A 72089-nucleotide genomic window follows, 5' to 3' on the forward strand; every position below is an offset into this window, starting at 1 on the left:
CACTAGATTCCTTCTGTCTCACATTCTACAACTTCTGGAGCAAATCCACTTGATAATTCGCCAATAAAAACTTTGATTTCAACTTAGCAATCATTTGATCCTATGCCTTAATTTTTTCTTTACCTCTTCTCTGTCTATCAACTTGCAAATGCTCCCACCAAAGAGATGCATGACCTTTCAATCGGGTACACACATATTTCACCTTCCTCTCTTCCGCAGTGTTTTCAAAATCAAAATACTTCTCCATCTCCGACATCTAATCTATCAATTCATCTGAATCTAACTTCCCATCATATTTCGGTGGGGTAAAATGAGGTTTAGTGTTCGCCCTACTCAAAACCCTTAAAAACCTTTCTTCATTCGGATCAACTGTCGGTAGGTTTACTTGTTATGTCGGGGCTTCATCTTCACTTACATCTTCAATATGTCGGCCTCTTCTCTGGGCTATCTCCATGGCTTCTAACCGGGCTTCTATTCCTCGCAACATCTACATCACAGCAGGGTTTGCATTCCCAGGCACTCCACCATCCCTAGTTCCTCTTCACCCCATCGATTCATGCTAGTCCTTTGTAATTGCAGGTCAGATCTGCAATCTGCCACCCTACAAAAAATTCAGGACATGCAACCTCCAAAATGAAACTTCACTCTGATACCACTTGAAGCAGTCACTAGTGAGGAGGGACCTCAAAGAGATCAATCTGGACCGGTCAGCACAAGCAAACACAATGAAACACACAGATATGATGGAGGCAATGCAGAACAGATAGTTTTATTGCATGAAATTTGATTACATCCAACCGGTAACAACCGGGTTACAATATACCGTCACATAGGCTTGGTAGAATAGATCGCAACCGGGACCTTGAATTGAAAGATCTATCTTCTAGGCACAATCTATCTATCTAATATTCTAATTGATTACAATTGATTCTGATTGATTACAATCTGTCTATCTAACCTCTCGTAACAATTTTGGACTAACTCTTATTTGGAAGCTATGGGTAATAATGTTGGTTATTTTATGTTTTTTTCTCTTTGGAGACGGTTGTTCTCTCCTACCCTACCTTTGCTCATATCCAAGTAGAGTTGGATGTTTTGATGGGTTTTTCTTTGACCCGAAATAGAAATCTAAATTTGGGAGCAATTGTTAAAATTATGAGTAGTTGGCTTTTACATGTTGGAATTGCTATGGATTTGGCAATATGGTAGTTTCTTGTAATAGATTTAAGAATAAGTCTTCTAGTTAGGCTTCTTGGTGGAAGGATGCAAAGCCCCACCATTTATTGTTTTTCGATTCTTTAGTTGGGATTTAGCGGGTGCCCTCTTTGACACCCCCAATAAAGCCTTTGATGGTTGTTAAGTCCCCCTCTCCATGTTTTTTCTATTCTCCTTCCTTAGTTGTAGATTTTGGTTGTCCTCAAGTTTCCCCTAAGCAAGAAATCTCTCAAATTTATACAATTCTAATTATAAGGCACCCACATGCCTCACTCTTGCTTGTGTTTCTCCTCATTCTAATTTGTTTTAGTTTGTGTAAATTTTCTAATATTTTGATTTGCTATTTTGATGTTACTGAATGAGTCTGAAAATGGGAGGTAAACATATGTAATAAGAAAGTTAACCTCATTTGCATCAAACATAAATGTATAACTATGTGTATGTTTTTATATCTTTAAAATGCAATAAAATGAATACAATTGAAATGTATCCAAAATCTTAATGCAAATTTTTATATTGATTTTTCCTAAATGCCTATCCACTGACACAGCCTTAATTTTCAAGCTTTTAATATGATAAAGACAAATTCAACAAACAAAAGAGTAAGAAATTAGTTTTGCAAATTTTAGGCTATACAAACAATACATTTTAAGTGTTGTTGGTTGTCAAAATTTCTAGATTCTTTAACTTTATGATAATAATGCTACATTTCAACTTAATCCCCTTTGGCATGCAAAACATGTGAATTAACCCCCCTTTCTTTCCTCTTGAAATATATAGAATCTCAATGTCTGAGTAACAATTTTGGGGTGCAATTGTGATGCAAGTTGATGCAATCAAATGCATTTTTTATAAGATATCTTTAGAGGATTTACAATTGACTTTCAGTTCAATTCCCATCAGTATTTTAGTCAAAACTCAAAATCGAAGGTGGAACAAAAATTAAAGTGAAGAGGGAAAGCTATTGGTTTTGACAATTTTAGAGTAAGAAAAAAAAAAATAACAGCAAGAAAATGTATTGAAAACGTGTTTTAAGGCAGATGTAACAAATAGGAAATACATCACCTGGAATGTGGTTGCTCGCAGGCGGAAGGAGAAGTCTTCTCCCCTACCCCAAACCCCCCCTTGTCGGGTTTTGGGTGTCTCTCTCCCCCCGCCCCCTTGATTGGGGGTCTTTGTTGTTTTTCGGTTAGATAGGTTTTCCTTTGCCTGTCTGACTGTGTTTGTTTCTAGTTGCCTCTGGGTTGTTGTTTTTGTTGTCAACATCATGATTCTTGGTGTTTTTTTTTTAGTTGATAGTTTTTTACTATGTTAAGGGTCAGTGCCCTAGTTAACATTGCTTTACTAATAAAAAACAAATAGGCAATACGGTAGACAACCATTTTTAATCTCAAATTTTCATTTCTGATAATAATATAGGTTTCATTTTTTTGAAGAATAGATCATGATGGACCGCTCATAAGCTTTTTTGAATTCATCTGTTGTTGTAGCCATTGTCCATGTGGATTTTGTTGTTGGGTTGGCCCTTCCTGCTACCGTGGTTGGTTCGAACCTCCTGTGGGTGTTGCCAATTCTGCTAATTCGAGGGATCTTTCTATTGTTGGTGATGGTGTTGGCTGTGGATGCTCTGAGTGCCATTGGTGTTGTCCTTCTAAGATCTCCTTCTTTTACAAGTGGACGAAGTTTTGTTCGTGTGGTCAGATCTACTGCTCATCCTTCTAACAGAATTCATCTCTTCCTTGTGCCAAATCCTCTCTTGTCGTGGTTTGTGGCCAGGATGTTGTGGATAATATTGGTTCCTATCAACGTTGTGCATTGGTGTGTAGATTTTATGGATTCTAGCCTTCTCTTCCAAACCTCCATCATTGGGTGAGTGACTCTTGGAAGGCTTTGGTTGCTCTCCATGTGCTAAAGATTTTTTCATTGCTTCCTTTACTTCTTCCTCGAATAGAGATTTGGTGTGGGCTTGGGGACATCACTCTTTTTCTATCAAGCCTTGGACAACTTCTTTTAATCCCCTTATTGAACCATTGAATGTGTGTCCAGTATGGGTTCGCCTTCCTAACCTCCCTCTCTATTTTGGGGGAGCATTATTGCTGCAAGGCCATTGGTAACTCTATGGGTCATTTCTTAAAGGTAGATAATGTCACGTCTTCTATGGGGAACTCTACCTTTTCTCACATTTTAATCAACATTGACATCTCATTGCCTCTCCCAAGGGATGTGGTTCTTATGGTTGGAGATAGGCCATGGACTCAATTGTTGGATTTTGAGGGCCTCCCCTTTCGTTGCTAGAAATGCTTCTCAATAGGTCATCTCGCTTCGGACTATTCTTTTTCACGTCATAGGGGTGTTGCTACTTGGTGGATGGATGCTACTGCAGATCATTTGATGGTCAATGTTATGGAGTCGGATTTTGTTGGCTCCTCTCATGAGGATGAGATCTCCTCCCGAGATGAAGTGCCTCTCACTACTATTGAAGCTTCTATTGATCCTCTCGCTTCTACTGTTGTGGCCTCCTCTATTCCTAAGGCCCCCACCTTTGTTACTCATGTTTTGCAGCTCTGTTCTACTCCTATTGAACCTGTTGTTGGTGTCATTTTGTCATAGCATCACAGCAGCCTGTTGTTGTTTTATTGCAGCAACCTATTGCTATTGTTGATAGTAACTCTACGAGCTCCTCCTTGATCGATCCTTCCTTTGAGGGTCCTTATGATAGAATTGTCTGGACCATGGTTTGTCGCAAGTAGAAGGGGAAGTCTTCCCCCCTCCCCCAAACCCCTTTTTTCTCAAGGCCTAGTTGTTTCTCCCCATCCTTGAGTTGGGTTTTGGGTCATTGCAGGTTGGATAGGTGTTGTGTTTACTTATCTTAGAGCCTTGGTTTGTTCAAGGTTCGCACCCCTGGTTCATATTTACTCTTTGTTGCCTACAGGCTTTGTACTAAAGGTTAGTACCCTTGTTCTATCTTTCTTTTTTAATCAAAAACAAATAGGAAATACTAAAGTGGTCTCCCACACATGCTAACCCTCATAAACTGGTTTTAAGATATAGTTTAAGGGACACAAGTGTTGCCACAAAATTTTCAAGGCTTAAACAAGTGATCTAGATGCCTGATAACATCTCAACAATACTCATTCATACCCAAATTCAAAAGAGAGTATATGTGTCTCAATAATGAGTTGGAAATGAATGTCTATAACCTAAGGGAATGGTGCTCAAATGTTAGGAATAGCAATTGGACCTAAGTGTACATAAGGTTACAAAACCAACATGACAGAGGTCAAACCACCACATCGAAAGATCATTGAAATGGTCATGAAAATGCAAAAAAAAATCAAAAAATGTCATGGATGTTTCACAATTGTCAATTGTAAACAGGTGACAACTTCGGCAAACCAAAGAATTTGAGGTTGCAAAATATCTAGGGAAGAAACACAAAGGCAAAGAAGATGCACACTAGGAGAGAGCATGAAGGACCTAAAGAGCAAAAATAGTTATGAAAAATAGATCCTTATTTGTCTTTCCCATACTTTATAAAAGCACTCTTGTGGTGATGTGTTATCACAAGACTCCAATATAAGCTAGTGCAAATTAGGCATTTATAACATATTGAGAAGAATGATACATGAGAGTTGGTTGATGTCCTCCAAAGTGGATCTACATGTTCAAGTTATTGTTGCGTTGAAATTACGTCCCTCTTCATTACTTACATGTGGAGTAGCCATTTCAAGAGAAGAAAATGGGGTGTGATTGTCAAGTTCATACTTGTTTTATCTTATTCAAAAAATATGTGATTGTGTTTGATTAAATATGCACATTTCATATTTGTCAAGTAAATCTCTTGAAAATAGTTCAAGGATTTAAGTGTAAAAATGAAAATATAGTATGTACATTAGAATGTTCTCATTGAGTTTTTGTTGATTTATGGAATATCACTCTTCAAAATTTTAGCTAGATCTAGGGTCATTTGATTGTCTTTTAGAGTGATCAAAATAAATGATTCAGTCATTTTTGCTATATGATTTTTTCACAATTTTGTTGTTCTTTATTTTTAAAATTTGACATTTTCATACTTATTTGTGGTAGATATTCAAGGCTTTTAGTAATAATCTCAAAATCACATAAGCTCATTAAAAATTAATTTCATTTAATATATGTTCCTCCTAATGACTCGTCTTCTATAGTCACCATTTAGTTCACCCTCATGTAAACTCTATCATACTAGGAGGGTGCTTTTTGTTGATACTTTGTCTGGGTTAATTATTGTTGGATTAAATGATGATGTTCTTTCTATTACACTTGTAGGTTGACCTTCTATCAACATTTATATTTGTACTCGTGTCTTTAGACAATGTTTATATATCATTTATGGATTTAGTGATCATATTCAGCCCTCAATTGGTTTTAAGGTTAAAGATAATAGATATGTAAAAGTTTTTAGCTCAATTTTGAGTTCTAGGATCTTTTACTAGTTTTGGGATATAATGTTTGAATGAATTGCATTATGTTAAAAAGGGTTTGACTATAGACTTGATCACTTTTACCTCAATTTGTCTAATATTCATTCTTAGGCTACAAATCCTCGAAATCCTTTTCATATTGGATTAGATATTTACTTGTGCCTGGGATTTTTTGTTGTTTTTTGTGAGTCAAAGAAGGATAGGAATATTATCCTAGACAATAGGATTCAAGGTTTTGGTTTATTTAGCATTTACACCATGCATTCTACCCTCTTCTTGAATTTGTCCCAAAGGTTCTAGTTTAGGTTTGTTTGCCAACCTCTCTTTTAACAATTTTGGGTTGTCTCTTGTTTAGAAGCTATTGGTTTATTCTTAGTTATTTTTCCTCTTCAAAGGTCATTGTTCTCTCCCACCCTATCTTTGTCAATATCTTAGTATAGTTGGATATTTTGAAGGGTTTCTCAACTAAAATTTGGCTTAAAATAGAAAATTGAACTTGGAAATAATAGTAAAATTATAAATATTTGGATTTTAGATGTTGGAATATGGCCTCAATCATATGGTTTTGGTAATAGATTTAAGTATAAGGCTTCCATTATCATTTTTTGGTTCTTTTGGTTATTTAGTTGGTGTTTAGTAAGTGTCCACTTTGAAACCCTCAATGAAGCCTTCGATAGTTGTTAAGACCCCATTCCCCCTTTTATGTTTTGTTTTCCTTCCTCATTTGTAGAGTTTAGTCTTCCTCAAGTGTCCCCTAATGAAGTAACCAACCAAAGTTCTACTTTTCTAATTATGGGGCACCTACCTATCTCAATCCATTTGATCATGTTCCTCCTTCTCATTCTAAAACTTTGTCCTATCCTTCCATGTTTTAGCTCACTCCTATGAACGATTTCCCTCTTCCTAAGTCTAATGATGTGGTACATCCTTCAAACTTATTCCTCTCAATTTTGTGCAACCTCGAAGAAGGCTCTTCTGTCATAAATCCCAAATGTGGATGCCTTTAATGAGGACATTTGATAATTGTTTATTATCCAAAAATATCTTGGAGAAGGAACCTTCTTAGAGGGGTGTATGATCTTAAAGGAAAATTAAGATGACTAGCAAGATGAGAGATGGATGGTGTCTTCAATTTCCTATATTTGTTTTGATGGTATGTTGTTTATTATAAAAGCAGCGTTAACTAGGGCGTTGACCTTTTACATAGCCAAATGGCTATCAATTTAGCAAACAACAGCCCATAGGCGGTAAAGGAGAGACCAACAAAGCAAAGCTACAAACCCCAAACAAACAAGGTCAAACAGGACAAACAAACCTATCAAACCTGAAACAACCCAAAACCCAACTCAAGAGTGGGGAGAGACCCAAAACTTGACAAGGAGGGATTTGGGAAAGGGGGGCAGACTTCCCCTTTCACCTGCGACAAACAACCATCCAAGCAACACTGTCATTAGAAACATTCAAAGAAAAATCAGGCAGGGGGGGGGACCCCACAGAGTTATTGCCAAATTGTTGTAAAACAACAGCAGATTGTTGTTGCAGAACAACAAGAGCATAATCATCGGGTGCAAAGAAGAGTTGTGGAGCAAGAGCAACAGAAATAGGAGCCATGGGGATGGAAGAGGCCAGGACAGCAGTAACAAGAGGATCGGCAAAGGCTTCATCAGCAGTAAGTGACACCTTATCCCGAGAGGAGACAATATCATCCAAAGAGGAGTCAACCGAAACAGAATCAGAAGCATTAACCATCAAGTAATCTTCAATAGCATCCTTCCACCAAGTAGCAGCACCTCTGCGACGAGAGAGAGAACAGTCGGAAGCTAAGTGACCCGTTGAGAAGCATCTTCGACAGTGAAAGGGGAGGCCCCCTCATAGTCCAACGATTGAGTCCAAGGCCTATCACCAACCATTAGAACCACATCCCTAGGGAGGCGTAAAGATATGTCAATATCAATTAATAGGTGGCCAAAGGTAGAATAACCCATGGAAATCATGGCATCATCTGTCTTCAAGAAGTTGCCAAAGAAGTTATTGATGGCCTCGAAACAAGAAGGCTCCCAAAAATGGAGGGGAAAATTAGGATGTCAGACCTAGACCGGACGAACAGTAAGAGGTTCAATAAGGGGGTTGAAGGAAGTTGTCCAGGTTTAAATAGAGAGAGTGATCTCCCCAAGTCCACGACTTACCCAAAACCAATCGCGATCAAGAGTAGAAGTAAAGGAAGCAATGAAAAAGCCTTTAGCACAAGGGAAAAGCTCAATGCCATGAGCAACAAAAGGCTTCCAGGAATCACTCACCCAACAATGAAGGTCTGGAAGAGAAAGCCAAAATCCAGCAAATCTGCAAACCAAAGGACAACGTTGATAAAAATCAACATTGTCCACAACCCCCTGGCCATAGACCACAACAGGGGAGGTCTTGGCACAAAGAAGAGGACGAATTCCCTTGTGAGGATGAACAACAGATCTGGCCACTCGAGCAAAACTTTGGCCAGCAACAAAAGAAGGTTTGGGAGGAACAAGATCACCCACAGCAGGGATTGTGGCATCCACAGCACAAGAAGCGAAACCCTTGGCGTCAATACCCGCGGCATCCACGACAGTAGAGGAAGGAGCAGAACCTGCACCCAAAGTAGCAGAACCAACACCCAAGTCATTAGCAGAAACGGTACCCCCAACTGTGGTACCCTCGACAGACATAAGCGACGGGGAGGAAGGTAGGGCAGAAGGTTGTGTAGTGTCATTGGCAACCACAGTAGCAACGACCACAGCCCAGGCAGAGGTGCCACCACCCTACGCAGAGGGGAGCATAGAGCCACTGCCAATCATGGCATCGACAAGAGAACATCCCACAGCAAGCACATTCAAAATGTGTGAGGCGAGAGAACCATTGGGGAGCGTAAGAGCCTTTTTTTTTCTGAATCTCTTGTTTTGATGGTATGTTGTTTTTGCTTCTTGAAGGCCTTTTTGGGTCATTCTTGACTTTAAGTTCTAGCTTTAATCAATTTATTTCTAGTTTTCATGTATCACACAAACACCTTACACTTAGAGTTGACCCAACTCTCTTTAGATCTTACACACATGCTTTGATAGTTTCAAGGGGTTTCCTTGGAATTAATCACTTGTCAATGTGAATTGGTGATCACACACTAACAGAAATGTCTCAATAGTTTTAAGGAGTTTGCTTAGAATTATTCATTTTGTTAATGTGAATCGCATAAACTACAAATGCGCCCAGGAAACATATTGATAAATAATTATGAAACAATGGTTGCTTTTAGGGCATGATAGAGGTTTAGAAGTTTAGCTTGAATTTGCCAAAAAAGTTTGATTGAAGATTTATAGGTGGGACATTTTTGGGTGAAAAAGAAGCCAAGTGATGAGGACAAAGTGGTGGATTTTTTTTATAATCATTATCCTCCTTGACCACCCCCATCCTTTATCATAGTCCCCACAACATATTTCCCTCTTGTATATATTTACTAATGTTCTTTAAAATTTGTATGTTTTGTAAGTCCTTTTGATTGGTTATTATTACAAAATACATGATCAAAATGTTTTCAAAGTATTCATCTTTAAATGATTTAAATATTTATGACTCAAAAACCACATTATTTAAAAATGTGATGACAAAAACTCCAAATACTCCACAAAAATGTCGAAAAACCACATTGGCTCTAAAATAACACATGCTTCAAAATAACCATAACACTAGGAACTAAAGATTCAATAAACTAATCATAAAAAATAGAATTATGGGTTTCAAGCCTTAAGGGCATATCAAAATAAAAAGAAACTTTTAGCAGAGTTTCAATTCCCTGAAGGACAATGACATGGATATAGTAATGAAATAAGTGTGCATAAAATGCACAAGCGAAAACAGTTCCTTACCGTGTTGAAAAGTCACCCTACAAGACTTGAGTTCTCAAGAGTTGAAAGTCGTCTAAAGGAATATCTATAGTACTTCATCCACCAAATGCTTCAACAAAGTTAGCAAGTGTCAACAAGGTTAGCAAGTGTTGCTCAATTTTGAAGTGCATTAAACTATTCAAAGGTTGCAATTGAAATGAACTTTCCTAAGAAGACGAGGACTAATCTCTCCATCAATAGAAATAAAAAAAACAACCAATGTAGCAAGCCATGCCATGAAAGAAACTAGACCACTATCATCGAACCACCAATGAGATTCCATGCAAAAGTTTGGGCAGAAGTCGACTTGTAGTGTTAGGCATGTTCCCATAATGGTTGAGTAGATTCCCAAATAACAGAATTCTCAATGGCCAAATTTCAATTTGTACATAAAATAATAGAAATATTTTTCTACATGGAAAAACTTTTCAATTGATTGTCTAACAAGTTTAATTTTTTTCATTTCCATGAGTAAAATGAAATGACTCTTCTCAAGTTGTTTTGCAACTATGCGAAGTGTGTGGTCAATGGTGCAAAATCTCAACAAAGAGAAACCGCATAGAATTTTGCATCATTGTTAAAGGAAGAGATCAAACTTTGGTTCCATAACAAAGCATTTTGATTTCTAGCGCGTCCCAAACTAATGTAGAGACTTCTTCGGTTTTCCACATGCAGCCATTTAGGACTGGCAATGCTAGTGTGATAAAAGGCAATTTCTTGAAGGAAGCCATTGATAAACAAAATACCATAAAATGGGATATTTTAGGGGTTCAGTCTTAAGCAAACAAATTTGGTCAAGCCTTTTGATAAATCTTCAAGAAGGCTTAGGAAGGCTGAGGATTCAATCTTTGATTATGCTTATTGATATCTACACAAAATAAGCTGAAGAGATTATAAATGAGACTAATTACAAACAAAAAGGTCTCAAAATTATAATATATAAAAGGCATCTCGCAGACCTAACTTCGATCTACCAACCATTTCTAAGGTTGTACCCAACATTTGATGCATCACATTAATCATCAATCTTTAGATCATTTTAAAGGGATAGGATGTCAAAGACCACTAAACGAAATTTTGCTACACATCGAGGTAATACTCCCTGATTCATTTCATCAAAACATTTTTTAGGGCAATCAACCTAGGCTTCCAAAAACATATTATTATGCAAGTAAATGACCATTAATTATACATTTCACAACAAAAATAAGGGTCTTGATTATCTTCACATTAGCCACAATCAAGTTTTGACTTAATTTAACATTTCTTTAAAATAATAAAAAGCATTTACAAAGAAACAAGTGTTCAAAGCCTGCTGCTACCCAGTTTGATAGGGAACATAATATTGTTGCAACTTTCTCAGCAGTTTAAAATTGGAATTTCACAGAACTTCGAAATATTTTTATTGCTACAGCTATGTTTTTTTAAAGCATGTATTAGATGCGAAGTGCGTCTGAATTTGAATGTTATAATTTTTCCACAAGCAAAGGTATTTTATTCTCACAACTAGAGGCAATTCAAATTAAAATACAATTTTGCCATAAAGGTAAACAACAACCGGATCTTCCACATACCCATGTATCATTCATATCCTCTCTTGAAAAGGGTAGCTTAGTCTGTTTTTTCTTTTATTTTGGGAATTTAATCCTACACTAACATTCCAAGGAATTGAAAATTGAAGAAGTTGCTACTCCACTAAAAAATCATGTAATTTTGCTGGTGTTGACAAAGTCTCTTTCTCTTTTAGACTGGAATTATCATTATGCCCAAATCCCTAACAAAATTCTAGCATGTAATGAATCAAAGTAATAACTCTACTGCTCAGAAACAATGGAATAATAAAATCGGCACCAAGAGAGAAAGAAGCTCTAAAGACATGCAGCCAACAAACCATATAAGCAATTAATTAAATCTCTCCCTCCGATCGTGGACCAAGGTCACGTGATTGATATGGTACAGTTTATCATCTGCATATCCTACTTCATGTGGATTCATATTAGAATGTGCAGAAACTTTGGAGAAATTTAAGCTATAATTACTGTACAGATCAAGAAAAATAATAAAACAAACTTCCATTAAGGGGATCGCTGATTTGAACCAGCCACCTACCAACAGAGAAGACATCAAGTGGATTCTCTCACTCCCCAGTTGTCACAAGCTCAATTTCGATGGGACCTCGTGAGGGAACCCTGGACACTCGGGCTGGATGCGTTACAAGGGATGGGAATGGTAAACTAATCAAAGAAGCCTCACAACTCCCCCAAGGTACCAATAACGAGGCAGAAGCATCTGCCCTTCTCAGTGTCCAAGTAGTCAAAACTTGCATTCTCAATGCAATTGAGATAGAGAGGGTCTCTATGGTTATCATCCTTGGCATTCAGAATAAAAAGGCAAAAAAATGGAAATTCAATACTATCCTACAGAAGTATGTTCACTATTTGACTCTTTTAACATCTCTGAAATAAGCAACTGTTACTGTGAAGGTAACAAAGTGGCTAATTTTCTTTCGAATCAAACCATTGTCATAGATTAACAACTAATAATTTGCAATCCTATCATGACAGGAGAGGAGTTCAGCCCACGCGGGATCAAAACCTACAATCCAGCATGATGCATGCATCGGGGCATTTTCAAGGCTGCTTATCATAGCCACCCTCTAATTCCCTTCTCGTATTCTTCTCCACAGGGCAGGCTTGGTGAAGGAATTGACAAGACACATGAACAACCTTTCATCAGGCTGGAGGATGATGAAATGGACTGTGCTTGGTTTCATAGTATTTCCAGAATTTGTAAATGTATTGGCCCTGTAGTATGGCCTTTTCTGTCGCTCTCATTCATCCTCTGCTTCCAGGGTGAATCTCTTATGTAATCTCTTTTTTTGAAATCATGTTAATGAAAATGGGTGAGGGCCCTAACCCTCTTTGACCACTCAAAAAAAATATGATGGACCGAAAATAGCAACATGGGAATAAATACAAGGTAAAAACTTTACATGTGAACAGTATAATGGGATGTGATATGTTATAAATTCTTAAAAATACAAAATAATATTACATTGCTGTCTACAAGTCAGAAAAGCAACTCATTGTAACATAGGTTCCACCTGGCTGAGGCCTAAGAGAGAACCACTGACATAGAGGAAGAATACCTGAATATCACAGAATGAATACATTGAATAAAATTGCCTCTCATTTTGTCCTCGAAATTCTACATAATACAGGAACCATTCAAGAATGTAAATCCACACTTCATGACAGAGACTTGACACCTTCCCTTCTTTCCCACATTTGAACTGTGTAAAGGAACATGAAACATATACGTAAATGACTGTTGGGCATATAGTTGTTCAACTACCTCCTTGGAGAAAAGATGCATTGTCAGACATCACCATTCCATTGTTCATGCTCCATCTCAATGCCTTACACAAGGTTCTGGGTAGCCTGCCTTGTTAATGTACAAATTCTACCAAGCTGTCATCCACTGTCTTAGAAAGGACAAGATGCACTATCCTATTTCATGAATGCAGATGGCCCTGCAGCCCAAAAGAACTATTTAAATTCTGGTTATCCAAATACATCAAAAGCTTCTTCATTGGCATTAAAAAAATCCTTAGATGTGATTAAATTATCCTCTTCTGCATTTGCACATACTGCTTGATTTCCTCTAAAAGATAGGCCAAATGGTATCCTCAAAACAATCAAGACAACACTGATACATCCACCAAACTTCAAAATGGGTATTCACGAACTCATGTTTCCTGTCAACTAACAAGTGTGACTCGGGCTCTTCTGGAAGAACCAAAGCAAGTACATTCTAAATAGACATACAAATTTTCTATCCTCTACCACCATCAAAACTCCCACCTTTGTTGACTTGCTCATCTTTTCTTCTCTCCAATTTTCTACCCATATCTTAGCCTCAGCAACAGCATACCCCTGCTCATGGTCACAGCATGTACATTCTAATAGACATGCAAGTTTTCTATCCTATACCACCATCGAAGCTCCCACCTTGTTGATTTGCTCTCATTTTCTCTCTCCAATTTTCTCCCCAAATCTTAGCCTCAGCAACAGCACGCTCCCGCTCACGGTTTGATGCAAAGTTCTTCTGGCCTTCTCTACCTCTTCCAGCATAGCTAGGGCTATCCCTCTGACCTTCCCGTTTCTCAAAATCATCCAAACTTCTTCTCCCTGATCCTTTTTCCTGACCTCTGGAAATTTCACTCCCAGCAATTGAATGTTGTCTAGTAATATTTTTCTGGGGCAGCTCCGGTGAATTCTGAGATGGTGATTGAAAACCAGCTTGTCTTCTGCCTCGATCCTTCTGCAACACTTCATCCTGGCATTCTGTAACATCACTCAATCTCTTATCTTTCTTCTCTCTAGGTGTTCCTGGAGCAAATCTATTACTCTGACCAGGCTGCAGACTAGGGTCATATGTTTGAGAAGCCAGGTAAGCAAGTGCGGTTACAACATCACCAATAAGAGGGCGAGTAGCAGCTTGTTCCTGAAGACACATTGCTGCAACAGCAAGAGCTTGATACAACCCACGCATTGGATAACGACCTTGTAACAAACGATCCGCCATCTGTGGAAATTTTCTGCGGTCTCTGAATAGAGGTCGTGCCTGCACTCAATCACAAATGACAAAAAGAAAAATATATCAGTAATTATAAAAATCATGGGTCTAACTTCCAGAATTTACAAAAAGAAATATACCAAGTTACACTAAGAGATATTATATAAATAATGTGAAGAAATTCACCCAGGCTACAAGATTATGCTCTCCAGCAGCTCGACATTTATCAATGGCCTTTCTTCCTGTAATCAACTCTAACAAAACCACGCCATAACTGTAGACATCAGATTTCAAAGTCAACTGGCCTGTCATAGCATACTCTGGAGCACAATAGCCATATGTCCCCATTACTCTTGTAGAGACGTGTGTTTTATCACCAACTGGTCCAAGTTTGGCCAGACCAAAGTCTGATAATTTCGGATTAAAATTATCATCTAACAAAATATTTGATGATTTAAAATCACGATAGATAACAGGGGGGTTCGCCTTATCATGCAAGTACTCCAGTCCTCGAGCAGCACCAGCTGCAATCTTCATCCTTGTGTTCCAATCCAATGGCTCCTTATCAGGTGGAAGATCTGGAAAAGGATGTGTCATCAAAGGAAACAGAAAAATAGTAACAAACTCCTGGTAGTAAAACACATAAAACAGAAAAAACTTATAGTTTAAATTGGCCAAATCAACAAGCAGCCATCCACACCTACATTAACATACAATAATGGATGAAACTTGCCTATTATGTCACACAATTCAACCATACATTTGCATCAGATAAGACAAAATCTACAATTTAAAATTTTTGCTAAGGAGCTGAAAATCACATTAAAGAAAAGCGATCATAATAAAGCTTATGACAATTTTACCAGTGTGCTTACAAGCCTGAAATGTAGCCAAGCCTAGTAGCTTTCAGGCCACACCGTGGGACAATCCCAAGTTCATCTAGGGTGTACCTCACATTTGAAGTATATTCTCCAAAAAAAACAATATACCCAGCCAATGCACAACCTCGTCCCCATCAACCCAGCAACAAAAGTTCACAATTGTAAAAACACAAAATAAGTCAGAAAACTAGATATAGCATCACCCAAAAAAAACTGAATCAATCCTTTTCACTTTATGCTCTCAACTTGTCTCTTGCCCCCACAATTTTACTAAATGCAATTTTTGAAGGTTATATTTCAGTAACAAAGGACTTTTGCTGTCAACGTACAAGTTGAAGGATAACATGTTGAAGGCGAGAGTGCACCATCTAACGCATGGAAACATCACAAACACACGATTTCTAAATGTTTTTAAAACAGGCACGTAACAAAGGACTTTTGCTGTCAACGTACAAGTTGAAGGATAACATGTTGAAGGCAAGAGTGCACCATCTAACGCATGGAAACATCACAAACACACGATTTCTAAATGTTTTTAAAACAAGCACTTCCTTATACTTCAATACCTATGTCTTGTGTGTCTACACTGGGCATCCCATCATCCATTCCCATAACCGTGTACACCTCAAACCCCAGTAACCCTGGATTACATTAATGTCCATCCTATATACTTGCTAGCCAAAACAAAATAGATGTTTAGGCCCTGTGAAATTTGATAGCAACACTGTATGAGGCAAACAATTAAGATGCCAACCTTCCATAACAGAATGCTGCATCAGATACTCCACAACAATTTATCAAGTTTTTGAAGTACGAACTTTCTCTTGATTGCTGTCTGGAGTCTGGACTACTTTGATGACAAGTTTGCGCAAGTTCTTAGAGTCGCATCTTTGACTGCCAAGCTCCATTGTAGACATAGGCTCCCCACGCCCGCATCTCCTCAACTAAAAACTAGTAAACTGTAGATAGACTCAATATATCACCCCAAATGGTACATGAATCTAGTGACAGATTTTTCAAATCCCAATATAATCAGTCCTTGGGCACTGTAAAATTGTAGATTGTTGCAGATTTTAAGAAGACCACCAAACTTTTGAGATCAAAGGATTCCCCTTCCAGCCTCCAAAACTGCGGCATTCTTAAGACCACACACTCACTTACAAAACCTGCATCTCTAAGAGCTATTTGCTGCAATTTTGTGAAAATGAAGGATCTTGACAGTTCATGGAAAGATATGATATTTCCCTTTGTCGATTTGTCATCCAGACTCTTTTTGATATTATTCAAATAGGTGCTGATTTTTCCAATATGGGTACAGAGAAAGGGAATTTTATCATCTCAAAAAATAAAATTTTGTTGGTCTTTCTCCTCCTTCCTTATCCAGTATGCCATGGATGTTGAGATTGGTTTCAGTTTGACATCCTGCATAGAGACTTCCCCATAATCATGAACAGTTACGAACTCAGGGAATCTCTTTGACACAATCCACTGGAAGGTACAAAGGGTTTACCTATTGACTGTTGCCCCATTTATTCATACTAAGAATGTGGATGTACAAATACAACAGACAATCTGATTCACAACTTGGTCATTAAACCTAAGGGCTAAGAGTCATTTTCTTATTGGTGTCTGTTGATGCGTTTTTTATGCTCATGCGAACACAGAATAAAATACAAGGTATCTTATCCTCTCTTGAACAAAGTCTCTCAAATGCTAAGCTTCACAATCAAATGAGACAACTCCAAGGTTACGAAATGTCAGGTCTTGACATGTGGAAAAGTTCAGTGGTTTGATGTGATAATGCTGGAATCACAAGGGGACTTACGTTGTACATGAATGCTCAATCTTATCATGGATTAGGATGGGTGTGCCGATGACTTAGGATTTTGCACTGAAACTCCTAAATCTAATCTAACAAAGATTTCTTAAAAAAAGGGGCAAAAGGAATAGGGTTTAGGAATTCTATTTTAATGCCTAGAATGCAAGAAGTGATAAACAAATTCAATGGAATCAAACTAGGCAAGGTCTCACTATCAAGTCAAACAGCTTGACACAAACTTATTGCAATCATCTAATGTATATCTCAAAGTTGTTCAAGTTATTACCATCAAACGTTGATACCATTCAAGTTATTTCAAGTTAATGCATAACAATGGACGTTTAATAATTGAAGTCAGTTGACCACACAAGGCACGCTTACAATCAGCAAGAAGCTAGTGGTATGGATTAAATGAATTCCACACAAATGCATTCAACAAATCTCTTTCATTCAATCTAACCATACTTGAAAGAAAATTCTAAATCTAAAATTCTAATCTAACTTGGAAGAATTGAGAACCTTGAAGCAAGACAACACTTAAACAAAAATCACCATCAATTCGAACAATGATTTATATTCAAATCTGCAGCATCTACCAACAATTCTCAAAATTCTCTCCTTTACAAATGAGAGGCAATGGGGTTTATATAGAGCCTAAAAAGAAATCAATGGCCAAGATTCATTTAGAATCAAAGGCCAAGATCATGCAAACAAAGCCCTGAAGTTGCCTTAATTAGGGTTTGTATCAAAAATAGAGCCACCAACATGTGACCCAATGAGAGATGAGGGTAGGTAAGATAAATAATATTTGATGTAGTGCCATGTGCCACCTATTCCCTCCTTAAATGAATGTTGACTTGGAACATTTTGATTGAACGAATGGTGACTAAGATGCCACCTCAGTTTGCCTCATAGACTTAATCAATTTGCCTTGAACATTCTTCATGACATTTGGAATTCGCTGTGATACTTTGAATTCATTCTTATGTTAGGGAATTCCATGAACTGTTCCCTCCTTATGCTTGGAAAATTTTCCCAATCTTGGAATCTTGAATTTTTTCCTTCCTTGGCAGTCTTTGATACTGAAATCCCTTGACGTAGTTCCTGATTTCATACTATGAAATCCCTTTGTGCTCATGTCTTGAACTTGCTTTCCTTCATTTGTCCATCATCAAGGTGAAGTCTTCTTCATGATTGATCTAGTCCCCCTCTTAAGAATGAAGTGAGGTTCAATACTCCCTTTGCCCAGCCAAGGCATAATCCCTTCCACTTCTCCCAGCATTGTCAGTGGGTGCCCAAACCCAATTTCTCCCATTTCCATTTCCTTCCATGTCCACCTCCCCTACCACGCTTCACTTCCATTTACCATATCCTCTACCCACCTACCTTTCTATACTCTATCTATCCTTCCTTCCACCCATTCCCATATCCTAACCTGCTTCGCCTACATAGCCTACCTTATATTTCCTAACTTCCATCCCATTCACCTCCCACCTTCTAACCTATACATTTATCTACCTAACCCTTTTCCCATCCTAGCATACACATCCCCTACCCTTCATCTACACTCACCTATACCTCCCTACCCTTCACCTATAACCGCACACCTACATCCTCTACCCTCCATCTCACACCCCTTTACCCTTCTACTTTCCTTGGCCTACCTTTCCCCTACCTACCACTCTACCTCCTCCTCCTATCCTATCCTATCCTAACCCACCTTCCATTTCCTACCTCTTCCCTTAACTACCACCTCACCCCCTCTACCCTTTCATTACCCCCTTATACATCCCATTACATTTTACTCCCCAACCTCCCCTAACTCCATCCACTACCCCTTATGCCTCCTAACCCCACGTATCTCCTACTTCCATCATTTATATCCCTTATGTCCCCCTTTCCTCCAACATCCCCATTCCCCCTCTTTCTCCACGTAGCAGCTACCCTTAACATTTCCTACCACTCCCCCCTCTTATTTCTCTCCACCGTATCACATTATATGCTGGGCCCCCCACACTCCAAAAAGGAGAATCAAATAGATTTGTCTTAAGGACTCTTGCTGGGACACACTAACCAATGGCTGAGAATGAAAAATGTTTTTTTGTCTTTGATATTGCATGGGCCCCACCAGAAATTTCGAATGAAAGAAAAGTTTTTTTTAGGAATTTTAAAAGATAAAGTATCCACCTCATCAGTCCTGGGACACACTAACCACTGGCTGAGAATGAAAAATGTTTTTTTTGTCTTTGATATTGCATGGGCCCCACCAGAAATTTCGAATGAAAGAAAAGTTTTTTTTAGGAATTTTAAAAGATAAAGTATCCACCTCATCAGTCCTGGGACACACTAACCACTGGCTGAGAATGAAAAATGTTTTTTTTGTCTTTGATATTGCATGGGCCCCACCAGAAATTTCGAATGAAAGAAAAGTTTTTTTTAGGAATTTTAAAAGATAAAGTATCCACCTCATCAGTCCTTGCAAGGTGTGGCAACAAAAAAATAAGGAGCTGGCCTCTGAATGAAGATGTGTCACTTTACTGAAGTTAGAGTAAAACAAACCCTTTAACATCCACCGTCTATATATAAGAGGACATCCATCCTCATTCCAAGGCATTAATTAAAGCAATTGATACGATCTGCTCTGCAATCTAAAGACAGCGAATTGCAGCAGACAGACAGGCAGAGCTACAAAATTGAGGATCAAAAATTCAGATCAGAACTGATTTCAAGGACTAATTCCATCGGTAGATTGTTATTTCCCAGATTTGAATTGATATTTGAAAGCACAATTAATGATGCATTAGGGGTGTGTAAGATTGTTTTATTTGCAGGATTCTTGATTCATTATGTGTCTTTCAGGTTTTGGTAAGGGGACTGAAAGCTGATAAAGAGATGATTTCGTCAAGAAGTTCAAAGACTATACTCCAAGGCAAATCAAATTCAAGGAGGACTCACACATCAACATCCACATTTGGGAAAGGGACAATATCAAGATTCGATCACATGAAGAGGGTGGATCAGACCATTACTATGCACTTACAGAGCTGACTGCAGGAGATTCACCACCTTAAACAGAGTTGGAGTTTGATACAAAAGCAAAGGGAAGCTCATGGAATGATGAAGAAGAAAAAGCAAGTGCATCATGTTTACTAACAACAAATTTCTTCAAGTTTGAAATCCACTTCATGCTCAAAGCTAGAGGAGCGTACTTCATCACTTCAAGGAGAGGAGCGAACTTCATGTGATGGCTGATAGGAGTGACTTCATGTGTTGAGGATTTAGCGCGAAGTTCATACTTCATGAGTCAACAATTTAGAGCGAGCTTCATGTTTAGGAAGTTTGAAGCAAACTGCACGAGTCAAGAAAATGGAGTGAGCTTCATACTTCATGAATCAAGAAAATGGAGCGAGGTTCATACTTCATGAATCAACAAATTGGAGCGAATTTCATGTAAAGGTGAACTTCACGAGTTTGAAAATTGAAGCGACTTCATGAGTTGTGAGTTTGGAGCGAAATTCATAATTAAAAGGAGATGAGCGAATGCACCCAAGACAAGATACAAGGCAGCTAAATAAATGCATTTTCCTTAAAGCTAATTTGATGCCTAAGAGGGGATGATTTTGAATGAGTCAGGCCAATGAGAGCGCACTTCACAAACTGACATAGAAGAGTGTATTTCACAAATTGGAGGATATGAGCACACTTCAGCACTTCATGACTTGGAGATTTGGAGCGACTTCATGAGTTGAAGATTTGGAGTGACTTCACGACTTGGAGAAATGGAGCGACTTCAGGAGTTGGAGATTTGGAGCGACTTCACGATTTGGAGATTTGGAGCGACTTCATGACTTAGAGGATTGGAGCAAACTTCATGTTTGGAAGAGACAAGCAAGCTTAGCTAGCAAGGTGATTGAAATAAGACTTCATGTTAGAGCGGATTTCAAATGTACTTCATGAACTGACAAATTGGAGCGAATCTCCTACTTCGTGACTTCATGTTTTGGAGCGAATTTCATACTTCATGAGTTCAGCATTTGGAGTGAATTTCCTACTTATGAATTCAACAATTGGAGCGAATTTCCTACTTCATGACTTCACCTTTTGGAGCGAACTTTACAAAATGCACTTCATGGGTTAGAGGTTGAGAGCAAATTTCATGATTAAAGAAAAAGGAGTGAATTCCCTATGAAGGTGAGCTTCATGAATTCATAATTTGGGCGAACTGCATGTTTGAGAGATTCTAAGCGAACTTCATGAGTTCAAGGTTTGGAGCGCACTTCAGGAGTTGAAGATTTGGAGTGAATTTCTACAAAGGTGAACGTCATGACTTGGAAGATTGGAACGAATTGATTGAAACAAGCTTCACGTGCACACCATCTAGAGCAATCTTCATCTTCAAACATACATAAGCGAATCTCAGCTTCATGTTCAAACCTACATGATCAAATCTCAACTTCATGAATTAGCATGCATGAGCGAACTTCATGTTCTAAGCTGCAAAAGTGAATTTCAAGAATGAAAGTAAATTCAAAGGCAAGACGAGGACAACTTAATGAACATCAAGGGTGGAATAAACTTCAAGAACTCCTCTCCAAAGAGCGCTAAAACAACTTCAAGTGTCACTTCATGAGGATGAATTCTCTTTATATGTTCTTATTAAATCTATATATCGTGTATTTGATACTTGCTTTTTTGTTTTGCAGGAGATGAAGCAAGATACAAGGAGAACATCTTCAAGAAGCTTCATCAACAAACACAAGAACATCAAGGAGGAGAAGATCTCAAAGTGTTTAAAGCCTCTCACCACCTCAATTGCATGAAGAAGACTCAAAATGCTACTAGGTTGAAAGACTTCCAATGTTCAATAGTTGCAAGCAATAGAGCGGGATATCTTCCAAGGTTCTCATTCTATCACAATGACACAGAGAGACCACAGGAGTGCAAAGGAGAAATCATCCAATTACCTCAAAGCACTAGAGCATAAAGGAAGGATAACCAACATGATGGAAGGATGTTTTACAATCTTGAATTCCCTTCGGGAATCCAACAATTGAAGTCAGTATGATGAAGAGCTACATTCAACCAGTTGCTTCATTCATCAAGTATGTCAAAAACAAAGGAGGATCAACCAAAGTCATCACAAGACCTACATCGAGCATGATCGAGGAAGCAGATAGTTTCAAAAGAGTTAATCAAAGTTTGCTTCTCATCATCATTACACTGAGCAAACTGGATAATTTTGAGTATCAAGAGATATCTCTCAACATCCCTTCATGATGATAAATCAAATCAAGTCTACAAAGTGCAAGTTAAAGGTGGCATCCTAGTCATCATCCCACCAATCAGAGAAATTCCACCCCAGCATGTCCACATCAACACATTGAATCAAGTTCATACATGAAGGCACAAACTCTAATGTACCTACCCTCGTTATCTATTGGTCATGCCAAAGTGTTGTAATCATTTCATTGGCCAAATTGAGTTTGTTGTAACAAACCCTAATTAGGGTTTTCATTGTAAAATCTTGGCCATTGATGGAGATTCAATCCTGGTCGTTAATTGTAATGAGCTCTCTATATAAAGCTCAAGCTCTTCATTTGTAAGGGTTGATAGCGAGTAGAATAGCTAATAGCGAATAGTTAGAAGAAGAATAGAATAGTAATTAGAGTACAGGAGGAGGAGAAGGCAAAAATTGTTGCCTAAGTTGTAAATGAACTCCATTTTCATTGAAGTTATGGTGAAGTGTGTTGTTTTTTTACAATGTTCATGGTTTCTTGTTGGACCTTCATGCTAGGTGATAAATAAATTAGATTGAGTGGAGGAATTTGTTGAATGTATTTATGTGGAACCCGATCTGTCCATACTACTAGCCTCTTGCTAATTGCAAGTGTGCCTTGTGTAGTCAACTGGAATGATATGAACTTAACTTCGAATCATTCTACACTCATTGCTTATGCATTAACTTGAATGGTGATCAATGATTGATGGTATTGATTTGAACATCTTTGAGATGTCCTTAGAAGATTGCACTGAGTTTGTGTCAAATTGTTTAGTTTGATGGTGAGACCTCCTTCAGTAGGATTCCATCTAATCATTGACTCATCTTCCTGCATTCTTAGGATTAGAATAGACTCTGTCAACCCCTCATCTTTTGCCATTTTTTCAAAACTCTAGCTAGCTTAGGATCAAAAGCATCACCATATTGTAACATTGGATGATCTAAGTTCCAGCAAATCAAGCATTCAGGCATTCAAATGTAAGTCCCCTTGTGATACCAGCAATCAAGTCAACCAACAAAGCTTATCCACACATAGTGACTCTACATTCATGAACTTTGGGGTCTTCTCAAGTTATCCTTAAGCTAATCTTCTGCATTTGAGAGATTTTGTTCAAGAGAGGATAAGATACTTTTAGGTATTTTATTTTGTGTTCGCATGTGCGTAAAATACACATCAACAGGCTGCCCAATGTCTGAAGACAATCTGCAACTTCAATAAATCAATCATTTGAACTTGTCGCACTCATAGGAAACACTTGTATTCGATGGATTTTACCTTCCCAAACTGAAGTTTGTCAAATCTAGGCACAAACAAACAACTGGTAATGAATATCTAAGTCTGAAGACAAATCTGAAAGTGAGGTTTCAGACTTAGATCAGCAATGGAAGCTCAACCAAATGCCCAAAAAACTCATTAAAATTGGCCCACAAGTGAAATTTCCCAAGTGTGGAGATGGCTGGAAATAAAGATTTTTCTGAAGACAAGTCTGAAAATGAAGACTCAGACCTGCAACAACAATGGTGAAATATAAAAAAGTGTCTCCAAACCACTCCAAAATGGCTTCCCAATGAAATCGTCTAAGTGTGTGATGGCTGGGAGTGAATAGTTAAATCTGGAAATGAAGGTTCCAGCCAACAATGGAGTCCAAATCACTTCCAGCAATGGCGTCAAACTCTAATCTGAGTGTGATGGCAGCCTTCAAACCTCTATGGAGCTCAGTAATACCTTCAAATTTGCCCAAAACATGGCATTATCTGCCTCACTAACAAAATCGCAGCCTCCCCAGTCATGGTGCCACCTTAAGTTTGCAGAAAATGTAGCTTAATCAGCCACCCATGCTTGTTGTAGCTTTCCTCAATGGCAACGCCCAAGTCTGATTGGGCAAACAAACTCTTCAAATCTGCAACTTAGCTTCCAAAAATGGTGTCCAATGGACACTTGGGCAAAAATTGCCCAACCGGAAACTTCGATCTACCTTCAATCAGCCACTTAGCCATCACCATTAGCACTTGTAACAATATTTTAATGCTGGGCAAGCTCTTTTAAACTTGTTTTCACCCTGTCAATTCACCACACAAGCAATGTGGGATAAAACTTTGCCTCTTTAAACTTGCATGGGGAAAATCGATTTGCCTAAGGAAAATATTTAATCATTAATAATCATTACAAATCATTTAATAATTGTTTTTGATTTTTAAATAATCATTGCAAATACAAAAAAAATTAAATTCGACCCCACTTGCATTTAAAATCGTTCAAACTTTGTCAAATTTGACAAATTGGGGAAAATCGCCTCATATTTGGATAAAAATTCAAATGAAAATCATCACAAATCATCACTTGGGGAAAATCGATCCCTATCTGGACGATTATCTGGATCAAAAATCATCATAACACGTGCTTAGGGGAAATTTGCCACACATCAGGACAATTATCCGCATTAAAATTCATCATACTTGCTCATCAATTGACTAGGGGGAAAAATCGATTGGCATCAGGAATCATCATTCCGGTCATCATCAAAGTCATTTGCAATCCTGGTTGAAAAACGTGGACCATAAAGAGGATTTCCCAACACTTAGTCTAATTTTTTACCTCTTGGTGGAAAATCACCCCATGTTTAGATAATGAGTGGGGGAGAAATGAGGTCCATCAGGAATCCAAGGGAAATTCACCTCCCATCAAGATTTTGAGTGGGGGAAAATCATGGGTCATCGGAAATGTGGGGGAAAAGCACCTCCCATCAAAAATTTTGACATTTTGACCCTTCAAATATGGATTTTCATCAGGAATTTAAAATTTTAATTTTTAACCACTCACAATCATCTGAACACTTAGAATTTTCAATAAAAACACATTAGGACTTAGGCAAATTTACCAAAATTTGAGCGTAAAAAAAAAGGAAACTTATCAGGATAAAGTGCAAAATCAACTTGAATAACTTCCTAGGAGTGAGAAAACAACCCCTAAAGGTCCTAAAACACTTAGGCACTTAAATATCACCGACGAAGACGTTGAAAAACGCGTTAACGCTCAAAAGGTCTACACTCAGACAAAATTAATATCACATTAACAATTTGACATTTTAAACACATGATCCTATTCAAAATTCAAAAACCCTCTCACAAGCAAAGGCAAACACTAGGAAATTACCAAACCAAGGCAATCTAAGCAAAACATCTACTCTAGAAAGTGAAAAGTGGGGTCCCCATTTGCAATATAGCGATGTGTGAAAACGTCATAACAGTGTCCAACTATCTAACAAAATATTTGTAGACATCCAATTTTACAATGGCTCCCAAGGTTTTTTATGATTTCTATATCTCACTGTGTATGAGATCCTAAGCAACTATAATATTGTCACTGCTTCAATAAAAGCAGTGTTCCACGGGTGTTCGGGACGGGGGGGCAGGGGGGATGCGTTTCCGAGACGGGGGGACCAAGGGCCTAAATTTGGGGACGGCGGCGGGGTGGTGGTGCTCATATACTTATACATATACATATAGTACTTGAAAAACTAGTTTTGAAAAGATGTATGACAGTATTACAATGTAAGAATTACATTTCAAATGAGACTATAGGAAATTTGAAATACTAAATCTAAATACCAAGATTTCTAAGTTGTGTTGTTATATGGAGCCTAATCAAACTCGGAGGTTAGATTTTCCCTACTTCTATCGACGCGGTTTCCCCCTATATTTTTCAATGGGGGTTTGGGGGCAGCGCCCCCAAGTTGGGGTCAACGGCATCGCCCCTTGCGCGTTCCCTGTCACGATACAGGACGGGGTCGAGGGGCAGCGCCCCTCGAGGCCAAAAGTACTTTTATTATTTTCTAAAGGCATCAGGTGTTATTTTTCTATTGGCCCACGTCCAATTAGAGTTACCCCTTAACCCTCAAAAAACTTAAAAACTCACTTTTTTTTTAAATTTTAATTTTAAACATTGCATATAAGTGGGGGCGACAGGAGACGTCTGGGCGTCTCCCCGTCCTTCAAGAGACGTTTGCACGTCTCTTGAAAGATGGGGAGACGCCCAAACGTCTCCCAAGGAGACGTGGAGGCGTCTCCATGTCTCTCTGGGAGCACGTCTCTTGAAGGACGGGGAGACGCCCAAACGTCTCCCAAGGAGACGTGGAGGCGTCTCCATGTCTCTCTGGGAGACGCCCAGACGTCTCCCAAGGAGACGTCTCCACGTCTCCCTGGGAGACGCGGGGACGTCTCCGCATCCTAGCAGCGCTTGGGTGGCGGTGGCGAGACGGCGGGGGACGTCGCGTCCCCGTCCCCCCGTCCCTAAGACGTTTCTAACGGGGGGACGCGCCCAAAAGGGGGGGGGGGGACGCGTCCCCGTGGAACACTGAATAAAAGCCAATTGAGGTTGATATCAGCTTTGTTAATAAATGTACTATTCTCAAGGAAAACAGCTTTGAGAGAATTTTGAGAAACATATTGCACAGTGATAAAATGTCTGTAACTACATACACTTAGTGTTGGCTAATTTTGGAATCAAAACCATTTTGGTGACATTCAGTTGACGAGAAATCTTCCTGTTACTCCATGGCTTTTATACCAGTTCTCTTAAATCCTCCTTATGAAGATCCAGAAATGTTGTTAAGCCAATGCAGGAACCTATATGGACCTGAAGCTTTGTTTGGGTTGAAAGAATAGCTGACTTGTCTGATTTCTTCTTCTGTTACCAGTCGAATGATATTGATATTATACACATCACGAGCTAATTTAAATATTCAGTCCATCACCTTTTACAGAATCTTTTCTCTTCTCTGTGTTTGACAAAAGAATGAGAATACAATCAAAATATTTTGAAGTATCTCCTTACATTTGTTAGAACTTGCCCATCCTCCTCCTTGATTCGTTGGATGGCATTGAAATGTAGTCAATTGAAGACAGATGTGTGGAATTATTTAGAGTTTAAATCACCCTGTTCAGCCTGTTGAGTTCATGAGCGTTGCCCAGTATTGCTCTTCTTGTTTCAGGATTTTGGAGAGCTTTTGGACAGTGCTTGTTCATTTTGATGCAAATCCCAAACCAAAAATCATCATCACCACATACAGGCATGTTTTCACTCACTTGGAGCCTCAATCTCAGGTGCTTATTTGACTGCATCCTGCCATTTACATGCTGCCAGGCAGAAATATTGAGTGACTTTGGCATGGTAAAAGCACACCTCTACTCCATTTACCACCTCTAATGACCAAGGTGCAGTTTCTGTTTGGAATTGCCATCTTACAAGTTGGGTGGAACTTTAAAGCACTGAGCAACACTATAAAACATGCCTATGTTCATGTTCAGCAGCCTCTTAAACTTAGACATAACTATTCTTCACTTGAGCCAATTTCATAATCTCAGTAGGATATCTGAGCCGCTTATGCCACTTTATGTTAGGCGGAGGTTTAAGCCACTCGAGCCAACTTAGACAGAGTTTTGGTGTGGCTAAAATATCATAAATATGCACCCAAGTTATTAGATTATATCAATTTATTTTCATATAGGCAGAATTTCACTCCACATATTCCAACTTTTCAAAAGCTGGGCAGAGATTAATATGGCTAGCCATCACGGACTCTCAACAAGCTTACCATAGCCACTTAATGATGTGGCAATTTCTTAAGATATGAGCAGTAATCTAAATGATATTAACATTTAATTTATATAATAAACAATTTTACTGCATTTGAATAAATGAATCGTGAGCTCTTTATAAATCCCAAAATATTATCTAAACATAAAAAAAGAATATAAGTTTAATATTTAGTATCAACTAACAAAATTTATATAAATCAAATGTTTGAACATCATTTGTCGAAGACAAACCAGAAATGGCTGGGAGATCAGCAACCAGGCCTCTTAGACTATGGTCACAACTCAGGAGAAATTTAATATTCAAAAAACAATTCTTTCAGTGCCCTACCCTAGCCAAGAACCATCCAAGGTGTAATTCATACCCTTGGTTGGACACACTATGTATGTTCCTCCAATGCCCACCGCGTAGTTTTTTACTTTCTTCTTGAAGTTCTCCCATATCCATTTCCAAGCCTCACCCAATTTAAATGATTTTTTCCTAGAGTAATTCTAACCAACCCACTCATTCACAATATTTGCATTGAATAACTATTTATTAAATACATTAATTTCTACCTTTAATAAGGCTTTTTCACATTAACTCCCCAAATAAAAGAGTAAATAAATGTATTTTATTTTCTTCAACACACACTTCTCTTCCTTCCAATTAGCACCATAGCCACCATTGTTGTTCCTATCATTATGTTAAAATTCTAAGTTGCCGGTACGGATACGGGTACGAGAACCCGGATTGTGGGTACCCGTATTTTTGTTTTTTGCCCTTGAGTAAATGGGTTTGGGTTCGTCCGCATGTGTGTGTGTGTGTGTGTGTATGTATATATACAAAAAAAAAAATGAAATATACAGATTGTAGAGCTAAATGCATTTGATAGTATGAACTTCATTATTGATCAATGCCAAATGCCAAAATGGTAGTAATAAAGATAAATATTAAATGCTAATTGACAGTTAAATATTTAATATTTATCCTTATCAATTGGCATTTAATGGTGATGATTTTAGTTGTCTAAGTTCTTGATTCTGGTCTCCACTCCCAAACCCCCTCATTGTAATCAAATTTCTTATATGACAAGAGATCCCACTAACTAGTGGGGGTTTGGGAGTGGCGACCCTAATGGATTTGAGGGGCAGCAACGATAAGCTGCACAAGGTATTAGATGGCTAAATTATCTGCTGGTTTTTAATTACGGTGAGGAGCGGATTTCAATTGCCTAAGGCAACATTGGAATCCACCTTTTAGGGCTGGGCCCTTTTCCTCACACCCCACTCTCTAGGGCTGGGCCCTTTCCCATACGCCATCCTCAAATAGGGCTGGGCCCCTTCTCACACGCCACTCTCAAATAGGGCCAGCCTCCTAAAAGGACACGCTACACTAATATCCTTGGCGCCAAAATACCTCATTCAAAGGCCGACCTAATTAAGTATAAGATGGGTATAAATAAAGATGCAAAGTGAAACATTATACACTTGCAAAATACACATCAATTGTGAAATTCAGTCTGCTATCAGCTAATGCGAAATACATCAGAAAGGTGCGAATTTATCTCCAGTCAACTGCGAACTTTGTAGCTCCTCCTTCATTGTCATCTCTGCTGCTGAAAGTGCAATCTCCATTCAAGTAGAAGTGCTGGCCCTGCATATAATCTCAGAACTGTAGCAGACCTGTGAATATTGAAAGAACAGATCTGATTGTTGATTCACCCACTAAGGGGAAGTGCAGACCTGAACAGCAGACTACAGACCTATTGAAGACAACCTAAGAAGCAGCCTGTGTGCTGACCTATTTGCTAAGTGAACTCCTTCATCAAAGCCCTAAGAGATAAGTTGTAATCAGAATATTATGCTTAATATATATTCAGATCCGAGGATCTTTCTGGCTGGGTTTTTCCTCCTAGGAGGTTTTCCCAGGGTACTTGTGTTGTGAGTTCATTTTGTTTATTTCTCTACATATGCTTAATTCTGGAAAATCCTAACAGCATTCAACATTAATCTGAAAATTTAGATAGATTTCTATTTTCTGAACATTGTATTAACCTGAAAGTCTAAAATTAACATTATCACCATTAAATGGTTAGGAGAATCCAATTGAAGCTGAAATCCTTGTAAATTTTAATAATCCACCACAAATATTAAAGGGCCTAAAGATGGTTTGTGACATTCAGCATCAAAGCCTTAATATCTTCGCTTGCACTCATCATTTCCTACCACAACCAAAATCATACATCCTGCCTAATATTTTCCAAACACCTGTTATGGTATTGTTTTTTTCTCATTATTCGCTACCATCTTGTCAATCTTCTAGAATCCATCTTTGCTGATCATGGTTATTTTTTCATATTCAATGTTTTTTTCTTTTCCTCCACTCCAGTAACTCCTTTGTTTTTGTGAATTCAGTGTCCTCTTATCTTGTACACTTGTGTTGATTTCCCTGTCTTTCCATTTCACATAAAGCTCATAAAAAGCCTTCCATAATATAACATACTAGTTGAGTTCCTTTTTTCTTGTTTATCAATGGCAGTTTCCATTCTGTTTTGTGACAATTCCAAGCACAAATAATAATCAAATCCTCCCATCTTCACTTCCATTAGATTTTACCAGTGTTAGTCATTTTCACTAGCTCCCCTACACATTTATTGCCATCTATAGTTATTTCTTCTTCTCCTAAAGCCTTTCCCACCATTTATAGTTTTTTCTCATTCTCACCAAATTACATTGGCTAACCAAACAAGAAAAAAATATTAAATTACAAATCATTTAAAATACTTCCTCCTCAAAATAGAAAAAAAAAATTAAGTGGTAGTGGTACCATAGCCATGCAAATGACAAATTCTGCTAACCAGTTCTAAAATAAAAAATGCAATACTTGAAGAATTATTTAAGGGTTTGAAATTGTCCCTTCCGCTTTTCACTTCAGGAACTTCTCATCCAAAGACCCATTTTCTCTCTTGGTCTATTGCAACTTCACATGGTCATCAGAAGTCATATTCAACATCCTTTGTACTTTGGTATTTTCTATTTACCAATACATATTTGGTTGGAGACCTAACCATGAAAATTAGATCAATGTTAGAACTGATTGTACCTGTATTGTTTCCAATCAATACATTGAGGTTGATATTGTTGCCGGTGAAGTCATTGTACCTATATTGTGTCCTATTAATATGTTGAGGTAAATGTATTCCTGCTACCTTTATGGTGTCAACATATAGTGTTTATTATTTGTTTACTTTCACTTGCTCGGACTCTGCATTTTCAAAGGCCTCATATCACCATGGTGGATAATCATCAAAATGGACCTCCAAAATAAAAGCTTCACTATTTTAGGGATAAAATTAAAAACAGATTTGTCACATTATCAAGTTTAAAAAGTGGACTGTGGTTGTTAAAAGGATACTATGCTCCAAGCTGCCACATACAAGTAAACAAGGAAATTCTTGAATAAAACTGATTGTTGTGCTAAACAAAGGGATAGAAAACAAAAGCAAGCGGGTTATCATACTTATTATCAAATTTCAACATTCAAACAAAAAATTAAAAATAACAGTGAACATCCAATAGACATAAGTAGACAAGGGATTTGTTGCCTAAAACTGATTGTTGTGCAATGGAATGGGATAGCAAACTAAAGCGAGGGGGTTATAAAACCTAACTCCCAATTTTAACTAAGTTACCGGGTTCGCCCCTGGGATGCCCTGGTACGGGTCCAGGTTCGACCGGGTCCGTGGTACGGATCCGGTTCGACCTGGGTTCGACCTGGGTTCGAAAAACCCAAGGTGGGTCCGACCCGGGTCGAACCCAGTCAAACCCGGGCGGCTGGACGGCCCAAAAAGTTAAAAAACAAACCAAATTTTAATTTTTTTTCAATTCCGCCTTTTAAAAAGTGAAAATTATAACCTAAAAAACACTTCTAAAACATCTTATTGACACATTTCACCTCATTTGTGTTGCAAACAAATTTTTTATGAGAGCAGGTTGAAGAGAGGTTGAACAAAATTTGGCTTCCAAGATCAAAGAGGAGGAGTTGAAGACTGATTTTAGAAGCTTCAACAAGTGTTGCAGCATCATTTCCATACATTTTCAAGCTTCCATTGGCTGCAAGAGGTAGGTTTTTAAACATTTTTTTCCAACTATTTTTGTTTCACAAATTGTCAAACATGAAACTTGAATTTTTTTTCATTATTTAGTTTTTGTTTTTGAATATGTTTATTTTATTTCTTGCCATAGGAACTAGAATGGCATCTACATCTTCCTCCATTGGCAATGAACAAATAATTGCAAAACAAAGAAATGATCCAAATTCTCCCTTATGGAAATATGTGGACATTATAAAACAACTTCCGGGAGGTGGGGGATTCCGTTGGAAATGCCATGGATGTGATATTGAACGTAATAGTTCATATTATCGAGTGGTAGGCCATTTGTGTGGAATAAAAGGAAGAGGCATCAAAAAATGCCCTGGAAAAAATGGTAAACCTATACCAGATGAGATAGTGATGAAATATATTAGGGAGCATGAGGCGGCAAAAGAGAGGGAAGCCCGTAGATTGAACCAAACCGCATCAAAGAAAACAAGGGGAATGCAAGGCCCTTCTAATCCCAGTATTGTAGTAGAAGACCACCCCTTCTTTGCCACAAATGAACCTCAAAGTGAACCACCCTTGACACGTAAAAGAACAAAGGGGCCTTTAGAAACCGCATTCCAAAATGAGAGTAGAGACAATGCTGATCAAGATATAGTAAGGTGCATTTATGCAAATGGGTTGTCATTCAATGTTGTTCGCTCCCCATATTGGAAGCAAATGATAAAAAGTGTTAATGAGGCACCAAGAGGGTATAAGGGCCCCGATTATGAGAAGGTACGTGGAACATTATTGGAGAAAGAGGTGAAGAGGGTTGAAGATGCATTGAAACCCATAAGGGATTCATGGGTTGAGACAGGTGTAACAATTGCTTCAGATGGGTGGAAAGATGCTAAAAACCATCCCTTGATCAATGTCATAGCGGTGTCCCCTAAAGGGGCAATGTTTTTGAGAGCTGTGGATTGTGAGGGCCAAATAAAAGATGGCGAATTTATTGCAGAAATTCTCATCTCTGCCATTGAGTCTGTGGGACCCCGCAATGTTGTCCAAGTCATAACAGACAATGCAAACAATTTTAGAGCTGCTGGTTTGTTGGTTGAGCAACGCTATGATCACATCTTTTGGACACCTTGTGCGGTACATTCACTCAATCTTATGCTACAAAGGATTGGGCAAAAAATAAAATGGATCAGAGATGTGTATGCAGAGGCTGAGGACATCCAGATGTTCATCACAAACCACCACATGTCTCAAGGGATTTTTAGAACCTATTCAAATTTGGAGCTATTGAAGGTAAGTGAAATAGTAATTTAATTTTACATTTTCTGATTTTTTTGAATTTTCAATGTTAATAATATCATTGTGTAAGCTATATTATGTATTCTTCTTTAAAATTTGGCTTTATTTTTTAATCATTTGGCATTAATTTGTGTTATAGGTTGCTGAGACCCGTTTTGCATCAAACACAATCGTCTTAAGACGACTTGTGAAAGTTAGAGTGGCACTATGCAATATGGTGATCAGCACCAATTGGACCGTATGGAAGCAAAGTAGCACTGAGAGGGCAGGAAAAATTAGGGATAGAATATTGAATGAGAAATGGTGGGATCTTGTTACATATCTCCTAAGTATCACTGAGCCCATCATGAGCATGATTCGCTATACAAACATGGATAGGCCTTGCATAGGTGAGATTTATGATGGCATTGATTCAATGCTTGAAAAAATAAAGTTCACTATAAATGAAAAAGAGAATGATTCTCAGGAGAAATTCTTCAAAGAACTGGAATTAATTATTGTAGAGAGGTGGAATAAGATGACCACTCCTTTGCACCTTCTTGCCTATGCCTTGACACCTAAGTACTATAGCAATCAGTTTCTTGATAAACCAGGAAGGATTCCACCATGGAGAGATCTAGAAGTATCTGATGGGTATAAGGCAGCATTTCTTAGACTATATCCCGATGATGATTTGCGAGATGTTGTTACAAATGAGTTCATAGAATTCGCAAATGGGAATGGTCTAAGTGTTGATGCACTTCGTCATAGATCCAAGAAAGATGCTCATAGCTGGTGGTACTTCCATGGCACATGCTTCCAACACCTACAACCCCTCGCTATAAAAGTTTTATCACAAGTAAGTTTAATTAATTAAAATTTTTAATTTACAAGTTTTAGTTTATTTATAGTTTACTTTGTCTTCATAGGTTGCTAGTAATTTTATTTTTATTAATGTATAACTTTAATTGTTTACTTTGTCTTCATAGGTTGCTAGTTCATCTGCTTCAGAAAGAAATTGGAGCACATACTCTTTCATCCACTCAGTAAAGCGCAATAGGCTGCTATCAAAAAGAGCGGAGAATTTAGTATATGTGCATTCCAACCTACGTCTTCTTTCACACAAACAACATGACTACACACAAGGGGAAACAAAGATGTGGGATATAGAGCCAGAGCATACTAATTTGGATGCTCCTGCTTCTCAGCTTCTTGCATTGACACTTGATGACTCGGAAATTGAGCCAACTTATAGTGCAAGTGCAAGTGGCATTGGCTCATGTAATGTCAATGTCAATGAAGATGAGGAGGAGGAGGAGGAGGAGGAGGAGGATGAAGAATTAGATGATCCATTTGATGATTAAACTTTAAGTTTATATTGTTGAAAGTTGAAACAATGATACTTGAATATTTTGTCATTTTGATATTAAACTTGATGTATATGATGCTATTATCAATTATGGTATGATCATGATGCTATGATTACAAGTTTATGTTTGTTTTGTTGTTCATATGATGCTATGTGACATGCATATTTTAATTCATGCTTATAGGCTTCACAAATATCAAAATATATATATATATATATAAAAAATTTACATGTTTTTGTACTAACGAACCCAAACCCCTTTTCAAAATTTTGCCATACCGGCGTATCGGGTTCTTCGAACCCGAACCGGCAACTTAGAATTTTAACATTCAGACAAGTTTAAAAGTAGTGGTTAGCAACCAATACATACAATTAGAGAAGAGAATTGCTGATGAAAAATGATTATCATATTATGGAATGGGTTAGTAGACAAAAACCTGGGAACCATGAAACCTAAAGTCCAATTTTAACATCTAAACAAACAAACAAAAAATTAAAAAGATAAATTTCAAGAAATGGTATCTTTAGTCCTAAAAGAAATTCTGTATTCTAAAATTTTGAAGTTTAACATTTCACTGGTTTTGTTTCCAAGGAGATGACCATTTATCAACTTATTCATAAGCATCAACATTCAAACAAATATGTATTCTGTTTATAAAAGGAAATTTGTATTGCAGCATACTAACCATGAAGATGATCTTCCAAGGAGCCCATGGGCATATATTCATAGACCAAAAGTCGTTGATCACCTTCTGCGCAACAACCAATCAAGTTGACTAAATTAGGATGGTGCAGAAGGCTAAGCATCAGCACTTCCACAAGAAACTCCCTGCTTCCTTGTAGTCCATTTCTATCTAGCTGCTTAACAGCAACAACCTGTAACCATATAATCCAGAAACACAATAATAATTGTCTTAAGACTCCTAACTTCCACCATAAACCTAAAATGAATTTGAGATACCAAAACCTTAAGATTTTCAACAAATGTAACTTGCCTGGCCTGTACTCTCTAAAAGCCCTTTGTACACTCGGCCAAAACCACCTTCACCCAGAAGATAGTCGGGTCTGAAGTTTTTTGTAGCTGTGGCAAGCTCACAAAAAGTAAAATAATGAGAAGCAATGCGAGGATCTCCATCCTTAGGAACTTCCTTCTTGCTACCTGATTTTTTTAACTTGTTCTTTTCTGCAGTTATCATAAGTCAAAATAAATGCTATCAATGCCTTGCCTATCCAAAGATGCTGAATCAATTCCATTTTCAATCCCAAAAAAAGTATAAACGTCCTCAGCTACAGAATAAATTTCATGCAGAAAGAAAGTTATATTAATGGAGATTACTCACCCCATTCTCTTAAAATCTAAAAATACTAATCACCAAAATTTATCCACAAATATCTCAAGAAACCAAGTCATATATTTTCAGTGGAAAAAACCAATTCTCTACATAACTATAAAGTGACTTGTATATAAATAAGGCTAAAAAGAAAAACAAAATGACTTGTGATTTGAAGCAAAAGATGGTTAGGCTAAAAATCTAGTTCAAGGAGACAACTACCTAATACAATCACAAATGAAGAAAATTTTACTAAATAAAGATAAATATAAGAGTTTGCTTGAAAATTAGATTTTCTGACTGCCAAAATTTCTCAGAAACATCTCTATAGAAGTTGATTCTGAAAAACAAATGCATAGTTGACAGCAAAGCAACTTGTCCATAATTAACAGGTAAAGCTGAATTCATCATTTGTTGAGTGACGTTTGCATGGTTAATAATCCTGATTTCTCTTCGAAAATAGATTTGCTCACTGTCAAAGTTTCACAAAACATCTCTCAAGAAGCTGATTCAATGCAATTTCAATTACAAAAAAAAATTCCCTAGCTGACAGCAAAGTGACTTTTATATAAATAACAGGTAAACCTGAACCAAAAAAATTGTCATTTGTCAAACGAAGTTTGCTTAGTTATAAACCTAGTCCATGGAAAACATTGTGTTGTAATATTGAGTCAAAAGATTGAGACCATTATCGCATATAAATGCATTTGATTACACTGTAAAAAACAAAGATTTCTAATCACCTAAAATTTACACACAAGCCATCATCTTATTTATGCATTAGTCATTCTATCATCTCTCAAATGTCAAGTTAATTCCATTTCCAATATGAAGAAGTAATACTTTCTAGGGGTCAAAATTAGTGAAGGTTGCCAAAGGTTGCCAAATGGTCCCAACAATGAAGCTGAGGCCAAAGCGGTCATTCTTGTTGTGCTTCTAGCTCGTAGATTAGGGGTGACCAAGCTACATCTAGAAGGGGACTCCCTTGTGATCGTCAATGCAATCATCTATGGTAGCTCACTAAGTTGGAAAATTAGTTGTGATATTGACATGATCACGTCAAGCTTGAAACTTTTTGAAGACTTCAAGATATCCCACATCATCCGAGGTGGCAATGTGGAGGCAGATAGATGTGCAAACGAGGCTTTGGCTTTGGAGGTGGGTGTGATGAGGATATCAGTGCCCAAGTAGATGTGGTATCTTGGGGCTGATTTTTGACAGATACTACCTATTACCACTGAGGTGACGAACATTTAATGTTGAGGTTTGAGTGCATTTTGGCGACGGTACAAGTTGACAATCTGTGGTGTTCGTCATTCCTCCGCATTGCGAGTTGTTTTCTCAAGCAGAATGGTAGAGCTCGAGAGATGGCCATATGTGATGAATACTCGAAAGGGGTACTCGCATTAATGTAGTGCAGTCGGGGAATGTTTCAAGGATATCGAAGGATGATTTGCGTTTAAGAAGGGAGTTATCGTGTTAGGGAAGCAAAGCTTGACCTTGGTTATTGAGGGTAGAGAAGTGAGTTTTTGGTAAGGTTGTTCAAGAGTGTTGGTAGTGTAGGTTTTGTGTTTTGGTATAGTTATGGAGCCGAACTTTTCCCTTAAGGTGACACGCCCTATGGTGGCCTTTTGGGGTGCCATTTCTGATGAGCGACTCTCCAATGTCTTCAGGTTTGAAGACCAAAACTTTCTCAACAAAGTGAAGATTGTGCTCAGTGATGAATACATGCAGGGGGAATTCAAATACTGTACTAACGTGGATATTGCATCCATGTTTGCTGCGTGGGCTTTTGAGTTGGTAGGGGTGGATCGTGTTCACTAGTTGGTCTCGAATAGTGTGAAGGAAGAATGGAGAGGCGACTTGGCGGGCTTCATTTGGATGGTGAGGGATGGGGAAGGCTTTGTTTGCCCGAATGGCATGTGGCTGCATTCGAGCGAATTGCAACCCCCTTTACGCTCGTTTCTTTTATGGAGTGCGAACTGTAGTAAGGAAGTTCGTAGGGCTTTGGCCCAAAATAGTATGCATGGAGTGCAGGAATACATCAGGGCGTGGGAAAGTGCTGAAATTCGACTGGGGTTGGAAAAATGGAGCCCCTCTATTGGAAGGAGACTGGGCGGGGACTTAAGCTCGGGTTCCTCTCCGACGAAAAAGCGTGGAAGGCCTCGAGGCTCCAAGAACACAACGAGTGGTAGGTCATTGTGGATTGGCTCCCCCCCGGAAGCCCATGATGACCATGTCAACGATGAGGATCAGCATGAGCATGCTATGGATGGATGCAAGAAAGGCAAGGATATTGTGGTGGTTAATGCGCCACAATAGTTGTTCTGTTTCGTTGGTTTTTTGTTTTGATCAATTAGCCAGCCTTCGTATGTAATCATCAGACTTCATGTACTTAGTTTTTTGGTGGTTGGTGATTTGGTGGGTCTTTTTTTTGCTGAAAATCATATGTAATAGACTGTTTTTGACATTTCAATATAATGTAACATTTACCGATTGAAAAAAAAAAAAGGTTTGCTGAATTGCATTATAAAACATACCATTAAGTTCATGCAGTCAAAAATTTAGTCATAGAGAGACTAATTGACCTAGCAAAAAACCATTTTCTAATTATTTTCTAGATGGTTTTACAAGTCACTGATATTTCTCAAAAATCTTTCCGAATGGCAATTTGATATTTTTTTCAGATGGCAAATGTGAAGAGCCTATCTCAAACAATGTGATGGCTCCATGTTGCCCTTAAGCTGTTGTAACAAATCAAAGACACATTGCAAGCATAAGAAGTGTATTTCAAACATTGTCATGGCTCCATGTTGCCCTTGAGAAGTTGTAACATCTGTACTTGACAGTGATAATGGAACAAGGAGCATTTTTCTCTCTATTGCTGGAGTTTTCAGCCATCTAGGGATTCTCAAGGGCTATCATTTGTTGCAAGTGTTGCATGTGTTTCCTTTGCATATGTTTATTGTTCTTGTGTTCTTTTTCATGTTGGCATAACAAATGAAAGTGTATGACTATAAACATATTGTCATGCCTACGCCATAAAAACAATCTTTATGATCTGTCCCTAAGAAAGTAAACAACAAATAATGAGAAATAAACAAATTACGCATGATACAAATCAGCATGTTCGAAGATTCCCCTCTTCTCCGTGATATGTGATTTGCCCAAATATAGTTATCCCAAAACAAAATACTAATCAACCAGTTTCAAAGAGCCACAAGTTAGGGAAAAGGCAGCAGTCAATTGGAGGAGATGCCTCACTTGGAAGGGTGGTGATCTTGACAAAGAAATGTGTCCTCTGTCCCTCTTAAGAGATATATAAGGCAGGTATTCTTTTGAGAAAAGGCATCGAACAACATCACCAATTGGGGTTCTGAACAGAATTCAGAATTAAGACAGCCATTCGATATTTAGAACAAAGTGGTGGTATGCAATATCGAAAATCTATTGTTTACCATGAAATCTCTCATGAAGTCTTTAATTTATTTACTATGAATTACATTGTCAATCCATCAAAGATTTAGGATAAGTAATTATTTATTGATTTTAATAAACCACTCATATTAGAAACTGACAAGGAAACATAATAGAAAGATGCAAGAGTATGAGTTCACTCAATTGAGTAAACACCCATTGAGTTGGTACTTGTGGGCCAAGGGGTTGGATTGTCTTGGTTGGATGTTGAGCGCCCTTGGGCTTAATTGGGGAGAATAATCTCCTGGCATCTTATGGTGCTTTCCCCTCACATTTCTAATATGGTTGAAGCTATAGTGTGCATGTCTACAATAAGAATCTTCATTATTATTTTAATGTTAAATGATTATTTTCCTAAAATCAATTACTATGATGAAATTTAGTAAAAGTCTAAAAGAATACTCTTGTAAATGAATTGTATTATTGTTATGTTATTTTTGGGCGAACCTCAGGTAAATCCCAAAAGAGGACATTACACACATCCATTTGAGATGAGATAAGTGTCTTTTAAGGTATAGGAAGAGTTGACAACTGAAGAAATTTTAAGTTGATCATCTCTGGGAGAGTATCCCCAAGGTTTTACAGATCAAGTGGTATCAGAGCTGTGCAGTGAGCATACTAGAAGCTATGTTTGCGGTTCAGGTTTGGTTAGGGTATGAGTTCAAAATTTAGGTTCACAATACAGCAAAGTTTTTTTGCCCAAATTTGGTATGGCTGGGTACATCCATACATACATATATGTATAAAACCTAGCAGAAATACCCAACATTTTTGGAAACAATTTGTCCCACGATTGTATTCAGATTCAATTTTAATGTGGAATTTGGTATGGTTCAATTTTCAGTGGTTGGAATCAATCGTCAAAGAGTGTATCCATGAGATTCTAGGGTTGATATGGCATTTCCAAATTGATTCCAGTGGCAGCTGAACTGTCTGAAACACTAAACGACAGTCCTGAAACTTTAAACAAAAAACATATAAAGCAATTTTGTGTGTTTAACAACTCACAGTAACAGAAAACAGGTATTTTGTGTGTCGTAATGCATCACTGCAACAGGAAACAGGCATTTTATGTGTTTAACAAATTGCAGCAACGGTAAACAGGGGATAAGTCACAACAAACAACAAAGAAGTTAGCAGTCAGTGACTCCACAATAACTAGTTAACAGTCACAAAATTGAACCAAATGTATTACTATTTACAAATTTTAAAATTCTTTAGATTTAGCAAACCATATGCAAACTGCCAAATATTCACAAAGCTTAGTATTAAATTATAAATCATAAAGTAAATTTTAATATTTTCAATCTTTCATATTTATCATACTAATACAAATTTATAAAATGTTACAATTTATATACTGTTTTTATCATTATGTAAATTTATCATACTGTTTTTTTTCTTTCTAGCATACTAATATAAAATTATCATACTGTTTTTTAATCTAAATTGATATAGATTAAATAGTAAACAAGTTACAAATAGCAAGATAAATATAAAGCAAACTAAACTATTCATAAATTCTGCATCAATTAAGTAAACACCTTGCTAGTTTTTTGTGCCAACAATTATTTGTTTTGTATTTTGAACTCAAAGAATTTTGTTATACAGTGGACAAGTTAAGAGAGGAGCTTTGTCCATTAATTAGTAAAAGGAATACATGTTTATGAATTATTAATTATGGAAGAGGAAGATGTAAATGTTGTAATATGCAATTTATGAATTATGATGATAATTTTCAAAGGCAATCATTATAAATTCATAATAGTTGTCAGCTAACTATTGCATCAGGATTTCACATGATGATGTGATTTTGTACTTAATTTGTATTCAAATGAAACAAATATAATGGAAAACACTTTTGAACTCATTTTTGGACTCAGTGGATGTATTTTTGTCTTTGAATTTTGCCAAAAAAAAATGTGTTTTTAAAAGAAATACATTAAGAGAAGAGCTTTGTACCATAAATTACTAAAAGGAATACATGTTTAATCTATTAGTGTGAAAAGTGCTTTTATTCATCTAGTTATCTTTTATCTAGTTCCTACACCTAATAGTCCCATTCACACTAACTTAAATTCACTTAGTGGTTTAGTTGTCTAACTTCATAGACACTTGACAGTTGACACATGCCTCCGCACTTGTGCAAAGTGTTCTACATGTGTCACACCTCTTGGAGGGTTAGTCAATCATTCTATTTTTACCTTCCTACTTCCTCCTTGATGTATATATGCAAGGAGATTTCATTACACACACGTTCAATGATAGATTATTGTCTATTGCATTGTGCTTGATTCATTTGTGGAAGTTTTGAATTTCGCGTTCATTGTTTGCAGTTCCAACATGGTATTAGAGCGCTGAATCACAAATTCCTTCTCATTTTTTTATGAATCCAGCAGTTACCTCTATCAAGGAAGCGTCATGAAGAGAGATGAACATTGTCATTGTGAGAGGAAGGCTCAAAAAACAAAAAGACTACCTTTCATTTTGTTGAAAATGGTAACTTTGAAATTTTGCATTTTTTGGTGCAGCACTTTTGTGTACAAATTCCCTAGTATAGAGATTTTTAATAAAAAATTGCAAAAAAAAATTTAGCAAAGGCCATATTTGCCCCTTGCCCATTTCGTTGTTTGGGCAAACAGCCAGTTTTGTTGCAACATTTTGGCCAAATCAACCTATTTGGAGGGTATTTGGCCAGTTTTGTGGCATTTCTTTGGCTTGTGGTATTTTCTATATTTTCAAGGCAAATTTCTTGTTTGGCAAGTTTTACTTGTTTTGCAAAATTCTTCACAGCCCCAAGAAATCCGTACAATGCCTTACCTCCACCTGCAAACCCTCACATGGAGGAGCAATCCACTCCAGGCTATATTAGGATTGTTTTTTATCAAGTTCTAAAGATCTTGAAAGGGTTAGTTCATGCCCTCTACAATTTAATCAATACCCAAAAAGACATATGGAAGATTGCCAACAATGCAAAATGATCACTGATTGATCTTGAGTTGAAGTAGTCTTGGGTTGACTCAAAATTTTTTGAGTTCCTCTAATATCCTCCATATCGACTGGCATCTTCCTCTATCTCGATGCATAAACAATCGAAGATTTTGTTGCTAAGAAAATCTAAATGTGGTGATTGTTTTATTTGATTATGGTGTGTTTAGCATCCTTCATACTTGGCACTCATCTCCAACGGGTCCTCCTTACTCAGTTGACTTCACTGTAGGTGCCACATCAAGACTTGCACAGCCTCCCAAATGGCCCTTACATCGCATTTGCTTGCAATTGCTCTTCTTGTGTGGAAATCTTTAACATTTGGCCACCCACCACATCTATATGTTAGACACAATCTCCTCAACAGCCTTCACTTTTGGCGACCTTCTGATCAGTAGGCATTAATTTTTATAGCATTAAATTATGTTCACAACTAGATGTTAAGTAACAATTGCTTTTAAACTACGATTTTTTAATTGCCAATGGTTTACTTAAATTGTTAATTTTTCAAAAGGTGGGCATTTTTTTTATTTCACAATAACTAGCAAACAAGGGGACCTTTTTTTTTGCAAAAATTTGTAGTCAATGGAAAGCTCATTTTGTCACAATCGTAATGGTGAAGTCAATTTTCCAAAATTGAACTGATTTTATCTATTTTTAATCCTCCAAAAATCATTGTAATTTGTCCAATTTTCAATAGGGCGTAACTTTCAGCCTGTTTGTCAAAAATTGATGATTTTTGAAATTGATCAGAATTTTGCAAGGATTCCAGATTTGCAATCATATTTCAGTTTTGGGTAGGCCATTTTTTCAAAATTTGTAAAAAAGTTCATGAGTTATAAACGGACAATTTCGCTTCAAAACTTCACACGATCTTGAAATTCTTGTTTTGCATCTTTCTAGGGAGGGTTTGCAAGGCACAATTCACATGCCTTGTTGTATTTCCATCATGGATCCTAAAACAGATTTGTTAACTCCACACAATTATCACACTTGGAAAGTGAAAGTACAACAACTACTTCAACCTAATGGGCTTTGGCAAATCATTAATGGACAACAAATGCAATTTACTAGAGATCTTGAACAATTTACCTATCGAAACAAGCTAGATGAGGCAATGGGAATCATAGATCTTCTTGTTTCCAATAATTTGCAATTTCACATTGATAGTTGTACAACTCCTAAGCAAATGTGGGATAAATTTAATTATCTCTTTGGTACAATTGATGAGTTCAAAATACTCCAATTAGATGTTGAATTAACCTTGTCTCCAAATGCCTTTCCTTCTACTCTAGACTTCTTCATTAAGTTTAAGTATTTGCTTTCTAGACTTAAAGATTGAGGAAAAACAAAAAAGACACAAAAAGTGTGTTCTTGGTCCTATTTAAGATCAAAGGCCCTTAATAGACGTTTGATTCTTCTTTTTACTCTACAATGGATGCTCTTGGAATAGCACATGTAATGTCTTCTTTTGAATAGTTTTGTGATAGACTTACACAAAAACAATCTAAGTTAATCTCTATGGATGCTATCACGTCTTTCAAAAGTCGAGCACTAATTGTCCAATCATCTAAGGGAAAAGGAAAAAAGTCTTCAAACAAACCTAAAGTAGAATCAACTTTGAGAAGTGATCAATCATCTAAGCAAGAGTATGACATTGACTTGCTTCACAAGTTTCATATGAGTGATTGTAAACCACACCTACAACATTTCAATCTAGTGCCACTTTGACTATCACTTACACAACACCTAGTGTTGATGCTACTTTGTACAGATAGTTAGTTGGTGGTCAAATGTATTTGACCCACACTCAACCTAATATTGCCTTCACTCTTCAGCTTGTCTCCTATTTTTCACAACCCTCGTGGCAGGCATCTAAGCATATTTTGAGGTATATTCGTGACACCACTCATTTTGGCAAGCAGTACACACCAAGGGCTTCACAAATAGTAGGCTAAACCAACTCAAACTCTGCAAGAGATGTTGAATCTCGAAAGTCCACTTCCGGCTTTTTGTCTTTGGTCTTGGTTCTAATCAAGTTGCATGGTTTCACAAGAAGCAAACTGGTATTACATTATCATCCTTTGAGGCTGAGTATCTAGGAGCTTATGACAGATTTTGGTCATCCACCTAATCATCCTACCATACTTTGAAGCTTATGACAAAGTTTGGTCATCCACCTAATCATCCTACCATACTTTGGTGTGATAACCAAAGTGCCATCCATATTTCATGCAACTCAATTAAGCATCAATGGACGAAACACATTGAGATTCATATGCACTTCATTCGACAGCTTATCCATGATGGTGTTCTATCCTTAGAATGTTTGTGAATTGAGGATCTAATTCAAGAAATCTTCACTAAACCTTTAGCATCACCTCACTAACTTGCTTTGTGCCAATTGCTTGGGGTGAAGGAAGTTGTTGTTCAGGGCTCTTACATCCTCCTTCCTTTGTATAAAGTTCTCTTTTTCAGAGAGGAGATTTTTCCCATTGGGCTTTCTCCTTTAGTCAATTTGTGAGAGGCTTTTATTTTATACATGAGTACCTTATCAAGCCATGCTGTCAGAACTCATTTTTTAGTGATCTACTCCCTAAGTATCACTTAAAGGGGGGTGTTAGTGTGAAAAGTGTCTTTAAGCATCTAGTTACATTTTATAGTAATGTCCCCTTGCTGGATCACTCTCTATTTTGCCCTAAATTCACAAAATCAAATGGAACCAAGCATATAATATAGTTATGGTAACATTTCTTTATATAGGAATACGATGAACTAATTCTGTTTTGGAAACCTGCAATCATTTAGGTAGCATCATGTTGGTGTGTTTTTTACGCACATACGAACACAAAATAAAATACCCAAAAGTATCTTATCCTCTCTTGAGCAAAGCTTCTCAAATACCAAAACCTTGGAGTTGTCTCAAGTGATCCTTTAAGCCAATCTTCAGCATTTGAGAAGCTTTGTTCAAGAGAGGATAATTTTGGGTATTTTATTCACACTTGATGTGTTTTTTACACACATGCGATCACATTGCAGACACAGTTCATAAAATAAATCTATTATTAGAGCAAGGAAATCATTATGCAGCAAGTCTGATTTGTATGTGAGTCTCAGTCATAAAAGATAAGGAATAAGGAGGCATGGTAGGGTGCCTTAAGACAGTCATTTTCTATGGTAGGGTGCCTTAAGATGGTCATTTTCTCCCTTCATGCAACCCCCCTCCATTCTTTTATGCCTGGAGAACCTTGGGTTCATCAACAGTCCATCCATTTAGGAGTTGGAAGGGAAATTACAGTAGGGTGCCCTTAGCCATTCTCTCCCTTTCATACTGTAATATTGTGCCCTAATAGCTGTTCTCTCCCAATTTGCCACTATAGCAGGGTGCCCTATAGCTGTTCTCCCTTAATTGCAAATTTCCTTCCTTCTCTTTGACAGACTGTTGCTGCTTTAAATGTATATTTTAATGCTTATTAATATATCACAGATATGTGCAACAAATTCATATATATAATTAAACAACAATTTCTATATTACCATAGTGGATCGGAATATTCACGTTATATTCAGGTCTGATTATTACAGTGTTCAGTATTCTGTAATCATCCTTGTCTGCTGTTTGATGCCTTCCACTCCTTGGAGATCGAATTGTATTTATATCCTTTCATTGCTTGGAGAGTCATGTCCTTTCTTATTAATAAGGGCATGACCCTTGCCTTTGTGGCCCTTGACTCTTCATTTACCCCCTTTGAAATTGCATTTTTTAACTAAACTCCCCTCTTGGATCTACTGCTATTAACTACAGCTGTTACTTTTATTGCCTCCTTTCATGGGTTAATAATTCTTAACTCCGTTCACATCCTGATAACTTGTATTTGGATTGCGGCCTTGATATCTTGTATTTGGATTGCGGCCTTGTACCCTTTGATCTCATACCTCTTCCTCTCCCGTGGCTTTGGGAATTTGTTACTGATTCGTTTCTTTCCCAATTTGCCAATAAGGGGGAAGACTTTAACATTTAGTAATCAATCTTGTCTGTAGTAATCAGTTTGGGATTGGTTTAGGAAGATGGATCGGTTTTGGGATTGTGAAGTCTTACTAAGACTATTTCTTATTCAAGTATGTTAACAGATTGGGGGCATGACATTTATCTTGTTCCTATGCCTAGTAGTCCTATTCACACTAGCCTAAGTTCACTTAGTAGTTTAGTTGTCTCACTTCATAGACACTTGGCACATACCTTCACACTTGTCCCAAGCGTTCTACATGTGTCACACCTCTTGGAGGATTAGTCAATCATTCTGTTTCACTTTTCTACTTCCTCCTTGATCTATATATGCAAGGAGAGCTCATTGTACATACAAATGTCTTACGATAGATTATTGGCTATTGTGTTGTGCTTAATTCATTTGTGGATGTTCTGAATTTGTGCTTATCTTTTGCTACTCCAACATAATCTACAGTGTCACTTAAGTTACACATGTATAAATTTTACGTATCTAAAGTACAAAACACGTGTATTTCTAATTTACAGGAGTTCTTCATATGGTAGACAAGTTAAAAGGAAACGCATGTATAATAGTAAGTTAAATGAATGTGCGGTTCGTCTTCCGATCATTTAAGTTACACATCTTACAGACTCCCGATAGCCAAAACACGGTCATTCTGCATTTCTAATTCAAAGGAGCTCATTCTGTGGTGAAAAAGTTGAAGGACAGGCTTTATATAGTAAATAAGTTAAAAGAATGTCAGCTTGAAATACTGTTTCATTTAATCACTCACCTTACAAATCCTCTGTGCCTGAAATATAAAACATTTGTATTTCTAATTTACAGAAGCTCGGAGCTAACCTGAAGGTACAGTTGAAGGGTGGGCACCATTTGAACAATTAACCTGCGCTTCCTTGAAACTGTCCTTCTTAGTGGCCGGATTGAATTTATTTTCCTTTTTAGATCCAAAGCATGGAAAACAGCCCATTTCAACACCAGTTCTCTCCAAATTCAAAATCCTTTGGCACCCTCTACTCTCTCAATTCTCCCAAATTCCAAATTAGCCCCGGCATTTCATCTTACTTCCTAAAGACCCAGCAGAAATAAACAAAGGATTAGGAACCCTTCGAACATTCTCCAGCACACCTAATCTTTAATAAAACCCTTAATCCTCACCAAATATCTCCCAGCGATTTTCAGGTTAGAAACCCTGGGAAATGTGACAAACATATAAATTTCTTTAACCTTACTAAAGAAATAGAGGGTTGCTGAAATGAGATAAAATTATCCAAAAGAAATCTCGTAGCAAAAACCTCGCCCCCGGACTACAAAAGACATTTTCGGCCGAGAACCCAAGGTCACGGCCGAATAAGCCCTCCTAGCTTAAAATGCATGAAGTGCCGCTGCAATTCAGTAGGATTTGGGGCCTTATGAATCTTGTGAACTCAATGAGAGGCTCCGGAGGAAAAATTTCTACTTGCATGTTGAACTCATTTTGTGCTGCAAGTACACTATCAGAGAGGTCGCCATGTTACAGGATCGAATCCCTCCGTAAACATAGCCCCTTCTCCTCCTCAGACGTTGGGAAAAGCCAGAAAAAACATCGGGTTACAACAAAAGCAGCCGCACAGGAGGAGAATAATGATGACTTAATGGAATTAAAATTATTTATAGTTGATTTCTCCTCAAGTTTAGGAATTTGAGCGGGCTAAATGGCGTTGTAATTTTTTAAAACGTGCTGTATTTGTGGTTCTTTTATGACGTGTAAATTTTTATTATTTATTTTTTTTCGTTTTGCGGGATAAATTATTGACCTCTCATAGTGGAATCTTGGGAGAATATCCCTGGGATGGCCAGTTGGCCACGATGATTTCGTGAAGATATAATAATAATGATTTGGTGTTTCTATGCTTATATTTTACTTGTGGTGCTCATGCTTAGTTGAGCTAAGGAAAAACCTCCCCAACTTTTCCCTCCTAAATTAAAATGGTTCAATAGGTTTTGGTGCTAAGTGACTTGAAGTTCAAAGTGTATAATATTGTAGAGGAGTAACATTTTTTTCAGAAAAAATTTAACATTATAATGGTGAAATTATCATCTATTTTTTATATTTGATTAAGAAAAAAATTATAAAAAAATATAAGTAGATCAGTATAGTCAAAAGAAGAGGAGTTTTCGATTAGAAAATCAAGTAAATTTAGTTAAAATAGCAATAGATCAAGTTGAAAGCAATGGACCTACAACTCATAAAATAACGAGTATAGAATGTCATAGTCTAAAGAACAAAAACTATGCTCTTGGAAAAATTGCCTAGAAAACAACAAATATACATTTCTAGAATCTAAAATACAAATATTGTGTTCTTTATGAATAAACCTTGTCATTGTCTTTGTGTGTTCCTTCCTACAACCATAAGTTATTTTGGTTCTCATATCAACATATTATTAAACCCTAAAGATGTGCCAATTCTTATACTCATATTCAATATGAGATTTGGCCAATCAACACAATTAATTAAAATGGTTTCAATTCCCTACTCTTTAGGCTTTGCAAGACCTTGGTGGGTGAACCAATTTCACCATTAATAGCTATCCTTCAAAAGAATGTGGTGAATTTTATGTAGATAAAATCTTATGCAATCTAAAGGTTTCTTCTAATCACATATTTTACTTTAATTACCCCTTGTTATCTATTTTGCACTAGCATGAGGTGAAAATAGAAAATTTAACTAAACTAAAACCTACAACAAAAAATTTAAAATATATGTTTGAATTTATTGAATTCATTTGGGGAACAAAACTAACTAGTGTCTTCTCCACAAGGCAACAAAGTCGAATCACAAATTGATGTGTCCTTTCAATGGTTATAATTATAGTTGTTTGACACATCCATGTTTATGTATTACATGAACGTGCAAGCAGCTCAATTATCAAGCCCTTCTTTTTAATCCAAAGTGAATCTCCCAAGTTATTGTGATCTATTCAAATGAATTTAATTCTTGCTTGAAGAAACCAATCAAATAAACTACACAAAAACATATATTTTCTTCGACAAACCAAACATATACTTGATATGCTAATCCATATAACAAGAAAGAAAGCAAGTTGGAGACAACCAAATAATATTATTCATTAATCACCACAAGACCATTAAAACCATAAACAGAACACCAAATTAATGTATCATCTCCATTACTGCTACAAAAAGGTTTTACAAAGGATTTTACAACATTTGTGTATATTTTGCCCCCAAAAAAATTCTACTAATCCCTCTATATTACAGTCTCAGTTTCCTTCTTATAGAAAATGAAGGAAGTGACAAGCTTTAGACATTACCTTTCAAAAAAACATTTAAAATATTCTCATCCAAATATGAATAGCCACAACTACTTGCCTAATTAACATACCATTCAGTCTTTTACAACATAATCTAATGTCATTTAATGACATGGCATAAAACAAAAGAGCAATAAATAAGTTTGAAAACAAGAACAAATTGGTAAACATGGAAACGAATGCCCATTGTCTTCGTTTAGCAAGTAGATATGAATGACCCACAAGTCTGGCAAGGTTCTACAATTCCACAGAGCATATCATACAACATTTACCATTGAACCATTATGAAATTTCTATGCTTGTGATGGAACAACGGAAGCTGAAAGATCATGAAAACAAAGTCTTGGGATCTGAAAACTCAACTACTCTGCAACAAGGCTAATCCACAAAGGGAGTCAGATACTTTTGTTCCCACTAGAACGTTGTATAATCATTCGACCACTTATATCCTCAATTTTGTGGCCAAATGGTTTCTCCATCTTTTGTCCAATATTCCTCTAACCCTTGTAATGAATCTTGAGTAGCCTAAATCCAATGCAACTATTCTATCCACAATGAAATTAAAACTTTGAGTATTAATTCATTGGTCTCCCTACAAATGAGTGATTAAATTGGGAATTGTGTGAATGAACTCCTCCTTCCACTTGTCCAAATCCTTGGGTTGCTCGCATCCTCTCTATATATTTGTGGAATGTCCACCAATGCTTGAATGTGTGGAAGGATTCAATCTTTTCTTTGATTTAATGTTCCTCCCTAGATATTTATTAGCTTTCCTCAACTACCATTTTTACCATCCTTTATGCAGCTCAAAGCTACTCATCATCACTTCTTTGTATAACCTTGCATAGGGTGACCAAAGTATGTTGAATGGGCTACAACCTTTTGAACAATGGGTCCAAGATGGGTGCATGTGCCTTTAGTTGTTCCAATTCTTGTAACAATTCAATATAATACTTGTGCACATCTTCTGCTTTATCCATGACAAACTTTATCCTATGATCCAAGATCTTTTCAATTGTAGCAAAGATTTGGTTTTTGACCCCCTTTTTGGTTGCATCATTGATCCCTTTTAGTTATTCAATTTCCTTCTCCCAATTTTGTTTCAATATGTTAAACTGTTCCACAGAAATTGTATATACGCTTGTCTTATGGGCTATGAAGGATTGGTAAATGACAAGCTTCTTGCCTTGAGAGGGCATTGCTCCCTCTAATAGTTGTTTTAGTTTTACATTTTCTATAAACAACATGTTTATTTCTTCATTCATATCCACTCGAGCCTTCACATACTCCACCAATTTGAGTTCCATACTTTTAACAACAGCTTGAGTAAATGTGGTTGAGTGCATTGTCATGGTGGCGACTTCCAATGCTGAGGTGTCCTTGAGTGTTTTAACTATGGTTGTCTCCCTAATTTATTGGACAACATCCAATAACTTGAGCTTTGCTATATTTTTATGCTTCGACCACCATGCAAAAGTTTGAATTTTAGGGTTTTACCATGTGCCACTCATTCCTCGTTCTAGGAATCAAACTCTTAAAACATCATGGGGTCCTCTTAGCTTCTTACTTGATCAAGCAAAAATACCTTTTGTATTTCCACACCTAGAATGATTAACATATCATTGTTCAACACAATCATTCTAGCTTCATCAGGAGTGATGTCAATATCATTTATCCTGAGTTATTTGAACATTTGGGTGATACTCTCACCATGTTGAGATTCATCTGCTCCCATTTTATTCATTTGCACTCTTTCCTTGAATTCTTTCATTTTCATTTTTATCCAAAAAACTTTAAACTTGAGGGTCTTTACAAACTCGTCATCTTCTATGAACCTACAAACAAATTCATTTTCAGTATACAAACAAATTCATTTGTATCTCCTACTTCTGACATTTCATATGGTGCATGGGGATTAGGTCATCAACCTTTTATCTTTTAGGCATTGGTTGATCAAGTGGTGGTTGCACAAAGACTGCATCTAGAGGAGGCTCAACAATCAAAAATCCCTTTGGTCTCTTGGCGGATAGCTTTGTTGGTTAGGATAATTGACTCTCAACCTCTACCATTGATTACCATACAATATTTCAAAGTTATTAGGTAGCAAATCAATCCTCTTAAGAGGGTTGCTCTCTTCTGCATAGAACCCTAAAAAGTTGAGTCTTTTTTCTTTCTCTCCTCTCCAGGTTTCTTCAATACGTTCCATTTTCTTTTTATTTGAAAAAACTCAGAAGCCGTGACACAAATCCTCACGACATCATCATAATTTACCTCATGGGTGATTGCTACTTTAGTTGAAATCTTTTGTCTTACAAATTTCATAGGTCCTTCAGGATTAAAGACCCTCTCTACTCCTGATCTCAAAAAATGCATTCCCTTCAAATAACTTTGTAATTCCTCAAGAGTATCAGACCCAATAGAAAATCTCGCAAATATATTTTCAGGTGGCAAGAATGTGTCGTTCTCCCATTTCCCATAACATCCTTCTCCATCCACATCATCTACCACATGAATTCTAGGAAGGCCATTGTCACGACCCAAATTTAGATTACAAAATTTTACCTAGAATTAGACATTTGTACATGATAACATTTTGATATTGACGACATTATGATCCTAATAATGACATTTTAACATGATGATGATACATTTTTAACATGATGATTGGCATTTTAATTTAGTGATTTTATGATCTTATTGAATGATATGATGTTAATAATGTGACGATGATATTTGATATTATTTTTATCATGATGATCTAACGAATTTGTCGAGTGTGAAGTATATGCAGGGTTGACCATCGAAGGCGGATATATGACCGAGGAGTCTCCTAGCTCGTTGGCAATAACCCAGGAAATATGGCATGTGCATTCACACACACATGTAATAATCGAACAAATTAAATAAATAATATAATAAGGTTGATTTGAGAAATCGATAATAAATAACATACTAAGTTTAAATTAAATTGTTAAATAAGTAATTACAATTTAAAATATTAATTTAATAACTTAATAGTAAAAATTTAAAATTTAAACATGTTTTAAAATTAACACATGGGTTAAATTGGAACGTAGAGATGAACTTTCGGTGACTCCATTTTGAACTCTCCAGTTGCTTTTCATAACTAGCTATCTAAATTGATTTCTTCACTTTCACTCATGAGTCACTCATGTTTTTGCCTTCTAGCCTAGATCCACATATTATGGATCAAATTTCTCAACGACTCCATCACTCCTCTTCAACTCTTTCAACTATTAATGGGCCTGCAAGGTTTTAACTTCAGAGGTTGAACTACCTGGAGAGGCGTCCCTCTCTTTTTTGTTTTGTTGATAATATATACTCAGTCGACTACAGAAAGGAACCAAGCTATTACCCTGTCATTTATTTCGGTCTGCAGAAGAAGAAGGGCGTGCTAAGCTGCCAGGAGATATAGCGCCTCCCCTACCTCCCTCCCACGTATCTGTTGATCAAGCTTTTGGGGAAGCAGATTTGGGGGTCAAATCTGCAGCAGGAAGGCCCACGTCTCCTCTCCTCCCTCCCTTCCATGTTAGTTGCAGGGTAACTTTTTGGCCTATTTTGTTTTATCGCCCCCTACTCCGTTTACCTCCAAGTCGAACCTGCAAGATAATTCTCTTATCGCCCCAATTTTTGTTTGTAGCATTGGTTGATCTGCAGTATATGCTCTACAAATTTTAAATTGGTTGTTTATCGCCTTCTTATTCCTTTATTTTCCTTTGCATTTCTTCTTAAGGAATCGATCTGCAGTATTTATTGTTTCCTATCGCTATGTTTCTGAGTTTGGTTATTCATTCATGGTATCTGTTCATGGCTGATTTCTTAAACATTAATCATTGGTTTTGATGGATTCAATTTCAAGTTTTTATCGATTTGTATCCCATGGCTGGGCTTAATTGAACTTTGTTTTCATTTTGGTTGGTAAAGTGGATATATATTTGGGCTTCCTACGTAAATCGCACCCCTCTTCTCTCCATGCCTCCTTTCTCCACCAACTCTCCTCTCCACGATAGTGTTGAAGTGTCACCTCTATGGGACGATCTGCTATGTGACTGAGCATTATTTAGATTGAAGGTAGTTATCGACTCTCCACACCCACTCCTCTCTCTCTCTCTCTCTCTCTCTCTCTCTCTCTCTCTCTCTCTCTCTCTCTCTCTGTTTGTAGGGTTGGGCCGATCTGCATTATTAGCTTCTAATTTGTCATTTATTTTCATTTCCCTTGACTGAAATTCATTGCCTTTGTTTGCTTTTCAGTTTTCAACAATGTAGTTATTGTCTCACTCGATGTCCATTCGAAAGTGAAAATTTTGCTGACATTAAAACTGGTTATTTACTAATCGATGTCCCAAGTATTCTCTTATACTGCATTGATTGTTCTTCCACTCTTCCATTTAGATGGAGGAAACTGATAACCTAAAGATGCTGATATGAAATTGTAGTATTTCCTCACGCCTCTTCCCTGTAACAATGACTAAGCCAAATTGATACAATTTCATATACCCTGATAATTTGTTGATAGGGGAAAATACTAATCTTAATAATACTTTACCTTTAAGTTGGCCTTTAAAATTTTGGCTTTCATGCCGTTCATGACGATGGTCTGCCTAATGTGTTAATGTAGATTTCTTGTATTAGTTTACTCAACTGCCTTATATGATGTGTCAATGATTCCATTCTTGAGTTTCGAAATATTGTAATGAGCACTGGGAAGCGAAAGCTTCATATGGTTGGGTGGATAAAACGCCTGGGTCATATGTCCATCTCTAGATCGTGGATGGAAGTGAGTCTAATGGCAAAAAAGACACTACATATGAAGACAGAGAATTATGTATATCATTGTAAAATCTTATGTAATATTGTATAATGTATTAATGATTCCTTGTAAGTGATCTCATAATCAAGCTAAGCTATGTATGATCAAACTATGTAAGCTATGTAAAGGGCCTACAAGGCCTACTGTCAAAAATGTGACAGAAAGTCGCTAAGAGAATGTAACTAACAAAAAGTAATGAAGACCACTAACCTACTAACATGTGTCCTATTTGTGTATGATGTGTGAAATGTGTGTTTTCATGTTTAGTTCCTTCATTTCATAAATGTTTGTTTAAGTTAATTCATACTTTAAGTTTGCAATTATTACATGCATGAACCATTATGTTAGTGTTCTCTTTTGATAAGTTTTCCTTGTATATGTGTCGCTTGGATTAGATGTTAATTTAAGTTATACTTAATTTGGAAAGGTCATTAAATTTACGTAGTGTTTCATAGTTTTCTATACATAAACTTGTGGTTATCTTTAATTGATTGGTTGGATCATTTATTTATTTTGTCATTCCTTATTCATAACTATTGGATCTTACTTTATAATTGAATGTAGTATTTTGCACTTATATTAATGGTGATTGTTAGTTAACTCAAGACTTGCATTTCGTTGATATTAAAATTGAATTCATTATTAAATGTATGTTAGTTTTAATTGGGAATCAATTATGTTAGTTTTTCTAAGGTTATGACTAACATGTCCTTACAAATACCCTTGTAGATACAAATTTAGGTAGATGGCGGGGGGCTTGAGGGCATCCATAGATTTTGATAAGTGTGTAATTGGACATAAAAAAACAATCACTAAAATTATGTATATGTCCCTTCTTTGGTTTTAGGTCCAAAGGCCTCAAGACTTCAATTATTTGTGGGGGTAGCGTAGGTGAGATATAATTCAAAGTAGTCATTGTATGCGGGAAAATGCGATGATCAAAACGAATAAATTGAGATCAAAAGACCCACATACCAATGAAACTCTTGGTGCAAGTATATAAGCTAATTGAACTAGCTTAATATCCCAAGGGGTGTCTCATTGTTCTCTATCTCACATGATCCCTAAAGCCAATGTTTTGATCTCAGGTCATTGAGCAAATGACTTAAGAAAGACAACTCCAAGAACGAGTGATATTGTGATCTGCGTGTATGAATGCATTCTAAGATCTATATGATGTGTTAAAACTATGATGATTAAGTTAAGATGAAGATAGTGATATGATAAAAGATTAACAAATTATCCTAACATGATATATTAGCTTAGCATGAATATTTTATGATGTGAAAAATACTTCTAAATACTATGATGTTGTTTTAATAAAGAGAGGTTAAAATGCTTAGTAAATTAGGCTATAATGTAGATGCATAAAAACTTGGATCTCTTTTTTTTAATTGAAGAATGAGAGTTCTATTTATAGGAAAAATAGGGCAATGGATGGTCGAAGAGGGGAAAAAGACATGTGAGGTGGATTAGTTAATAAGCATGCAAATCAAACATATAATCATACGAAATTGAAAGACATAATTTGAAATGCTTAAAACAAGAATAAGAATGCATATACCTCACAAACCTTATACCTTCTTCTTCAGATGGAGCTTGATGAAGTGAAGGCGCCCCTTGGTGATGCTCCACTTGATGTGCTCCTCTGCCTTGCTTGATGTGGATGGTTCTCCAATGTTGTGCACAAATGGAATGGATTTGGAAGATGACAAGGATGAGATGATCAAGTGTGGATGAGATATGATTTGAACATGATAAGGTTGCCAAGATGATTTCCTGGGCTCAAAAGGACAACATAAGATTACTAAACTTGGAGATGAAGAATCGAAGGATGGAGTCCTCAATTTATAAGAAGAGGAGAGGAAGAATGGGTGGCTAGGATGGATTCAAGATGAAGGGTTAGGATTGTTTGTGAGCTCACACAAGGCCCAAGAGTGGGTGTGGAGACCAAGAAATATGCCTTGAAGGCATTTCTTGTCTCCACACTCCTCAAGGTGCATTAGAAAGATTTCCCAAGGTACCTTGAGAAGAGAAAGGTGCATTGGGAAGGCTTCCTAATGTGCCTTGAGAGGAGCAAGGTGTTAGTTAAGATGAGAGGGGGGGGGTGAATCATAAAAACTTCACTTTACAATATATTCACCAGATTCAACCTCGGTAGCCTTTACTGATATGCAACTAAGACTGTAAATCATTTAATACTCATAAACAGATACACTTAAGACATCATAACACATTTAACACCAAATTTAACGTGAAAACCCAAATAGGGAAAAACCACTGTGGGATTTCGGACCCACTAAGAAATATACCCTTCTAGAGTATGCTCGGTTAAAAGCTAATCCAGTTACAGATTACAAAAACATATTGCTAGATGTGACCCGGTTAAGGGATTTCCCTCAGACTTGTTAGAGTCTTTCACTTTGTTAGAAGTGACCTTGTCAAAGGATTTCAAACACTCATTTAGAATGTTACCTTGCTAGAGGGTTTACAAATAAGACTGTTAAGTCCACTCGGTTAAGAGATTTCCTTTCACTTACAAAATAAATAACAGTAATAAAATATATCTGCAACTTCACATCTGAAATGCTAAAGCAGATTCTATATGCTCAAAACAATCTTGTCATAAGACTTATCTTGCTTCTTGTTAGGCTTCTCAATCTGTTCTTCAATCGGATCTTCAATCTTCTGTGCTTGGTGATCACTACTGCCGTGTCACTGTTCTTCTATTTGTCTGCATGCATTGTTCATCAACAGTTTCTTATTTATGAACAATACCTAACCGCATAATCTCCTTGATCACATTTCCCATGATCAATCTTAGCCATCAGGTCTTAAAACATGACTAGGTTCATTGTATCCTTCGATTTGAAAACGTTTTACCTTGCCTTGGAACTTGTGCTAGGTTATGACCGTTCAATCTGCGTTGTAGATCTTTTTTCTTGTATTTTTGATGTCGTGGATCCTCAACAAACTTCTTGCACAACATACCAATCATCTGATCAACTCCAACTCATTGATATTCTACATTTAATAATGTATTTATCCATCCAATGAATTCTGTTATTACTCGGTTGTTACTCGATAAATACTGAACTTCATATTTTGCCTTCTTTAACCGATAGTGATAACCTTAGGGTTTACCGATTAGCATCTTGATCGGTAACATAGAACAGTATCAAGCCTTAGCTAATTCTATAGCTTGAAATCTTTTCTCCTTCTTGTCCAGTCTTTGAATACTCATATATAGGATATCGAAATCAATCAAAACAACATAATCACATCACTGTCTAACTCGGTAATAGTTGCCCATTGAATAACTTATTTCTCCCTTTTTATTTTCACATTCATTTTGTGTCTCTTACTGAAATCTTTATACTTATCAAAACATATTCATTAAGATATGGCAACATCATACTGAATTAGAAAATCAATTTCTTGACATCAATGACAAAATAATATTATTAAGATAGTAATCATCCTTTCTCAAGTATATCAACAATCTTCAACAACCTTCTCAATATCCTCATACCAACAAACTTATTGAGATGCTAACAATCTCCTTTTGTGAAAATGCTAACACAAGGTGCATTGGGAAGGCTTCCCAATGTGCCTTGAGAGGAGCAAGGGATGTGACATTCCTTGAAGAATGGAGAGGAGGAATTAAAAATTCTCCAAAAAGGGATAATCATAGGGATTGGAGGAATAAGAAGGAATTAAAAATTCATTGGGAGAGGGGATGCCTAGAAGAATGTGAGATTTTCACCTAGGAAAAGAGCATTTAAAGCTAGTGGTTGGATGGAAGGGACAAGGGGTTGACTTTGTGACTAATCATGATGATTAGTCACTAGCAACTCATTAGGAAGGAGATTAGAGGAAATGTTAGGTGGGATTAGGATTTGTAGGAGGATTTGACTAGGAGAGAGAATGAGTGGAGGGAATTAAAAATTAGAAGAATAAGGTTAAGTGAGTTTAGGGAGTTTCTAGAAGACTTTATTAGGTTAATGATGAATTAAGAAGATGGTTTATAGGAAGCATGTGGGTTAACTAATTAATTGAAATTAATTAGCTAAGAGGGAGATTTGTGAGAATTCAATTTTTAGAAGAATAAAGAAAGGGATTGATTTATTAAATAAATCAGTCACATACTATAGTGACAATGTCAATTATATTTAATTAATATTGAGGAGAATTCGAATTAACATAATTAATTAATTAATTATGTGAGGAATCAAAAATAATTAAAAATAATTATTTTTAAGTGTCTACATTTTGCCCCTCTTTGAAGCGAGGTGTGATGACGCGTTGATTCAAAGAATAATCTTATTTTTTGATGATGATATTGACTTGATAAGATGCTCGAGCTCTTGCAACTGTGGTTTGATGAAAATGCAAGTTCTTCGATTAGCTTGATTGCTTAGGTTGATAAGATTGAAAAATCTTGATCGATTCGATTAATAAGATCTAGATTCAGTCTAGTTTTAGGAAGGATTCATCCTGTACAAGACAAAGATGATCAAAGCATCTAGTTTCAAGAAAGATTCATCCTGTATAAGACATGATTGATCACAACATCTGGTTTCAGGAAGGATTCATCTTGTATAAGACATGATTGATCACAACGTCTGGTTTCAGGAAGGATTCATCCTGTATAAGACATGATCAGAGCGTCTGGTTTCAGGAAGGATTCATCCTGTATAAGACAAAGATTGATCACAACGTCTGGTTTCAGGAAGGATTCACCCTATATAAGACATGATCAGAGCATCTGGTTTCAGGAAGGATTCATCCCGTATAAGACATGATTGATCACAACGTCTGGTTTCAGGAAGGATTCATCCTGTATAAGACATGATCAGAGCGCAACGTCTGGTTTCAGTAAGGATTCATCCTATATAAGACATGATCAGAATCAGAATTAATTATGTGAGGAATTAAAAATAATTATTTTGAAGTGTCTACATTTTGGCGATGTGTAGAAGATAGAAGAAGAAAAGGATGCCCCAGCATAAAGCATGGGAGGTGTATGCCCCCTCGAGAATTTTTTTGAAAAAAAGGATAAAAAATTCTTGAAAAAAAAGAGAGGAAGAAGAATCAGGGTGGAAGGGATAAATGAGGAAGAAATATGAAGCAATCGCGAAGAATTTGGAAGGAAGAATAGGAGGGGCGAGACCGCGGGGGAAGATGGGCCCTCACGGGAGCCCATATACACCACAACGGACCCAATGAGGGGTCATTGTATCATGACGGACATATTTTCCTCTTTATATATATATATATGTATACATAATTCGATTGGTGACAGATGATGTGTAGCATTTATTGTGATGGATTATTTTTGTTTCTCTTATGATGTCATATATGGATGCAATCATGGATGTGCTATGCTGACCTATTTTGTGATGCAGAGTGGATGCTTATGTATGTATGTTTATGATGTGTTGCTGACATAGTTTTTGGATGCAGGATGAGTGTTTTTTATGCTTTATGTATAAATACACATGTGTGAATGATTTATGATGCAGTCTAAATGTAATGCTATATGGATGAGTGTATCTTTTATTTATGTGATGCAATCTTATATGATGTGAATAAATTAATAAAAAGAGGGAATATGCCAATAATAACACAATGATCTTAGATAGAAGAATATGGAATAGATGGGAAGTAGGGGAAATTGAGAACTCCATGGGATCATTGAGTTTAGGATTTGATGGAATGATGGTAAGATTTTGTGCACAACAAATATGGAGAGCCAACCTAGTTTGATGTTGCCCTGAGTGGCTTGCACCACTGATTATAGAAATCAGGATGCCATGAGAAACCCGGGGCGTGGACTGACTCTGTAGACAAACAGGAATTTCTTGCATACAACAATGCAAGTGTTAAGAAACACTAATACAAAGTTGTGGGTTCGTCCAAGGAAACCCTCAAACACACTGATACCTCTTGTACACGAGAAAGTAAGTGTTGATAAACACTAGTACCAGGTCACCGATTTATACAAGAGGGATCCAAAACATGCCATACTATGAAATATGCCCCAGTATGCGCATATCATAACGTACCTGGATATGGAAGAACCCAGGCAATTGTAAATAGTGGCAGTCGTAGGGCAAAAGATGCAAGTCTATATGAAAAGATCTACCAAAATCTAACAAGTCACTTCCTCGTGACCAAATGATACCTCTTGCCAAGAGTAGAACTAGGATGAAGGATTAGGTTGCCAGGCGAGGGAAGGGGTCATCCCTAGGGAAAAGTGGGCTTTTGGATTAGGCAAGTGATTCTATGGTTTTGGAGAGTGACTAGTGGATTTGGGATTGTTTCTCAAGACTTCTTCAAGCTTACACAGAGGCATAAAAGCTCGGTTTTAATGGGACATTCCTTGTTCATGACTTAGGTGAAGACTCATCATCATACGCATGTTTTATTGGGAGGCGGAAAAGAAGGAATGTTGCGCATGGGTGGGCTGGATGGCGGATGATTTGTAGTATCGACATGCTAGACAGTGGATCCGGTCATTTACCTTGGCGCCTGCACAGAGGTTTTCACCAAGGTACTTGTCCATAGCACCACAAAGTGGTTTTCACTGGTGGACGAATTATTTTTCTTTCTTTTTCTGATTTTTTAATTTTTTTGTGTCATAAGGCGCCTGTTTGCTAGGTTTTCACCAAAGTGACAATTTTTTCAGGATCTTTTTCTCATTTTTTTTAATTTTTTTTTTTCTTGATTTTTTTGACAATTTAAGACTTTCTGAGGACTAAGCATAAAATCTTTTGAGGTGCATGATATTCATTGGATCATCCAAAGGATCGCCTTCAGGAGTAGCTAACTGATAAGCTCCTGATCCATATTTTGTTGTGATTACATATGGTCCAAGCCAATTAGGCTCGAACTTGCCTTTCTTTTCTCTTTCTTGTAGATTTTTTTTATTCTCCATGAGGACAAGATCACCAACTTAGAATTCCCGGGTTCTGACTCTTTTGTGATAACTCATCTGCAAGCGGTTCTGATATACCCGGAGATGGTTCAAGGCCTTGAGGTGCTTTTCATCTAACAATTCTAGCTCTTGTAAGCGGGCAATTATGTATTCTTCCTCTGGTAGGATGTCTTGTAGTGATACCCTTAGAGAAGGGATCTCGATCTCAAGGGGAAGGATGACTTCGGAGCCAAAGACCAAGGAATAAGGGGTGGCGCCTGTGGGGGTGCGGATGGAAGTGCGGTAGGCCCACAAAGCGGGATGGAGTTGGAGGTGCCAATCACGACCAGTTTCATTGACTATCTTTTTGAGGATTTTGATTAAGGTTTTATTAGAAGCCTCAGCTTGGCTGTTGCCTTGGGGATAATATGGGGTGGAGAAGCGATGTTGGATGTTGAATTTTTGGCAGAGTTCTTTGACATCCTAGTTTTTAAATTGTTTGCCATTATCTGTGATAATAACTTTTGGGATGCCATACCGGCAGATTAGATAGTTCAGGATGAATTTGGATATTTGCTTGTCAGTGGTGAAAGTAAGAGGGATAGCCTCTACCCACTTGGTGAAGTATTCGGTGGCGGTGATAATGAATTTATGTCCATTGGAAGATGAAGGGTGGATTTTCCCAATGAGATCGAGCCCCCACTACGAGAAGGGCCATGGTGTTATAAATGGCTGCAATTCTTGTGACGGTGCATGAATTTTGTCGCCATGTTGCTGGCAAGGGATGCATTTCTTCACATAATTATATGCATCTACCTCCATTTTAGGCCAATAATATCATGTTCTCAAAAGCTTTTTAGCCAATATGAGCCCACTTGAGTGTGCCCCACAGATACCCTCATGTACTTCGCGTAATGCCCATTCCACCTCTTGTTTATCTAAACACCTTAGGAGGGAACCATCGAAATGCCTTCTGAATAGGGTGTCTCTAAGGATGGTGTAACGAGCACATCGACGGATGAAGGTTTGTTGTTGGGTTTTTGTGAGATGTGGGGGAATGGTGTTGTCTTTGAGGAAAGCGAAGGTTTCTTGGTACCAAGGGGACTCAGGACCAACGAGAACACACACCATTTCAAACTCTGGTAGGTCATATGCTGGTATAAATAATTGCTTGACCAAGAGTTCGCACTTCTGATTGTCAGCTGGCATTTGAAGGAGGGAGCCAATGGTGGCCATTGCATCTGCAGCCCTGTTGTTTGTTCGTGGGATTTGATTAAATGTGATTGTTGTGAAATGTTTCTTAAGATCTTCAACCATGGTATGGTAAGGAAGGAGTTTATCATCTTTTGTCTAATACTCATCATTGACTTGTTTTATAACGAGCTGAGAATCACCATAAACTTGTAACTCCTTTATTTTTCAGTGGATAGCCAGACGCAAACCTGTGATGAGTGCCTCATATTCTGCTATGTTATTGGTACATGCAAAGGCTATCTTGTATGATTTGGGGATGCCATCTCCTTGAGGTGTGACCAATAATATTCCTGCCCCCGATCCATTTTGGGTGCAGGAGCCATTAAAGTATAATTGCCATGTGGAGGATGTGGAAATAGTCATAATGAACTCATCTGGTAATTCTGTGAGAATAGGATGGTCACCTGGAAGTGGAGCTTCAGCCAATTGATCTGCAATGACTTGTCCCTTGATTGCCTTTCTATCCACATATTCGATGTCAAACTCACTTAGGACCATGACCCATTTGGCGGTTCTACCAATGAGAGTAGCTTTATACAGGAGATATTTGAGTAGATCAATTTTAGCAATTAATTTTGTCTTGTTGTTTAGCATATAGTGTCATAGTTTTTGTGTGTTGAACAATAATGTCAAACATGCTCTTTCAATGGGGGTATAATTGAGTTCATATCCTACCAGTGTTCAACTGATGTAGTAAATGGCATGTTCTTTCCCTTGGTCATCTATTTGTGCCACTAATGCCCCCAATGCCACTGCAATAGCACATATATACAAAATAAGGGGTTTTCCAAGAGTAGGAGGCATCAACACTGGAGGTGATGCTAGGTATTCTTTTAGTTTCTCAAAGGCCTTTTGGCATAAGCAATCCCATTTGAATTTCGTGTCCTTATGCAAGAGGTGTGCAAATGGATGGCACTTACCTGCTAGTTGTGAAATAAAACGTCTAACAGATTGGAGTTTTCCTTGGAGACTGCGCAGTTGTCTGAGAGTTTTTGGTGGAGGCATTTCTATGATAGCTTTTACTTTTGCAAGATCGACCTCAATGTCTCTGCGGGAAACAATGAATCCCAATAATTTTTGCGATGTGACTCCAAACACACACTTTTTGGGATTCAGGCATAGTTTGTATTTTTCTAATCTTTCAAAGATCTGCTTTAGAATGGGAATGTGTTCTAGTCTTGTGTTATATTTGCCTAGTAGATCATCCACATAGTCCTCCATAATTTTGTGTAAGAGGTCATGAAAAATTATTGTCATGGCACGTTGGTATGTAGCTCCAGCATTTTAGAGACCAAAAGGCATGACCCGATAACAGAAAGTACCCCATGGTGTTGTGAATGCAGTTTTATGTTGATCCTCATCTGCTCTCCTAATTTGGTTGTATTTGGAAAACCCATCCATTAGCGATAGCATTTCATGTCCTGTTGTAAAGTCCACAATCATGTCTATATTGGGGAGCGAGAAATCATCTTTAGGACAAGCTCTATTTAGATCTCGAAAATCTGTGCAGATGCGGATGCCCCTGGCACGTTTGCCAATAGGTACGATGTTAGAGACCCATTCAATGTAGTCTACTAGTTTGATAAATTCTGCGTCTAACATCTTTTGGAGTTCCACCTTGACCAGGAGTGCAATATGTGGGTGCATTTTGTGCAGTTTTTGTTTTATAGGTTTTGCATCTGGGCGGACAACAAGATTGTGAACCACCAAGGCAAGATCCAACCCTTGCATATCGACATAGGACCATGCAAAATTAATTTTTACCTCTGTAAGGAAGCTGATGAAGTCTTGTTTCTCTATTTCTGTGAGGGATTTGGTAATGAGCACATTTTTCGGAATGACTTCGGTGCCCATGTTGATGTTGTCTATTTCTTCTATCAGCAAATTTGATTTGTCCTGTGGAAGGTAACCAATGGTAGGGAGGTCAAGTCCCTCATCGTCAAGTGGCTTTTCCAAGTTTTCACTTTCGGATACGCTCTTTGTTTTTATTTTTTGTTCATCCAAAGGTGCCTCAAGGAGGTTTTCACCTAGGGAATTATGTCTTTTCCTTTTATTATCTTTTTTGTGGCTAAGGGCATTGACCTGACTACCAAAGTATCCCTTTTCGTGTAGTTGAATACCCTCGATTCTATTACAATCTTCTAGGTTTTGCACCGTCAGGAGAGCAATGAGAGCATTATCATCGGCGCAAATATCTAAAGTGGGTTTGTCTCGTTGGCCCTAGTCAATGAGTTCAGGATGGACAAGATGTAGCTCATGTGAAGTGGGAGGGGTTACAGAGGTGATGGTATTGATGTAAGTGTCAAAGAAGATACATTTCTTGTATTCTTAAGGCATTTCATGGAATTCCTCTTTGTCAACGCTTTCGATATCCGAAGAAGGATTAGAAGGGGCACCAGCAATAGTAATCTTAGGCACCAGGGTGTACCCCAATCCTCTGTTGTATCTGTAGGAGATAGGATTTATGGGTGCTTTTCTTCCTTTCTCCTATGGTCCCAGGCCGTGTCCTTTGTAACCCATTCTTTCAACTATGGCAGATGCTTTTGGGTACATTTTTTTGGATATTTTTGTTGTATCATCATCCTCTTCTCGGTACAACCAGGAAGAGACATCTGCTTCAAGGCTCTCCTCATTAAGTGGGCCCCATTACTGGAAGGTGGTATTTTGGCATTGCATGACTGGTTTTGGGTCCTTTTTGAGCTCTTTTGGTTTGCCAAATGACTTAGGAGAGAGAGGGAGGTTGCCTATTAATAAGACATCCTCCAATTTGTATTCTCCACAACCATTGTCCAAGATCTTGATTTGATTATTTGGTTGGGATGATGTGGAGGCAACATTTGATGTGTCAAATGGAGGCGTTGGCGAGGGTCTATTTAATGGAAAATGATATGGATGGTTTTCCTCTAGGAGTTTGCAATACTGGAAGGGTTGTGGATCACTTTTGATAGTTATCTCTCTTCCATTGAAGGGGAATTTGATGCATTGGTGATAGGTGTAGGGTACAGCCTTCAAGGAGTGAATCCATGGCCGACCAAGGAGAATGTTGTAGGGGAAATCAAGATCTAGTACTTGGCAAGGGGTTTCAATTATAATGGGGCCCACTTGAAGAGGTAAGGTGATCGTGCCCTTTGAAACTTTTTCTGCATCATCGTATGCCTTTATTGTGATCCTTCCTGATGTGTCTACCAGGTCCTCAGAAAGTCCCAATTATTTTATTAATTTGTACGTACACAGATTAAGCCTGGATCCACCGTCTATCAGGATACGTTTGACCTTGTGCTCGTGGATAAGAGTTTCGATGTGCAAAGGTTTGTTATGGTCTTCATCTGTGGGAGCATCTTTGGAGGTAAATACAAGGTGCTGCTAGGCAGCAAGGTTTCCAATGAGGGCTTAGAATTGGGTGGCGTTGATGTTATTAGGAACACATGATTCAAGAAGGACTTGTTCCAAAAAAATTTTATGGATCGGGGAAGTCTTGAGAAGTTCCAAAATAGAGATCTGCGTCGGTGTCTTCCCAAGTTGGTCAAGGAGGTCATATCGGTGGGTGGAAGACATGGGTGGGGGGTTTGGTGGGGTTGGGACTCCTTCGATGGTGACTTTACCTTGGCGTGTAGTTACATTGTAGTCATTCTGGAAATGGGAGGTGGAAGGCATGGCGCCTTGAATGACTATCCTAGCAAGATTTGGTTTGTTTTGGGAAGAAGGAGGATTAACTCCTTGGATGGTTATGACATTGACACGAGTGTCTACAGATTCAATGCGACCTACTAAAAAATCAAAGCTGGTTATGTGATTAGCATAGTCATAACCCATTGCGTTAGATGATGAGCCTTTTCCTTTATCATGCTTCGGGAAGGGTTCCTAGTACATTTTGAGTTTGTCATTTTTATTACCAGGTTTTGCATTTGCTACTTCAATCTCACCTCTATCAATAAAATCTTGTATGTAGATCTTCAATTTCATACACTTTCGTGTATCATGTCCCTTGATACGATGGTATTCACAATACTCATTTTCATTATACCATCTTGGTTTAGGTTTATTGGGGTCAAATGGGCGAGTGATTGGAAAAATCACTACACCTGCTTGGACAAGTTTTTGAAACACCATTTCAATAGGCTCAACAAGAGGAGTGAAGTCTCTTGGGGTCCTGTTATTCGATCGAAATGGTCGTCCCTGGGTTGAGACATTGTTGTGAGGTTTTTGGGATTGATTTTGATTGTTTTTTTAATTGAATTGATGATTATTGGTGGTGGATTTTGGGGGAGCGGCCACGGTTTGGACCCACTTTGCATCAGTTACACCATCATTGACCACGTTTTTGTTCTTAGACTAGAATTTTGGCTTGTCGTTATGATAAGAGGAAGAACTTTGTGTCGATTTCTGGTAATGTTTCAAGGTTCCTTCCTCGAACAAGACACGTTCGAGGGCGAGGCCCTTATCGGTCAATTTTTGGAAGGATTTGATACATTGGGATATTAAGGGTCTCGAAAGTTCAGGCACCAAGTTCTTTTGAAATAGCTCAATTTGATGTTGTTCTGGCATGTCCCATTGGAATTTTTTGATAAGATATCGCCATCTTTGTAAGAAATTAGCAAAGGTTTCTCCGGGCCTTTGTTTTGTATTGCATAGGTCTATCATAGAAACACCATTAACCATGTTGTAAGCATAGTGGCCCACAAATTTTTCTGCCAAGTCTGGAAAGGAGACAATGGAACCTCGTGGTAGAGATGAGAACCATGCCAGGGCGTCTCCCGTGAGACTCTTGGGAAAGAGTCTGCAAAGATAAAGGTCACTATATGAGACTTCTTGACATAAGATGTGGAATTCTTGGCCATGGTCGCGTGGGTCTCCTTTGCCTTCATACTTGGTGAATTTGGGGATCTCAAATCCTGGGGGATAGGGTGCAACTGATATAGACGGGTTGTAAGGACAAGGGCAAAACTCTTCGAATGAGTAAGTTTTCCTTTTATTAGTCCTTTGTTTCACGTCCTTGATGATATTTTTCATGTCTTGAATTTCCTTGATGAGGTCTTGTTGTGGACTTTGATAATGATGAATTGTATTTTCCCCAAGAATTGGGTGAGACAAAGAAGATGCACCACCACCAATGTATTGATATGATGAGGAGGTGGGAATCTGGGATGTGAGGACTGATGTCGCAAGGATTTGTATGATAGTTGGTTGTGGTCTGCAAACTGTTGTGACGGGATTGAGTATGACTCGGATGAAATTTGCAACATTGTTGGCAGGAAGGGAAGTTTGTGGAATAGAAATATGTGGTTGAATGGAAGGAGGTGGTATACAAGTGTGTTGGAGAATAGATGAGATCGGATTTGATAGTGGTATAGATGGTAAGGAGGAAGAAGGTGGGATGGAGACCATGGTGGGATGTGTCGCGGGTGGTATTGATTGAGCTTGGATGATTGATGGGGCTGCAATTGATTGAGTCTGAATAATAAGTGCATCACTTTGTGTGGGAGTGAGGTCTCCTTGTGGTTGTTGGGCGAGAGCAGATCTATTAAATTCAGGCGGAAGTTGAGCTCCATTTTCAAGGAGAGTTTTTAGAAGTGCAGTAGGATTGTGTTGAATAAACTTTTCCATCATCTCTTGGTTATAAGAATCTGCTAAGAAAGTTTTCACTTCTAGAGAAAGTTCATCTTGGCTAACCATGTTAGGATTTTGGCTTTGATCTTGATTGCCAGGTTTCCCACTTTGTGTAGGATCTTGCGTGGGATCTTCATATAGGGCACTAATGTCTGGCATGTCATATTGTTGTTCAACCATCTTTCTCTTTTGGGATCGAGTTGTAACCATACACGAATAATCTTGGAAAAGTTTGGAGGGGGAAATTTATGATGAAAGGACTTAGCAAGATATTTGTGGAATTTTGAATTTTGTCTTTTATGACAAGGGATTTTGTTGATTGGTATGGTTCTTGGATTAGAGCCCGGATTTGATTAGAATTTGACACCTTAGTCCTTGGATGAGGATTTTAGGTGGTGGATGCAACCACAAGTAAGGTGATGGCCAAGTTGTGTAGAATTTAGACCTTGGATTGATGATTAAAAAGCCTCTCTTATACCAAGGGTTGACTAATGACCCTAAGCAAAGTAAAGACGTGAGTTAATAGTCTTGATCAACTCAAAAGGATTAGGCAAAAGGTACTTGGAGAGGATTCCCCTTCAAGAACGAGAGCCAATTGATTAATGATGAGGTCTAAATAGAATTTCACAAGGCATGTAACCTTAACGCGAGGTTAAATTGGATTAGAGGATGATTGGATTTGTATTTTGATAATTGAATTGATAGTGGAGGGAGATTGATTTGATGTGCTAAGTCCTTGGGAAATTTGAGGATGATTGATGGAGGAGGTATGGTAGTGATGGCTTAGAAGAAACTTGATGACTAGGTTGTCTTTGGCATGAACATGACTTAATGGAGGATCGATTCGAATGGCAAGTTGTATGAAGGGATACGACCACCCTGATTTGGATGATAGCAGGTGTTTCAAAAGGACAAACTTGAATGTTGATGGAGAGGATGAACTCCTAGCTTCTCTCTTGGGCTTATGAAACATGGGACAGACGGAGTATTTATGCAATTTTGGACTTTGTGTGGGTAATGACTTGGACAATTTTTTGTGTCTTGACAACTGTTTTTGCAAAGTGTTTGGGGATAGTGATATGTTTTTAGTCTTCTCTTGGCAAGTATGTATCAAACAAAGCAAACACAATGATCAAATGCATATTATCTCAAAGACACTCATGCTCATATACAACATTCTTAAGGCTGGCAAGGACAATAGTCATTGGATCCCAATCGGTTTCCCAGCTATGCTTACCCAGAGCAGACACTTAGATGCTTGACCCCACCGGTTCCCCTCCACGACACTCACTTCTCGGGGTAGCCAAGCATCAATTCCCATGAAAACTCCTCATGACGAACTTTGTGTCTGTACTAAGGGCCGTAAAAATATGGGCGACTTCAGAGGTCCGACCTCCTGCACCAATGATTAGAAGGTTTTTGGCCACTACGAGCAAGCGCAATTGAGGCCTATAGCCCAACGAAGCACCAAGAACTTAGTAGTCACCCAAACGTGATTGAGATCTCTAAGATCCTACTAAGCACCCAATGTGAGAGTGAACTCTCATATAGCCCCAACCATTGACCCTTTCATAGTCAATGGCCTATTTATTATAGTGAGTTGGGAACCTCAGGTCCGGGTGTACTCACTTGGGTTGTTCCCCTCTTACCTTCTCAAAGAGCAAGTTGGGAGGGAAGGCTCGCTAGAGGTAAACATGCAATAAAACAAGAAAATGTTGGAGGGTCTGGATTTCTAATCATCTAGCTAGACGAGAGCATACTCTCCTACCTTTACGCTTTTCTTAAAGACACATAAGACAATGGTTCATTCCCTTTTAATTAATATCTAGGTGCCTAATTTAAATAAATGCACAATGTTTGGTTGGATTTCTTAGGCAACCTGCAAAACAACTTGATTAGTAGTTTGAAAAATGGAGTCTTCAACAAGCATCCTGCAAAAGACAACAAAATGACAAAAATATTATTTTTTTTGAATTTTTTGGAATAAGTAGAAAAACATGAATAAAAACTTTTTTTACTAATGAAAAATGTGGATTTGGAGGAAAATTTGATGGGTAAATGGTGTTTGACTAGGTTTTTGCTACTTTCCAAGGGATAAGCAAGCAAAAAATGGGGATTTTGGAGGAGAGATGAAGGAATGGAAAAATTTGTCCAAGAGGGACAAAGAAGCAAAAGTTGGAGATGGACAATATGGGAAAATTTGGAGGTGATTGGATAAAAGGGGAAGGAGTTATGGCAAACCCTAAAAATAGAGGAATGTGAGATTTTGGGCTTCAAAAAGTGGATTTTGGGATAAGGCCCCCAAGGAAGGAAATGTGCAAAATGGCAATGTGGGGGATCTAGTGAAGTTTGGAGGAAAATGGAGTGAAGATAAAGCAGATATGGCGAAAAAACTGAATAGACAGTCGTGTTAAATAGAAGTGCCAAAGGTCTGGATTTCCTATTGTCTAGATAGACAAGAGCATACTCTCCTACTTTCACACTTTCCACAAACGCAAAAGATAATGATTCATTTATCCCCCTAATTAAGCCTAAGTGCCTAAAACTCGAAAACACAGCGCCTAAAAATTTTGAATTTGAATTTTTACAAAAATGAGGATCGCGCAGGAACAGAAAAGAAACAAAATGAGGATCGCACAGAAACAGAAAAGAAACATAATTTTTTATTAATTCATACGGTTAGACAGATTATTAAAATTAAACAAAGCAGATAACAAGAATTCAAATTTTCACAAAAAACACTTGCGCTAATCGTAGAGCTGTCGTGCTGAAACAAAAACATAAAAGAAACAGAAGATAGAAAGAAGAAGAAGAATGAGGAGGAGATGGGAGAATGCACAGAGCGCTCGCACTGAAATACGAACCCGCCAAAGATTTTTCTTTTCTTTTCTGCAGTTGCGATATTCTGGAACCTGCATCTCACAACTCACAAAAACTCATAAAAAACATTAGTTCTTAGGGACGTGGGTCCCACCGGACATGCCAGAATGAAGAGGGGAAAAAGCAGTGAGGTGGATTAGTTAATAAGCATGCAAATCAAACATATAATCATACGAAATTGAAAGACATAATTTGAAATGCTTAAAACAAGAATAAGAATGCATATACCTCACAAACCTTATACCTTCTCCTTCGGATGGAGCTTGATGAAGTGAAGGCGCCCCTTGGTGATGCTCCACTTGATGTGCTCCTCTTGCTTGCTTGATGTGGATGGCTCTCCAATATTGTTCACAAATAGAATGGATTTGGAAGATGATAAGGATGAGATGATCAAGTGTGGATGAGATATGATTTGAACATGATAAGGTTGCCAATATGATTTCCTGGGCTCAAAAGGATAGCATAAGATTACTAAACTTGGAGATGAAGAATGGAGGGATGGAGTCCTCAATTTATAGGAAGAGGAGAAGAAGAATGGATGGCTAGGATGGATTCAAGATGAAGGGCTAGGATTGCTTGTGAGCTCACACAAGGCCCAAGAGTGGGTGTGGAGACCAAGAGATATGCCTTAAAGACATTTCTTGTCTCCACACTCCTCAAGGTGCATTGGAAAGATTTCCCAAGGTACCTTGAGAAGAGCAAGGTGCATTGGGAAGGCTTCCCAATGTGCCTTGAGAGGAGCAAGGTGCATTGGGAAGGCTTCCCAATGTGCCTCGAGAGGAGCAAGGGATGTGACAATCCTTGAAGAATGGAGAGGAGGAATTAAAAATTCTCCAAAAAGGGATAATCATGGGGATTGGAGAAATAAGAAGAAATTAAAAATTCCTTAGGAGAGGGGATGCCTAGAGGAATGTGAGATTTTGAAAATCTCACATTCACCTAGGAAAAGAGCATTTAAAGCTAGTAGTTGGATGGAAGGGACAAGGGGTTGACTTTGTGACTAATCATGATGATA

The 72089-nt window shown here is 37.6% G+C and overlaps 1 protein-coding gene across 3 annotated transcripts; it reads right to left on the reverse strand.

Moving 5' to 3' along the window:
* Positions 1–12578: 12578 nt before the first annotated feature.
* Positions 12579–47929, reverse strand: LOC131073996 (probable serine/threonine-protein kinase PBL7). 3 transcript variants are annotated; one of them, XM_058010548.2, is made up of 6 exons: positions 47499–47927; positions 47110–47334; positions 35459–35646; positions 35150–35339; positions 14348–14739; positions 12579–14209 (listed from the first exon to the last, which is right to left on the reverse strand). In XM_058010548.2, the coding sequence occupies exons 2-6, from the start codon at positions 47234–47236 to the stop codon at positions 13565–13567; spliced, it is 1542 nt and encodes a 513-aa protein (XP_057866531.2). In that variant the 5' UTR covers positions 47237–47334; positions 47499–47927; the 3' UTR covers positions 12579–13564. The 3 variants fall into 3 exon arrangements, with proteins under 3 accessions (XP_057866531.2, XP_057866532.2, XP_057866533.2); XM_058010549.2 differs by having other exon boundaries at positions 47494–47927; XM_058010550.2 differs by having other exon boundaries at positions 35459–35544; positions 47110–47929.
* Positions 47930–72089: the final 24160 nt, after the last annotated feature.

The sequence above is a fragment of the Cryptomeria japonica genome, chromosome 9 (assembly GCF_030272615.1).
Source record: "Cryptomeria japonica chromosome 9, Sugi_1.0, whole genome shotgun sequence".
Taxonomy (NCBI): domain Eukaryota; kingdom Viridiplantae; phylum Streptophyta; class Pinopsida; order Cupressales; family Cupressaceae; genus Cryptomeria; species Cryptomeria japonica.

What these genes read in the sequence shown, in the direction of transcription:
- LOC131073996 (XM_058010548.2), bottom strand. Translation starts at nt 47,236, where the DNA reads ATGGGCTGTTTTCCATGCTTTGGATCTAAAAAGGAAAATAAATTCAAT. An exon ending in CCCTTCAACTGTACCTTCAG is followed by an intron (nt 35,647 to 47,109) that starts GTTAGCTCCGAG and finishes TGATAACTGCAG; the next exon opens with AAAAGAACAAGTTAAAAAAA. An exon ending in AGCATAATCTTGTAGCCTGG is followed by an intron (nt 14,210 to 14,347) that starts GTGAATTTCTTC and finishes GATTGAGTGCAG; the next exon opens with GCACGACCTCTATTCAGAGA.